The 60948-nt window shown below is 34.5% G+C and overlaps 1 protein-coding gene across 5 annotated transcripts; it reads left to right on the top strand.

The window, feature by feature from the left end:
• Positions 1-286: 286 nt before the first annotated feature.
• On the top strand, positions 287-37199 carry LOC148941180 (uncharacterized). 5 transcript variants are annotated; one of them, XM_089103831.1, is made up of 2 exons: positions 287-344; positions 34305-37199. In XM_089103831.1, exon 2 carries the CDS (start codon positions 35221-35223, stop codon positions 36085-36087), a length of 867 nt encoding a protein of 288 aa, XP_088959957.1. In that variant the 5' UTR covers positions 287-344; positions 34305-35220; the 3' UTR covers positions 36088-37199. The 5 variants fall into 5 exon arrangements, with proteins under 5 accessions (XP_088959957.1, XP_088959958.1, XP_088959961.1 ...); XM_089103832.1 differs by lacking the exon at positions 287-344 and adding an exon at positions 525-627; XM_089103835.1 differs by lacking the exon at positions 287-344 and adding an exon at positions 525-627 and having other exon boundaries at positions 34305-35215.
• The last annotated feature ends 23749 nt before the right edge of the window (positions 37200-60948 follow it).

Here is a 60948-nt window from a genome sequence, read left to right as displayed (position 1 = left end):
AAACAATTTTGAAGTTTGCTGCAATATCAGCAATAAGCGTTTTCAGCTAAGAGTTCCAATACCGTGCTCTAGCTCTAAAACCTACTCTGTAAAAGGTTTGATTTACAACGTGGATCCAAGCCCTACTTGAGCCTGAAAACAAAGCTAAAACCAATTTTGGCTCCCAAATTTTCGTAACGAAATTCTATTTTTTTTTTCCCCCGAAAAATCCCCGAATCGTGAATGACTTATCCTCGAAATTTAAGACTGGAAAGTAGAAGCCCATTAAACTAGTGGTCAAATCTTTCAAACCCCAAACAAAAAAGAGCACAAAAAAAGCATCAAGTGTTATGTTCACTTTATTTGTAAGTCAATATATGAACTGCAAAATATTTACCAAGGTGATTTTCTACAAAAGTGGTTGATACTCCATGTATGATTGTTTTTCACTGTTCTACTGAGGTGAACTAATCAGTGACTTTCATAGCCTATTTTGTTTCTGTTTTTATTTGTTATTACTAAATATTGGCATTATTTTGGGCTTCTCTGTGTACTTTTGGCAATCAAATTTCCTATAGTTGAAAACTTGAAATACAAATTCCATATGTGCTAGCAATAGATTGTTCCTCAGAAAAAAATAAATTCCAGGTAAAGCAAGTCTAGTCCCACATGAACATAGATTTAGGAGCCTAGGCTAGGTTTTTTTTCAAAGGATTGAACAGTCATAGGGAAAGGGAAGAAACAATACTAGGTTTTGAACACAACATAGCCTATATTTTGGTGTCTTGAAACACTAAACAGAGAAATTAGGCTATCATAATTGATATTTGGGTAAAATTCTACTTTAGTTACTTTTGGCTATCTTGGAAAGGGGTTGGGTTAGGAAAATGAAACTTTCAGGGATATATGTACATGCTAAGGTATGTCCCAGAAGGTACTTTGAAGCACTTACCTCCACTCCTCCCCCCTCTATATTATGGTAACTTACTGCACATTACTAGTTGTTTTAACTCATGCTAAGGTATGTCCTGGGAAGGTACTTTGAAGTACTTACCTCCACTCCTCCCCCCTCTATATAATGGTAAATTACTGCACATTACTAGTTGTTTGAACTCATATTTCATCCTATATTACTATCATAATTATAAATCACTGCTTACCTTACACAACTTTAGCTTTTAACCTTGTTCATTAAAATATTTTCCAAAATCATATTTAAATCCTAAACCATTTAATTTCATATCATTGCTGACTATTGTTATGGTATAATAAAACCAGGCTTGTTGTGATGTCACAACTTTGCTTATCAGAAACCCTTACCCTTGAGGGTAGTAGGCACATGCCAAACACCTCTGTGTTGATAAGACCATTTAAACTGTATTAATTAGGGAAAGGATTTGACAAGAGGGACCAGTAAAAATAACCTAATTGTTTTTTAGAGGACAAATTATGTCATGGGAAGATGTTTTTGAAATCCCTCTTCCACCCAAACTCAAAATTTTCTAAAATTCTACTTTAGAAGCTTTTAAAGTATTTCTAAAGTAATAAAAGATAGAGTGCTAAAAACATCAGAATCGACTTCAGAGGAGACGTTATATCAAGGGAAGAGGTTTTTAAATTCCCCTTCCCCCCAAACTCAAAATTTTCCTAAATTCTACTTTAGAAGCTTTTAAAATATTTCTAAAGCACTAATAGATAGAGTGCTAAAAACATCAGAATCAACTTCAGAGGAGACGTTATATCATGGGAAGAGGTTTTTAAAATCCCTCTTCCCCCCAAACTCAAAATTTTCCAAAATTCTACTTCAGAAGCTTTTTAAATATTTCTAAAGCATTAATAGATAGAGTGCTAAAAACATCAGAATCGACTTCAGAGGACACGTTATATCACGGGAAGAGGTTATTGAAATCCCACTTTCTCCAAACTCAAAATTTTCCAAAATTCTACTTTAGAAGCTTTTTAAATATTTCTAAAGCACTAATAGATAGAGTGCTAAAAACATTGGAATCGACTTCAGAGGACACATTATATCACGGGAAGAGGTTTTTAAAACCCCCTTCCCCCCAAACTCAAAATTTTCCAAAATTCTATTTTAGAAGTTTTTTAAATATTTCTAAAGCCCTAATAGATAGAGTACTAAAAACATTAGAGTCAACTTCAGAGGACACGTTATATCACGGGAAGAGGTTTTTAAAACCCCCTTCCCCCCAAACTCAAAATTTTCCAAAATTCTACTTTAGAAGCTTTTAAAATATTTCTAAAGCTCTAATAGATAGAGCACTACAAATATCAGAATCGACTTCAGAGGACAAATTATGTTACCGGAAGATGTTTTTGGAATCCCCCTACCGCCCAAACTCAAAATTTTCCAAAATTCTACTTTAGAAGCTTTTTAAATATTTCTAAAGCATTAATAGATAGAGTGCTAAAAACATCAGAATCAACTTCAGAGGACACGTTATATCATAGGAAGAGGTTTTTAAATCCCCCTTCCACCCTAACTCAAAAATTTCCAAAATTCTAATTTTGTAGCTTTTTAAATGCATTTTAAGCACTAATTGATATAGCGCTAAAAATTTCAGACTCAACTTCAGATGATACTTTTTATCATAGGAAGAGGTTTTCAAAATCCCCCTTCCTCCCAAACTCAAAAATTTCAAAGATTTTAAGTATCAATCTTTTAAATTATTTCTAAAGCACTAATAGATAGAGTGCTAAAAACATCAGAATCGACTTCAGAGGACACGTTATATCACGGGAAGAGGTTTTTAAAATCCCCCTTCCCCCCCAAACTCAAAATTTTCCAAAATTCTACTTTAGAAGCATTTTAAATATATCTAAAGCACTAATAGATAGAGCACTAAAAACGTCAGAATCAACTTCAGAGGACATATTATTTCACGGGAAGATGTTTTTGAAATCCCCCTTCCCTCCAAAATCAAAATTTTCCAAAATTCTACTTCAGAAGCTTTTTTAAATATTTATATAGTGCTGAGACATGGAACGATACAAACAGCAGAATCGACATTAGAGGACAATTTGTGTCATGGGAAGATGTTTTTGAAATCCCTTTTCGCGTCAAACTCAAAATTTTCCAAAATTATACATTAGAAGCTTTTTAAATATTCCTAAAGCACTAATAGAAAGAGTGGTAAAAACATCAGAATCTACTTCAGAGGGCACATTATATCTCGGGAAGATGTTTTTAAAATCCCCCTTCCCCCCAAACTCAAATTTTTCCAAAATTCTACTTTAGAAGCTTTTTAAATATTTCTAAAGCACTAATAGATATAGTGCTCAAAACATTAGAATCGACTTCAGAGGACCCGTTATATCACGGGAAGAGGTTTTTAAATCCCCCTTCCCCCCAAACTCAAAAATTTCCAAAATTTTACTTTAGAAGCTTTTTTGAATATTTCTAAAGCACTAATAGATATAGCGCTACAAATTTCAGAATGTCTTCAGAGGACTCCTTATATCACTGGAAGTTGTTTTGTAAATCCCCCTTTCCCCCCTAACTCAAAATTTTCAAAAATTTTATTTTAAAAGCTTTTTAAATATTTCTAAAGCACTACTAGATAGAGTGCTAAAAAAATCAGAATCAACTTCAGAGGACACGTTATATCACGGGAAGAGGTTATTAAAATCCCCCTTCCCCCCAAACTCAAAATTTTCTCAAAATTCTACTTTAGAAGCTTCTTAATTGAAAGTAAGTAAGAACTGAAACTGAAAGTAAGGAGCGACGTTAAAACTTAAAATGAACAATAATTATTCCGTATATGGAAGGGGCTGTCCCCTCCTCAACCCCTAGCTCTTTACGCTAAAGTAACGTTAAGAGCAAGGTGTGGAGGAGGGGACAGTCCCTTTCATATACGGTATAATTGCTGTTCGTTTTAAGTTTTAATGTTGCTCCTTACTGTCAGTTAAAAAAAAAAAATTATTTTTATTACTTAATCTCATAAAGACGATACTTTTGTCAGCATATGAAAAACCGTGTATATTGCAATTATATATTTCTGGTTTATATGCAAAGTAACATAAGAAATAAAAATTAACGTACAAGAGAGTAGTGAAGAATTTTGGTGTAAAAAGTAATACTTGGCAGGGATAGTCACTAGTGATAAATCAGTAGGGGTGGCAACATGATTGGATAAGTTTTAGGGATTTGGGGAACAAAATTTTTTTGGGGGTAGTACAGAGATTTCTGGGAAAATCCCCGAAAATTTGGGAATAGTGCAAGCCCTGCTTGATTTCTAATCAGGAAAATCAAAATAATTAAACCTCACGAGAAAAGAAAAGCTTCAACTTTGCGGTTGATGCAATAAAGACTTGCTGCATAATTAATTCAAAGTCACCCAAACACCACCGCCTCTTCCAGCGGCATGCCAGCAACATTGTGACCCTTCAGTGGCGGTCAACCGAGCCTCTCATTGGCCGCATTTGGTTGATGCGCCGGCATGGTGCTGGGTTGTAGGTAAGACACAGAGTGCTACAAACATCAGAATCAACTTAAGAGGACAAGTTATGTCATGGGAAGATGTTATTTAAAAAGCTTCTAAAGTAGAATTTTGGAAAATTTTGAGTTTGGGGGGAAGGGGGATTCCAAAAGCATCTTCCCGTAACATAATTTGTCCTCTGAAGTCGATTCTGATATTTGTAGTGCTCTATCTATTAGTGCTTTAGAAATATTAAAAAAGATTCTAAAGTAGAATTTTGGAAAATTTTGAGTTTGGGGGGAAGGGGGATTTCAAAAACATCTTCCCATGACACAAATTGTCCTCTAAAGTCGATTCGGCTGTTTGTAACGTTCTACGTCTTAGCGCTTTAGAAATATTTAAAAAGCTTCTAAAGTACAATTTTGGAAAATTTTGAGTTTGGGGGAAAGGGGGATTCCAAAAACATCTTCCCGTAACATAATTTGTCCTCTGAAGTCGATTCTGATATTTGTAGTGCTCTATCTATTAGTGCTTTAGAAATATTTAAAAAGCTTCTAAAGTAGAATTTTGGAAAATTTTGAGTTTGGGGGGAAGGGGATTTCAAAAACATTTTCCCATAACATAATTTTTCCTCTGAAGTCGATTCTGATATTTGTAGCGCTCTATCTATTAGTGCTTTAGAAATATTTAAAAAGCTTCTAAAGTAGAATTTTGGAAAATTTTGAGTTTGGGGGGAAGGATGATTTCAAAAACATCTTCACATAACATAATTTGGCCTCTAAAGTCGATTCTGATATTTGTAACGCTCTATCTATTAGTGCTTTAGAAATATTTAAAAAGCTTCTAAAGTAGAATTTTGGAAAATTTTGAGTTTGGGGGGAAGGGGGATTTTAAAAACCTCTTCCCCTAATATAACGTGTCCTCTGAAGTCGATTCTGATGTTTTTAGCACTCTATCTATTAGTGCTTTAGAAATATTTAAAAAGCTTCTAAATAAAATTTTGGAAAATTATGAGTTAGGGTGGAAGGGGGATTTTAAAAACCTCTTCCCGTGATATAACGTGTCCTCTGAAGTCGATTCTGATATTTGTAGCGCTCTATCTATTAGTGCTTTAGAAATGTTTAAAAAAGCTTCCAAATTAAAATTTTGGAAATTTTTGAGTTTGGGGGGAAGGGGGATTTTAAAAACCTCTTCCCGTGATATAACGTGTCCTCTGAAGTCGATTCTGATGTTTTTAGCACTCTATCTATCAATGCTTTAGAAATATTTAAAAAGCTTCTAAAGTAGAATTTTGTAAAATTTTAAGTTTGGGGGGAAGGGGGATTCCAAAAACATCTTCCCGTAACACAATTTGTCCTCTGAAGTCGATTCTGATATTTGTAGTGCTCTATCTATTAGTGCTTTAGAAATATTTAATAAAGCTTCTAAAGTAGAATTTTGGACAATTTTGAGTTTTGGGGGAAGGAGGATTTCAAAAAGATCTTTCCATAACATAATTTGTCCTCTGAAATCGATTCTGATATTTGTAGCGCTCTATCTATTGGTGCTTTAGAAATATTTAAAAAGCTTCTAAAGTAGAATTTTGGAAAATTTTGAATTTGGGGCGAAGGGGGATTTCAAAAACCTCTTCCCGTGATATAACGTGTCCTCTGAAGTCGATTCTGATGTTTTTAGCACTCTATCTATTAGTGCTTTAGAAATATTTAATAAAGCTTCTAAAGTAAAATTTTGGAAATTTTTGAGTTTGGGGGGAAGGGGGATTTAAAAACCTCTTCCCGTGATATAAAGTGTCCTCTAAAGTCGACTCTGATGTTTTTAGTACTCTATCTATCAATGCTTTAGAAATATTTAAAAAAGCTTCTAAAGTAGAATTTTGTAAAATTTTGAGTTTGGGGGGAAGGGGGATTCCAAAAACATCTTCCCGTAACACAGTTTGTCCTCTGAAGTCGATTCTGATATTTGTAGCGCTCTATCTATTAGTGCTTTAGAAATATTGCAAAAGTTTATAAAGTACAATTATAGAAAATTTTAGTTTTGGCTGAAGGAGGAATTTGAAAAACATCCTTCCAAAGCACAATCTGTCCTTTTAAGTTAATTCTAATGTTCTTAGCGACCTATCTCTTAGTGTTTTAGAAATATTGAAAAAGCTTCTAAAGTAGAATTTTGGAAAATTCTGAGTTTGAGGTGAAGGGTGATTTTAAAAACATCTTCCCGTGATATAACGTGTCCTCTGAAGTCGATTCTGATGTTTTTAGCACTCTATCTATTAGTGGTTTAGAGATATTTAAAAAGCTTCTAAAATAAAATTTTGGAAAATTTTGAGTTAGGGGGGAAGGGGGATTTTAAAAACCTCTTCCCGTGATATAACTTATCCTCTGAAGTCGATTCTGAAATTTGTAGCGCTCTATCTATTAGTGCTTTAGAAATATTTAAAAAAGCTTCTAAATTAAAATTTTGGAAATTTTGAGTTTGGGGGGTAGGGGGATTTTAAAAACCTCTTCCCGTGATATAAAGTGTCCTCTGAAGTCGATTCTGATGTTTTTAGCACTCTATCTATTAATGCTTTAGAAATATTTAAAAAGCTTCTAAAGTAGAATTTTGGAAAATTTTGAGTTTGGGGGAAGGGGGATTCCAAAAACATCTTCCCGTAACATAATTTGTCCTCTGAAGTCGATTCTGATATTTGTAGTGCTCTATCTATTAGTGCTTTAGAAATATTTAAAAAGCTTCTAAAGTAGAATTTTGAAAAATTTTGAGTTTAGGGGGAAGGGGGTTTTAAAAACCTCTTCCCATGATATAACGTGTCCTCTGAAGTCGATTCTGATGTTTTTAGCACTCTATCTATTAGTGGTTTAGAAATATTTAAAAAGCTTTTAAAGTAGAATTTTGAAAAATTTTGAGTTTGGGGGGAAGGGGGATTCCAAAAACATCTTCCCGTAACATAATTTGTCCTCTGAAGTTGATTCTGATATTTGTAGTGCTCTATCTATTAGTGCTTTAGAAATATTTAAAAAGCTTCTAAAGTAGAATTTTGGAAAATTTTGAGTTTGGGGGGAAGGGGTTTTTAAAAACCTCTTCCCGTGATATAACGTGTCCTCTGAAGTTGATTCTGATGTTTTTATCACTCTATCTATTATTGCTTTAGACATATTTAAAAATATTCTAAAGTAGAATTTTGAAAAATTTTGTGTTTGGGGGGAAGGGGGGTTTTAAAAACCTCTTCCCGTGATATAACGTGTCCTCTGAAGTCGATTCTAATGTTTTTAGCACTCTATCTATTAGTGCTTTAGAAATATTTAAAAAGCTTCTAAAGTAGAATTTTGGAAAATTTTGAGTTTGGGGAGAAGTGGGATTTCAATAACCTCTTTCCCTGATATAAGGTGTCCTCTGAAGTCGATTCTGATGCTTTTAGAACTCTATCTATTAGTGCTTTAGAAATATTTTAAAAGCTTCTAAAGTAGAATTTTGGAAAATTTTGAGTTTCGGGGAAGGGGGATTTTAAAAACCTCTTCCCGTGATATAACGTGTCCTCTGAAGTCAAGTCTTAATTGTTTAGTGCTCCCTGTATTAGGTCCTTAGAAATTTATTAAGTACTTCGTCAGAAAGATTTTGGACAATTTTGAGTTTGGGGGGAAGGAGGAGCTCAGTAATTTTTTCCAACACAAAAAAATTTCATCTGACTGCAAGTATGATATCTTTAGCGTTCCAAGTCTTTACGCTATAAAAATGTTTAAAAAGCTTCTAAAGTAGAATTTTAGAAAATGTTGAGTTTGGGGGGAAGGGGGATTTTAAAAACCTCTTCCCGTGATATAACGTGTCCTCTGAAGTCGATTCTGATGTTTTTAACACTCTATCTATTAGTGCTTTAGAAATATTTAAAAAGCTTCTAAAATAAAATTTTGGAAAATTTTGAGCTTGGGGGGAAGGGGGATTTTAAAAACATCTTCCCGTGATATAACGTGTCCTCTGAAGTCGATTCTGAAATTTGTAGCGCTCTATCTATTAGTGCTTTAGAAATGTTTAAAAAAGCTTCTAAAGTAAAATTTTGGAAATTTTTGAGCTTGGGGGGAAGGGGGATTTAAAAACCTCTTCCCGTGATATAAAGTGTCCTCTGAAGTCGATTTTGATGTTTTTAGCACTCTATCTATTAATGCTTTAGAAATATTTAAAAAGCTTCTAAAGTAGAATTTTGGAAAATTTTGAGTTTGGGGGGAAGGGGGATTTCAAAAACATCTTCCCATACCATAATTTGTCCTCTGAAGTTGATTCTTATATTTGTAGTGCTCTATCTATTAGTTCTTTAGAAATATTTAAAAATCTTCTAAAGTAGAATTTTGGAAAATTTTGAGTTTTGGGGAAAGGGGGATTTTAAAAACCTCTTCCCGTCATATAACGTGTCCTCTGAAGTCGATTCTGATGTTTTTAGCACTCTATCTATTAATGCTTTAGAAATATTTAAAAAGTTTCTAAAGTAGAATTTTGGAAAATTTTGAGTTTTGGGTGAAGGGAGATTCAAACAACATCTTCTCATACCACAATTTGTCCTCTTAAGTCAAGTTTTATATTTGTAGTTCTCCATCTGTTAGTATTTTGGAAATATTTAAAAAGCTTATGAAGTGGAATTTTGGAAAATTTTGAGTTTGGGGGGAAGGGGGGTTTTAAAAATCTCTTCCCGTGATATAACGTGTCCTCTGAAGTCTATTCTTATGTTTTTAGCGCTCTATCTATTAGTGCTTTAGAAATATTTAAAAACCTTCTAAAGTAGAATTTTGGAAAATTTTGAGTTTGGGGGGAAGGGGGATTTTAAAAACCTCTTCCTGTGATATAACGTGTCCTCTGAAGTCGATTCTAATGTTTTTAGCACTCTATCTGTTAGTGCCTTAGAAATATTTAAAAAGCTTCTAAAGTAGAATTTTGGAAAATTTTTAGTTTGGGGGGAAGTGGGATTTCAATAACCTCTTCCCGTGATATAACGTGTCCTCTGAAGTCGATTCTGATGTTTTTAGCACTCTATCTATTAGTGCTTTAGAAATATTTAAAAAGCTTTTAATGTATAATTTTGAAAATTTTTGAGTTTGGGGGGAAGGAGGGTTTTAAGAACCTTTTCCCGTGATATAACTTCTCCTCTGAAGTCGATTCTGATAATTGTAGTGCTCTATCTATTAGTGCTTTAGAAATATAAAAAAAACTTCTAAAGTAGAATTTTGGCCAATTTTGAGTTTGGGGGGGAGGAGGATTTCAGAAACATTTTCTCATAATAATTTGTCCTCTGAAGTTAATTCTGATATCTGTAGCTCTCTATCTATTAGTGCTTTAAAAATGTTTAAACAGATTATAAAGTAGAATTTCGGAAAATTTTGATTTAGGGGGGAAAGGGGATTTCAAAAACATCTTCCCATGACAGAACTTGTCTTCTGAAGTCGATTCTGATGTTTGTAGCGCTCTAGCTATAAGCGCTTTAGAAATATTTAAAAAGCTTCTAAAGTAGAATTTTGGAAAATTTTGAGTTAGGGGGGAAGGGGGTTTTAAAAACCTCTTCCCGTGATATAACGTGTCCTCTGAAGTTGATTCTGATGTTTTGAGCACTCTATCTATTAGTGCTTTAGAAATATTTTAAAAGCTTCTAAAGTAGAATTTTGGAAAATTTTGAGATTGGGGGGACGGGGGATTTCAAAAACATCTTCCCATAATATAATTTGTCCTCTTAAGTCGATTCTTATATTTGTAGAGCTCTATATATTAGTGCTTTAGAAATATTTAAAAAGCTTCTAAAGTAGAATTTTGGAAAATTTTGAGTTTGGGGGGAAGTGGGATTTCAATAACCTCTTCCCGTGATATAACGTGTCCTCTGAAGTCGATTCTGATGTTTTTAGCACTCTATCTATTAGTGCTTTAGAAATATTTAAAAAGCTTCTAAAGTAGAATTTTGGAAAATTTTGAGTTTGGGGGGAAGGGGGATTTAAAAAACCTCTTCCCATGACATAACTTCTCCTCTGAAGTCGATTCTGATATTTTTAGCGCTCTATCTATTAGTGCTTTAGAAATATAAAAAAAACTTCTAAAGTAGAATTTTGGACAATTTTGAGTTTGGGGGAAGGAGGATTTCAAAAACATCTTCCCATAACACAATTTGTCCTCTGAAGTTGATTCTGATATTTGTAGCGCTCTATCTATTAGTGCTTTAGAAATATTTAAAAAGCTTCTAAAGTAGAATTTCGGAAAATTTTGAGTTTGGGGGGAAGGAGGATTTCAAAAACATCTTCCCATAACATAATTTGTCTTCTGAAGTCGATTCTGATGTTTGTAGCGCTCTAGCTATAAGCGCTTTAGAAATATTTAAAAAGCTTCTAAAGTAGAATTTTGGAAAATTTTGAGTTAGGGGGGAAGGGGGTTTTAAAAACCTCTTCCCGTGATATAACGTGTCCTCTGAAGTCGATTCTAATGTTTTGAGCACTCTATCTATTAGTGCTTTAGAAATATTTAAAAAGCTTCTAAAGTAAAATTTTGGAAAATTTTGAGTTTGGGGGGAAGGGGGATTCAAAAAACATCTTCCAGTAACATAAATTGTCCTCTGAAGTCGATTCTGATATTTTTAGATCTCTATCTATTATTGCTTTATAAATATTTAAAAAGATTATAAAATATAATTTTGGAAAATTTTGAGTTTGGGGGGAAGGGGGGTTTTTAAAATCTCTTCCCGTGATATAACGTGTCCTCTGAAGTCGATTCTGATGTTTTTAGCACTCTATCTATTAATGCTTTAGAAATATTTAAAAATCTTATAAAGTATAATTTTTTAAAATTTTGTGTTTGGGGGGAAGGGGGATTAAAAAAACATCTTCCCGTAACATAATTTGTCCTCTGAAGTGGATTCTGATATTTGTAGCGCTCTATCTATTAGTGTTTTAGAAATATTTAAAAAGCTTCTAAAGTTGAATTTTGGAAAATTTTGAGTTTGGGGGGAAGGGGATTTTAAAAACCTCTTCCCGTGATATAACGTGTCCTCTAAAGTCTATTCTAATGTTTTTAGCACTCTATCTTTTAGTGCTTTAGACATATTTAAAAAGCTTCTAAAGTAGAATTTTGGAAAATTTTGAGTTTGGGGGGAAGGGGGTTTTAAAAACCTCTTCCTGTGATATAACGTGTCCTCTGAAGTCGATTCTAATGTTTTTAGCACTCTAACTGTTAGTGCCTTAGAAATATTTAAAAAGCTTCTAAAGTAGAATTTTGGAAAATTTTTAGTTTGGGGGGAAGGGGGATTTAAAAAACATCTTCCTTTTACATAATGTGACCTCTGAAGTTGAGTCTTATGTTTTAGCACTATATGGATTAAGGCATTATAAATATTTTAAAAGCTTATGAAGTAGAATTTTGGAAAATGTTAAGTTTGGGTGGACGGGAAGTTTTCAAAGAATCTTCACGTGACATAACGTGTCCTCTGAGGTTGATTCTGATCTTTTTATCGCTCTATCTATTAGTGCTTTAGAAATATAAAAAAAGCTTCTAAAGTAGAATTTTGGCCAATTTTGAGTTTGGGGGGAAGGAGGATTTCAAAAACATCTTCTCATAACATAATTTGTCCTCTGAAGTCGATTCTGATATTTGTAGCGCTCTTTCTATTAGTGCTTTAGAAATATTTAAACAGCTTCTAAAGTAGAATTTTAGAAAATTTTGAGTGTGGGGTGAAGGGGGATTTCAAAAACATCTTCCCATGATATAGGTTGTCTTCTGAAGTAGATTCTGATGTTTGTAGAGCTCTATCTATTAGCGCTTTAGAAATATTTAAAAAGCTTCTAAAGTAGAATTTTGGAAAATTTTGAGTTTGGGGGGAAGGGGGTTTTAAAAACCTCTTCCCGTGATATAACGTGTCCTCTGAAGTCGATTCTAATGTTTTTAGCGCTCTATCTATTAGTGCTTTAGAAATATTTAAAAAGCTTCTAAAGTAGAATTTTGGAAAATTTTGAGTTTGGGGGGAAGGGGGGTTTTAAAAACCTCTTCCTGTGATATAACGTGTCCTCTGAAGTCGATTCTAATGTTTTTAGCACTCTATCTATTAGTGCTTTCGAAATATTTAAAAAGCTTCTAAAGTAGAATTTTGGAAAAATTTGAGTTTGGGGGGAAGTGGGATTTCAATAACCTCTTTCCGTGATATAACGTGTCCTCTGAAGTCGATTCTGATGTTTTACCACTCTATCTGTTAGGGCTTTAGAAATATTTTAAAAGCTTCTAAAGTAGAATGTTGGAAAATTTTGAGTTTGGGGGGAAGGGGGATTTAAGAAACATTTTCCCACAACATAATATGTCCTCTGAAGTCGATTCTAATATCTTTATCGCTCTATCTATTAGTGCTTTAAAAATATCTAAAAAGCTTCTAAAGTAGAATTAGGGAAAATTTTGAGTTAGGGGGGAAGGAGGATTTTAAAATCCTCTTCCCGTGATATAAATTTTCCTCTGAAGTCGATTATGATATTTGTAGAGCTCTATCTATTAGTGCTTTAGAAATGTTTAAAAAAGCTTCTAAAGTAAAATTTTGGAAATTTTTGAGCTTGGGGGGAAGGGGGATTTAAAAACCTCTTCCCGTGATATAAAGTGTCCTCTGAAGTCGATTCTGATGTTTTTAGCACTCTATCTATTAATGCTTTAGAAATATTTAAAAAGCTTCTAAAGTAGAATTTTGGAAAATTTTGAGTTTGGGGGGAAGGGGGATTCCAAAAACATCTCCCGTAACATAATTTGTCCTCTGAAGTCGATTCTGATATTTGTAGTGCTCTATCTATTAGTGCTTTAGAAATATTTAAAAAGCTTCTAAAGTAGAATTTTGGAAAATTTTGAGTTTGGGGGGACGGGGGTTTTAAAAACCTCTTCCCATGATATAACGTGTCCTCTGAAGTTGATTCTAATGTTTTTAGCACTCTATCTATTAATGCTTTAGAAATATTTTAAAAGCTTCTAAAGTAGAATTTTGGAAAATTTTGAGTTTGGGGGGAAGGGGGTTTTAAAAACCTCTTCCCGTGATATAACGTGTCCTCTGAAGTCTATTCTAATGTTTTTAGCACTCTATCTATTAGTGCTTTAGACATATTTAAAAAGCTTCTAAAGTAGAATTTTGGAAAATTTTGAGTTTGGGGGAAGGGGGGTTTTAAAACCTCTTCCTGTGATATAACGTGTCCTCTGAAGTCGATTCTAATGTTTTTAGCACTCTATCTGTTAGTGCATTAGAAATATTTAAAAAGCTTCTAAAGTAGAATTTTGGAAAATTTTTAGTTTGGGGGGAAGTGGGATTTCAATAATCTCTTCCCGTGATATAACGTGTCCTCTGAAGTCGATTCTTATGTTTTTAGCACTCTATCTATTAGGGCTTTAGAAATATTTTAAAAGCTTCTAAAGTAGAATTTTGGAAAATTTTGAGTTTGGGGGGAAGGGGGATTTTAAAAACCTCTTCCCGTGATATAACGTCTCCTCTGAAGTCGATTCTGATATTTGTAGCGCTCTATCTATTAGTGCTTTAGAAATATAAAAAAAGCTTCTAAAGTAGAATTTTGGAAAATTTTGAGTTTGGGGGGAAGGGGTTTTTAAAAACCTCTTCCCGTGATAGAACGTGTCCTTTGAAGTTGATTCTGATGTTTTTAGCACTCTATCTATTTGGGCTTTATAAATATTTTAAAATATTCTACATTAGAATTTTGGAAATTTTTCTGTTTGGGGGGAAGGGGGGTTTTAAAGAACTCTTACTATGATCTAACGTGTCCTCTGAAGTTGAGTCTGATGTTTTTAGAAATCTGTCTATTAATGCCTTATAAATATTTTAAAAGCTTATAAAGTATTATTTTGGAAAATTTTTAGTTTGGGGGGTAGGGGGGTTTTAAAAACCTCTTCCTGTGATATAACGTGTCCTCTGAAGTCGATTCTAATGTTTTTAGCACTCTATCTGTTAGTGCCTTAGAAATATTTAAAAAGCTTCTAAAGTAGAATTTTGGAAAATTTTGAGTTTGGGGGGAAGGGGGATTTCAATAACCTCTTCCTATTACATATCACGATCTCTGAAGTTGATTCTAATGTTTTTAGCACTATTTCTATTAGGGCTTTAGGAATATTTTAAAAGTTTGTAAAGTAGATTTTTTGAAAATTTTTTGTTTCGGAGGACGAGAAATTCTAAAAGTATCTTCCCATGACATAGCGTGTCCTCTGAGGTTGATTCTGATATTTGTAGCGCTCTATCTATTAGTGCTTTAGAAATATAAAAAAAGCTTCTAAAGTAGAATTTTGGACAATTTTGAGTTTGGGGGGAAGGAGGATTTCAAAAACATCTTCCCATAGCATAATTTGTCCTCTAAAGTCGATTCTGATATTTGTAGCGCTCTATCTATAAGTGCTTTACAAATATTTAAAAAGCTTCTAATATAAAATTTTGGAAAATTTTGAGTTAGGGGGGAAGAAGGATTCGAAAACTTTTTCCCATAACATAAATTGTCCTCTGAAGTCGATTCTGATTTTTGTAGCGCTCTATCTATTAGTGCTCTAGAAATATTTAAAAAGATTCTAAAGTAGAATTTTGGAGAATTTTGAGTTTGGGGGGAAGGGGGTTTAAAAACCTCTTCCCGTGATATAACGTGTCCTCTGAAGTCGATTCTAATGTTTTTAGCGCTCTATCTATTAGTGCTTTAGACATATTTAAAAAGCTTCTAAAGTAGAATTTTGGAAAATTTTGAGTTTGGGGGGAAGGGGGGTTTTAAAAACCTCTTCCTGTGATATAACGTGTCCTCTGAAGTCGATTCTAATGTTTTTAGCACTCTATCTGTTAGTGCCTTCGAAATATTTAAAAAGTTTCTAAAGTAGAATTTTGGAAAATTTTGAGTTTGGGGGGAAGGGGGATTTCAATAACATCTTCCCTTTACCTAACGTAACCTCTGAAGTTTATTCTAATTTTTTTAGCACTATATATATTAATGCTTTATAAATATTTTGAAAGCTTATAAAGTAGGATTATTGAAAATTTTGAGATACGGGGGACGAGGGACTCTAAAAGACTCTTCCCATGACATAAAATGTCCTCTGAAGTTGATTCTGATATTTGTAGCGCTCTATCTATTAGTGCTTTAGAAATATAAAAAAAAAACTTCTAAAGTAGAATTTTGGACAATTTTGAGTTTGGAGGGAAGGAAGATTTCAAAAACATCTTCCCATAACATAATTTGTCCTCTCAAGTCGATTCTGATATTTGTAGCGCTCTATCTATTAGTGCTTTAGAAATATTTTAAAAGCTTCTAAAGTAGAATTTTGGAAAATTTTGAGTTTGGGGGGAAGGGGGGTTTTAAAAACCTCTTCCTGTGATATAACGTGTCCTCTGAAGTCGATTCTAATGTTTTTAGCACTCTAACTATTAGTGCCTTAGAAATATTTAAAAAGCTTCTAAAGTAGAATTTTGGAAAATTTTTAGTTTGGGGGGAAGTGGGATTTCAATAACCTCTTCCCGTGATATAACGTGTCCTTGAAGTCGATTCTGATGTTTTTAGCACTCTATCTATTAGTGCTTTAGAAATATTTAAGAAGTTTCTAAAGTAGAATTTTGGAAAATTTTGAGTTTCAGGGGGAAGGGGGATTTCAAAAACATCTTCCCATAACATAATTTGTCCTCTGAAGTCGATTCTGATGTTTGTAGAGCTCTATCTATTAGAGCTTTAGAAATATTTAAAAAGCTTCTAAAGTAGAATTTTAGAAAATTTTGAGTTTGGGGGGAAGGGGGTTTTAAAAACCTCTTCCCGTGATATAACGTGTCCTCTGAAGTCGATTCTAATGTTTCTAGCACTCTATCTGTTAGTGCTTTAGAAATATTTTAAAAGCTTCTAAAGTAGAATTTTGGAAAATTTTGAGTTTGGGGGGAAGGGGGTTTTAAAAACCTCTTCCTGTGATATAACGTGTCCTCTGAAGTCGATTCTAATGTTTTTAGCACTCTATCTGTTAGTGCCTTAGAAATATTTAAAAGCTTCTAAAGTAGAATTTTGGAAAATTTTGAGTTTGGGGGGAAGTGGGATTTCAATAACCTCTTCCCGTGATATAACGTGTCCTCTGAAGTCGATTCTGATGTTTTTAGCACTCTATCTATTAGTGCTTTAGAAATATTTAAAAAGCTTTTAAAGTAGAATTTTGGACAATTTTGAGTTTGGGGGAAGGAGGATTTCAAAAACATCTTCCCATAACATAATTTGTCCTCTAAAGTTGATTATGATGTTTGTAGCGCTCTATCTATTAGTGGTTTAGAAATATTTTAGAAGCTTATAAAGTAGAATTTTGGAAAATTTTGAGTTTGGGGGGAAGGGGGATTTAAAAAACCTCTTCCCGTGAAATAACGTGTCCTCTGAAGTCGATTCTGAAATTTGTAGCGCTCTATCTATTAGTGCTTTAGAAATGTTTAAAAAAGCTTCTAAAGTAAAATTTTGGAAATTTTTGAGCTTGGGGGGAAGGGGGATTTAAAAACCTCTTCCCGTGATATAACGTGTCCTCTGAAGTCGATTCTGATGATTTTAGCACTCTATCTATTAATGCTTTAGAAATAATTAAAAAGCTTCTAAAGTATAAATTTGGAAAATTTTGAGTTTGGGGGGAAGGGGGATTCAAAAAACATCTTCCCGTAACATAAGTTGTCCTCTGAAGTCGATTCTGATATTTGCAGTGCTCTATCTATTAGTGCTATAGAAATATTTAAAAAGCTTCTAAAGTAGAATTTTGGAAAATTTTGAGTTTGGGGGGAAGGGGGTTTTAAAAACCTCTTTCCGTGATATAACGTGTCCTCTGAAGTCGATTCTAATGTTTTTAGCACTCTATCTATTAGTGCTTTAGACATATTTAAAAAGCTTCTAAAGTAGAATTTTGGAAAATTTTGAGTTTGGGGGGAAGGGGGTTTTAAAAACCTCTTCCCGTGATATAACGTGTCCTCTGAAGTCGATTCTAATTTTTTTAGCACTCTATCTATTAGTGCTTTAGAAATATTTAAAAAGCTTCTAAAGTAGAATTTTGGAAAATTTTGAGTTTGGGGGGAAGGGGGGTTTTAAAAAACTCTTCCTGTGATATAACGTGTCCTCTGAAGTCGATTCTAATGTTTTTAGCACTCTATCTGTTAGTGCCTTAGAAATATTTAAAAAGCTTCTAAAGTAGAATTTTGGAAAATTTTGAGTTTGGGGGGAAGGGGGATTTCAAAAACCTCTTCCTGTGATATAATGGGATCTCTGAAGTTTATTCTAATGTTTTTATCCCTATATCTATTAGTGCTTTTGAAATATTGTAAAAGCTTCTAAAGTAGAAATTGAGAAAATTTTAAGTTTTGGGGGTAGGGAGATTTTCAAAGCATCTTCCTGTGACATAACGTTTCTTCTGAAGTCGATTCTGATATTTGTAGCGCTCTATCTATTAGTGCTTTAGAAATATAAAAAAAGCTTCTAAAGTATAATTTTGGAAATTTTTGTGTTTGGGGGGAGGGGATTTTAAAAACCTCTTCCCGTGATATAACGTGTCCTCTGAAGTAGATTCTGATGTTTTTAGCTCTCTATATAGTTGTTAATTTGAAATATTTAAAAAGATTATTATCTAGAATTTTGGAAATTTTTCAGTGGGGGTTAGGTGAATTTAAAAAATAACTACCCGTGATATAACCTGTCATTTAAAGTCGATTTTAATATTGTTAGCTCTCTATCTATTATTGCCTTATACATATTTAAAAAGCTTCTAAAGTAGAATTTTGGGAAATTTTGTGTTTGGGGGGAAGGGGGGTTTTAAAAACCTCTTCCTGTGATATAACGTGTCCTCTGAAGTCGATTCTAATGTTTTAGCACTCTATCTGTTAGTGCCTTAGAAATATTTAAAAAGCTTCTAAAGTAGAATTTTGGAAAATTTTTAGTTTGGGGGGAAGTGGGATTTCAATAACCTCTTCCCGTGATATAACGTGTCCTCTGAAGTCGATTCTGATGTTTTTAGCACTCTATCTATTAGTGCTTTAGAAATATTTTAAAAGCTTCTAAAGTAGAATTTTGAAGAATTTTGAGTTTGGGGGGAAGGGGGGTTTTAAAAACCTCTTCCCTTGACATAACGTCTCCTCTGAAGTCGATTCTGATGTTTTTAGCACTCTATCTATTAGTGCTTTAGAAATATAAAAAAAAGCTTCTAAAGTAGAATTTTGGACAATTTTGAGTTTGGGGGGAAGGAGGATTTCAAAAACATCTTCCCATAACATAATTTGTCCTATGAAGTCGATTCTGATATTTGTAGCGTTCTATGTCTTAGGGCTTTAGAAATTTTTAAAAAGCTTCTAAAGTAGAATTTTGGAAAATTTTGAGTTTGGGGGGAAGGGGGTTTTAAAAACCTCTTCCCGTGATATAACGTGTCCTCTGAAGTCGATTCTGATGTTTTTAGCACTCAATCTATTAGTGCTTTAGAAATATTGTAAAAGCTTCTAAAGTAGAATTTTGGAAAATTTTGAGTTTGGGGGGAAGGGGATTTCAAAAACCTCTTCCCGTGATATATCGTGTCCTTTGAAGTCGATTCTGATATTTTTAGCGCTCTATCTATTAGTGCTTTAGAAATATAAAAAAAGCTTCTAAAGTAGAATTTTGGACAATTTTGAGTTTGGGGGGAAGGAGGATTTCAAAAACATCTTCCCATAGCATAATTTGTCCTCTGAAGTCGATTCTAATATTTGTAGCGCTCTATCTATTAGTGCCTTATAAATATGTAAAAAGCTTCTAAAGTAGAATTTTGGAAAATTTTGAGTTTTGGGGGAAGAGGGATTTAAAAACATCTTCCCATAACAAAATTTGTCCTCTGAAGTCGATTCTGATATTTGTAGCGCTCTATCTATTAGTGCTTTAGAAATATTTAAAAAGCTTCTAAAGTAGAATTTTGGAAAATTTTGAGTTTGGGGGGAAGGGGGTTTTAAAAACCTCTTCCCGTGATATAACGTGTCCTCTGAAGTCGATTCTAATGTTTTTAGCACTCTATCTGTTAGTGCCTTAGAAATATTTAAAAAGTTTCTAAAGTAGAATTTTGGAAAATTTTTAGTTTGGGGGGAAGTGGGATTTCAAAAACCTCTTCCTGGGATATAACAGAATCTCTTAAGTCGAGTCTTATTTTTTTAGCACTATGTCTATTAATTCTTTAGAAATATTGTAAACTTTTCTAAAGTATAGATTTTGAAAATGTTAAGTTTTGGTGGACGAGAGATTTTAATAGCCTCTTCCTATGACATAAAGTGTCCTCTTAAGTTGATTCTGATGTTTGTAGCGCTCTATCTATTAGTGCTTTAGAAATATAAAAAAAAGCTTCTAAAGTAGAATTTTGGACAATTTTGAGTTTGGGGGGAAGGAAGATTTCAAAAACATCTTCCCATAACATAATTTGTCCTCTGAAGTCGATTCTGATATTTGTAGCGCTCTATCTATTAGCGCTTTAGAAATATTTAAAAAGCTTCTAAAGTAGAATTTTGGAAAATTTTGAGTTTGGGGGGAAGGGGGGTTTTAAAAACCTCTTCCTGTGATATAACGTGTCCTCTGAAGTCGATTCTAATGTTTTTAGCACTCTATCTGTTAGTGCCTTAGAAGTGTTTAAAAAGCTTCTAAAGTAGAATTTTGGAAAATTTTTAGTTTGGGGGGAAGTGGGATTTCAATAACCTCTTCCCGTGATATAACGTGTCCTCTGAAGTCGATTCTGATGTTCTTAGCACTCTATCTATTAGTGCTTTAGAAATATTTAAGAAGCTTCTAAAGTAGAATTTTGAAAAATTTTGAGTTTCAGGGGGAAGGGGGATTTCAAAAACATCTTCCCATAACATAATTTGTCCTCTGAAGTCGATTCTGATATTTGTAGCGCTCTATCTATTAGCGCTTTAGAAATATTTAAAAAGCTTCTAAAGTAGAATTTTGGAAAATTTTTAGTTTGGGGGGAAGGGGGTTTTAAAAACCTCTTCCCGTGATATAACGTGTCCTCTGAAGTCGATTCTAATGTTTTTAGCACTCTATCTATTAGTGCTTTAGACATATTTAAAAACCTTCTAAAGTATAATTTTGGGAAATTGTGAGTTTGGGGGGTAGGGGGGTTTAAAAAACCTCTTCCTGTGATATAACGTGTCCCCTGAAGTCGATTCTAATGTTTTTAGCACTCTATCTGTTAGTGCCTTAGAAATATTTAAAAGCTTCTAAAGTAGAATTTTGGAAAATTTTGAGTTTGGGGGGAAGTGGGATTTCAATAACCTCTTCCCGTGATATAACGTTTCCTCTGAAGTCGATTCTGATGTTTTTAGCACTCTATCTATTAATGCTTTAGAAATATTTAAAAAGCTTTTAAAGTAGAATTTTGGACAATTTTGAGTTTGGGGGGAAGGGGGATTCCAAAAAACTCTTCCCACGCTATAATTTTTCCTCTGAAGTTGATTCTGATATCTTTAGTGCTCTATCTATTCGTGCTTTAGAAATATTTAAAAGCTTATAAATCAGAATTTTGGACAATTTTGAGGGTGCGGGGCCAAGGTGTTTCAAAAACTCTTACCGTGAAATAAAGTTTCCTCTTAAGTCGATTCTTATGTTTTTAGCACTCTATCTATTAATGCTTTAGAAATATTTAAAAAGCTTCTAAAGTAGAATTTTGGGAAATTTTGAGTTTGGGGGGAAGGGGGGTTTTTAAAACCACTTCCCCTTACATAATTTGTCTTCTGACGTTGATTCTGATGTTTTTGGCACTCTATCTATTAATGCCTTAGAAATATTTAAAAAGCTTCGAAATTAGAATTTTGGAAAATTTGGAGTTTCGAGGGAAGGGGGATTTCAATAACATCTTCCCCTGATATAATTTGTCCTCTGAAGTTCATTCTGAAGCTTTTAGCGCTCTATCTATTAGTGCTTTAGAAATATAAAAAAGCTTCTAAAGTAGAATTTTGGAAAATTTTGAGTTTGGGGGGAAGGGGGATTTCAAAAACATCTTCCCATAATATAATTTGTCCTCTGAAGTCGATTCTGATATCTGTAGAGCTTTATCTATTAGTGCTTTAGAAATATTTAAAAAGCTTCTAAAGTAAATTTTTAGAAAATTTTGAGTTTGGGGGGAAAGGGGATTTTAAAAACCTTTTCCCGTGATATAACGTGTCCTCTGAAGTCGATTCTGATGTTTTTAGACCTCTATCTATTAGTGCCTTAGAAATATTTAAAAAGCTTCTAAAATAAAATTTTGGAAAAGTTTGAGTTAGGGGGGAAGGGGGATTTTAAAAACCTCTTCCCGTGATATAACGTCTCCTCTGAAGTCGATTCTGAAATTTGTAGCGCTCTATCTATTAGTGCTTCAGAAATATTTAAAAAAGCTTCTAAATTAAAATTTTGGAAATTTTTGAGTTTGGGGGGAAGGAGGTTTTTAAAAACCTCTTCCCGTGATATAACGTGTCCTCTGAAGTCGATTCTGATGTTTTTAGCACTCTATCTATCAATGCTTTAGAAATATTCTCTATCTATCAATGCTTTAGAAATATTTAAAAAGCTTCTAAAGTAGAATTTTGGACAATTTTGAGTTTGGGGGGAAGGAGGATTTCAAAAACATCTTCTCATCCAAAAATTTGTCCTCTGAAGGTGATTCTAATAGTTTTAGTACTCTAACTCTTTGCGCTTTAGATATATTTAAAAATCTCCTAAAGTATAATTTTGGAAAATTTTGAGTTTGGGGGGAAGAGGGATTTTAAAAACCTCTTCCCGTGATATAACGTGTCCTCTGAAGTCGATTCTGATGTTTTTAGCGCTCTATCTATTAGTGCTTTAGAAATATTTAAAAAGCTTCTAAAATAAAATTTTGGAAAATTTTGCGTTAGGGGGGAAGGGGGATTTTAAAAACCTCTTCCCGTGATATAACGTGTCCTCTGAAGACGATTCTGAAATTTGTAGCGCTCTATCTATTAGTGCTTTAGAAATATTTAAAAAAGCTTCTAAAGTAAAATTTTGGAAAATTTTGAGTTGGGGGGGAAGGGGGATTTAAAAACCTCTTCCCGTGATATAACGTGTCCTCTGAAGTCGATTCTGATGTTTTTAGCACTCTATCTATTAATGCTTTAGAAATATTTAAAAAGCTTCTAAAGTAGAATTTTGGAAAATTTTGAGTTTCGGGGGAAGGGGGATTACAAAAACATCTTCCCGTAACATAATTTGTCCTCTGAAGTCGATTCTGATATTTGTAGTGCTCTATCTATTAGTGCTTTAGAAATATTTAAAAAGCTTCTAAAGTAGAATTTTGGACAATTTTGAGTTTGGGGGGAAGGGGGGTTTTAAAAACCTCTTCCCGTGATATAACGTGTCCTCTGAAGTCGATTTTAATGTTTTTATCACTCTATCTATTAGTGCTTTAGAAATATTTAAAAAGCTTCTGAAGTAGAATTTTGGAAAATTTTGAGTTTGGGGGGAGGGGGTTTTAAAAAGCTCTTCCCGTGATATAACGTGTCCTCTGAAGTTGATTCTAATGTTTTTAGCACTCTATCTATTAGTGCTTTACAAATATTTAAAAAGCTTTTAAAGTAGAATTTTGGAAAATTTTGAGTTTGGGGGGAAGTGGGATTTCAATAACATCTTCCCGTGATATAACGTGTCCTCTGAAGTCGATTCTGATGTTTTTAGCACTCTATCTATTAGTGCTTTAGAAATATTTTAAAAGCTTCTAAAGTAGAATTTTGGAAAATTTTGAGTTAGGGGGAAGGGGGATTTTAAAAACCTCTTCCCGTGATATAACGTCTCCTCTGAAGTCGATTCTGATGTTTTTTAGCACTCTATCTTTTATTACTTTAGAAATACTTTACAAGCTTCTAAAGTAGAATTTTAGAAAATTTTGAGTTTGGGTGGAAGAGGGATTTCAAAAACATCTTCCCATGACATAATTTGTCCTCTAAAAACGATTAGGTTATTTCTACTGGTCCCTCTTGTCAAATCCTTTCCCTAATTAATACAGTTTAAATGGTCTTATCAACACAGAAGTGTTTGGCATGTGCCTGCTACCCTCAAGGGTAAGGGTTTCTGATAAGCAAAGTTGTGACATCACAACAAACCTGGTTTTATTATACAATTACAAAAGTCAGCAAGGATAGGAAAATAAATGGTTTAGAATTTAAATAGGATTTTGTAATATATTTTAATGAACAAGATTAAAAGCTGAAGTTGTGTAAGGTAAGCAGTGATTTATGATTATGATAGTAATTTAGGATGAAATATGAGTTAAAACAACTAGTAATGTGCAGTAATTTACCCTTATATAGAGGGGGAGTGGAGGTAAGTACTTCAAAGTACCTTCCCGGGACATACCTTAGCATGTACATCCATCCCTGAAAGTTTCATTTTCCTAACCCAACCCCTTTCCAAGATAGCCAAAAGTAACTAAAGTAGAATTTTACCCAGTTGTACAAAAGGTTTTACCCCCGCGGATGCACGTTCCCTTGCTTTTATGGTCTTCCTAAAGTTCATAAGCCTGGTAATCCACTTCGACCCATTGTTTCTTCTTTTGATTCTCCTACAGCAAAAATAGGGAAATTCTTATCAGTTGTGTTTCGCCAACTTATTCAGGCTCAAAAATCCTATATTAAAAATTTCGCTGATTTTGTTTCCAAGGTGAAGTAGGTTTCTGTTAAACCAAATACAAAAATTGGCAGTTTTGATGCAGATTCAATGTAAACCAATTGTGATCCTCAAAAGGCTGAACTGATTTTGGAGCATAAACTTAATTCTAACCCATTTATATCAGAAAAATCTACTCTTTCGAATCAGACACTTCTTTCGCTTACAGCCCTTTGTAACAGAACTTCTTATTACTTCCATTATAGAGCCATTTTTTATAGACAGAAATATGGGCTCTCCATGGGTGTCCCCTTTCTCCAATACAGGCTAATATCTTCATGGAAGACCTTGAAGAAAGGGCTATTTTGCAAAGTTTTTGTAAACCTGAATTTTGGGTTCGTTTTAAAGATGATATTTTTTATCTGTGGGAGCATGGTGACGAGTCTCTGAGTTCTTTTCTTCACTTCCTCAACTCCTTGGATCCAAGACTCAAATTAACTCAGGAATCAGAGATTGAGAGGCGTCTTCCTTTCTTAGATGTTCTGGTGCAGGGAAATGAGTCATGTTTCGAGTTTGGTGTCTATAGAAAACCCACACATAATGACCGTTACTTAAGTTGTTCCTCTAATCATTCTCCTGCTGTGAAAAGAAGAGTTGTCACTTCTCTAGTTGATAGAGCATTGAAAGTTTGTTCAACACGCTTCTTGGATTTAGAGCTCAACCACCTTAGAGATATTTTATTTGGGAATGGGTATCCAATTAGTTTAATAAATTCTGTAATTGCAAAACGCATTAAAAGATTATCAGATGGTTCCACAGAAAACACAAATCAAAGGGAAAATTCAGTTTATCTTGGTCTCCCATATTTTAAAGGGGTTTCAGACCACATGTCGAAAAATCTAAGGAAAAACAACATTTACACTTATTATAGACCCAGAAAAACTATCAGGTCCCAAATTTATCAAGATAAAGACCCTATCCCAATAGGTGAAAACTCCGGTGTCTACAGAATTCCTTGTTTGTGTGGTCTTCGGTATATCGGAAGAACTGATCAGCGACTAACGGATAGATTGACTCAGCACTCTAGTTCAATTAATAATACACTTAAAAAGCGGAAAAAACCAGAAAATTTTGACTCTGCCCTTGCAGAGCACTTTTTTGAAAACCCAGACCATACTATTTTGTTTAATCAAGCTAGCCTAATTTTGCATGACAAAGGTATTGTCCAGCACTACAGAGAAGCTGTTGAAATTTATAAATACCAACATTTAGGTCTAGCTTTAAACAGAGATTCCGGTGATTAAACGAGTCATATTTCAGTTTTCTCAAAAGAGAAGCCGATAGTTTAGTAATCCCTGAAATAAACCTTGAACCACTTTCCCAGTCATCTAATCAAACACGTGAACAACCCCTTAGGTCTCAAACGGTGTCTGCAAGAAATGCATTAATTAAAATCCGAAATCAGATGACATAGTTCTCCAACTTATTTAATTGCTGGTTCGTTTTGTTTTTGAGTGAATGAATTACTTCCTTTTCTTTGTCAGTTGTTTGCTAGTATCCGTCGATGGCAATTCATATTTTTTTGGATTTTGTGCAAATCACGGATATTGGCGAATAACTCGCTTTTATGGTTGTTAGGTATTTGGTTTTAATTCTTTTAATTTTTGGCATTTATTGAATTTTATTCATCTTTTAAGTTTTTGGGTTTTTGGTTCTTTTACCATTGACTTTTCGCGTTTGTTTTCTGTTGTTTTTTCTTCGGCACTTTTCTTGGATACATTATTTTATTTCGCGCTAAAGAATAGAGGTGCTTGTCCTCTTGAATTATTCGCTTTGTGTTTTTTCAGTATTTTCATTTTACTTATATAACCCCCATTTTTGTTCATTTTTATTTCTTTATGTGATGTCAGGCCAATTCGGTTTATGAAATTATTTTGCTTACATTCATGCATCACCTCATTCATCTAATCTCGATCACATCGCGATATCTTGCAACATTGAGACGGAACAAGTCTCTGTTTTGAGTGAGTATCAGCTATTAGACTATTTTCTCATTTCATCTTCCATTGTAATTCACACACCACCCCAGCATACACACCAAACTAATCCTCAAACACCTCCAATTTCTCGTGATTGGTCGAAAATTAATAGTGAGCTTTTCAAGTCTTCTTTGGATTTTATCGTAAATAAATTTCGAGCCCCAATTCATCTTCTACAGATTTCAGATGAGTTATCGAAAAAAGAAACACGCCTTACCCTGGACACATATTCTCCCGAGATTTACCATGCCCCTCGTTTTGCTGAGAACCAAGCAGTTCCTCTCCAAAGAAATTGCAAAGGTAATATCTCGAGTTGGTCATCAAATCCTGATCTAGTTAGTTCGTGGAGAAAAGCAAAATTTTTGTTCTATCTGTGGAAAGATTGCTATAAACCGTGATCTGGTATCGTGAATGATCTACGTTTCAGTACGAAAAGACAATTTTTAAAGGCTCTTGCTCTTCATTGGAAGATGCTTGTCGATCGGAACTCTGCTAGAGCCAGACATGACCGTACACTACTCTTAAAACTTGTTTCCCAGTCACGTAACCACGCCCCCTCCGTACATCCCTCTGATATTTCTGACAATGAATGGTATGCTCACTTTGAATCGGAGTTTTTGTTTCCTGATCTCCATCTTCAGGATCAGTATGATAAAAAATTAGATGCCTTCTTAGCTTCTTCGCCGAAAACACATTACACCTTGACTACTTGAGCAATAGAAAATGCAACCCAAAAACTAAAGTGGAAGTCTTCCAGCGGCTTTGATTGTGTGGGTGCTATGCATCTAAACAACGGAAGCCGTCTTTTAACCCAACATCTCACACTGCTAATGCAGATGATATTCATTCAATGTGCTGTGCCCTTAACATTCTGTATCAGTGACCTTACTCTAATCCATAAGAAGGGAAAAGCAGTACCCCACTGTACCTTGTTTTGGCCCATCACTGTTGCAACCTCTCTTTGTAAGCTCTCTTTAGGGACGAATTCGAAACAACTTGCTATACACCCTCACACCAATTTGGCTTCAAACGAGGAACTGGTTGTGCTGACGCTCTCACTGTAGTAGCAAACGCTCTTATTGATGTCAATTCTGCAGGAGAAAGTCTAGTTCTTGCTGGCCACGAAGTAAGACGTGCAATTGACTCACTCATACACTTTGCAATGTTTCTTAAAGCTGGTAGGTGTGGACTGAACCCAGATGTAATTTGTACACATAGGGATATGTATACACAGCTATCCGTTCGACTGAAACTTCCGACACATAAGAATTTGCCTCTGATTCCTAGCAAAAGGCTCATACCAGTCTTAAAGGGCGCTCGACAAGATGCAGTCTCTTCCCCCAATTTCTTCAATAATTACGCCCTTGAGGCTCAAGACCAATGCCCCTGGTCTTTAAGTTTAGCATCTACTAATCTGTCGTTTGTGGTGCTACGTGGATGATATTCTGAATCTCAGTAGTACGCTACAGCGAATCAGTGAAATTTTTGCTATCCTTCATAATGAATACCTCAAGGTTGGGCTTCAGTTCAATTCGGCAAAGTTCGAAATAGTTCTTTCCAGCTGGAAGAGTCCTACGCCCCCTTCAATAGCACTTGGAAGCTCAACGGTTCAACCTGTTGATTATATAGTATACTTAGGCCTCCCAATCGGGTCCTCTTTACATCACACTAGATCTCTTTTCATCAAGCATCTTAACCGTCGAATTTCGGCATCTTACGCCTCTATTGTCACTTGCAAGTTCCACGTCAATTGCCATCTCTTAGCTAGCCTGTTCAATGCAGTAGCCCTCCCTAATATTTTGCACATCACCCCATTTTGGAAAATATTTACAAAATCTGAAAAGCCAAAAATCTGTTTGCTGTTTTTCCGTTTTGCAAAATATTTACTACGTCTACCGTCTTACTACCTTGGCACAGAAATTCACCTATAGTTCAAAAATACAAAATTGCAGACCCAGAAATAGCTATCTCTTGAGTTATTAGAAAAGACAATAGAAAAGTAGCTGGTCATGAGCTAGGCCAACTTCTAGTGCAGTAGCTTCGTCTGCTGTTGATTTTTTTTATGTTGATGTTGTATGTGTAAGTTTGCTTTTGCTTTGTTTGATTTCGTTCTTATTTTGTCCTTGGATTAGCTTTGTTTTGATTTTGTTCTTGTTCTTATTTTATCCTTGATTTATTTATAATTGACGTTCTTATTTGATTTTTATTGGTTTTGTTGATATTTGTCTTGTACTATTGTTTTGTTTTCTTTTTTTCTTTTTTTTTCTTTTTGTCTCATTTGCTAATAAATAAATTTTCCCAATTGAGTCAATAAGAAAAACAAGGTAATGGGAAGTAGAGGTGGATTTGATATTCCTAAATTGTCTCAAGTCAGTAAGAGTTAGGACTTTCTCCTTTAGTCAATCTGCGAGGAATCCTTCGTATAGTTTAGAAAATATGGAAGTGAGTGAAATAGGACAAACACCTTCAAAACCAGGTTTTACGTCTTTTTTTTTCAAGGGGGTTATGAAACCCTGTTTCCAAATTTGTGGATATTGGCCAGACTCAGTAATCTCATTGACAATAACAAAAAAGGGCTTTGAGAGAAAGTCACTGAAAGCACTAATGAGAGGAAACGGGATATTTAAAGGGCAGACACTTGTTTTTCGCAGTTTCCCAATTCTTCTTTTGATCTCAGACGAAGATATGGAGGGTAAAACCAGTGGGAGAACATCAGTAGGTAATTGATAAGACAATGCTGGAAGGCTCTGGACGATGGAAGCAATGAACCTTTTAAGATTATTAGCAGTAACTTCTGGAGATTCAGGTAGGTTTAAGTCAAGCTGGTTTCAACTCCTACCACACAACTGTTTTACCTTGGAATACAATTTTTTGGTTTATTGATAAATAATTCTTTGACCTTATTCTTGTAGTAGGATTGGGTAGATTTATGTATTTCCTTTTTAATCGCTATTCTTAGTTGAAAAGTGAAGTTGTTAGTGAAAGTTCAGTGATTTTGTTTGGTTGTTGTGACAACTCTGAGTATTGGTTAGGCTATGCAGCAATTATAGAATAGAAGCAAGTGACCTTTGCTTTGCTTGCCTTAAGACTGTGAAAACTAATCTGACCCTTAATCTATACACAGTAGGGATCATACAATGGTAAAATTCTAGTGTAGCTACTTTTTGCCGTCTTGGAAAGGGGTTAGGTTAAGAAAACAAAACTTTCAGGGAAGGGTCTACAGACCTCTAGAGGGCAGTGACTTTTTGTGACCTTTAAAAGTCTAAGTGTTATTAAAGTGAAACCTTGCAAAATAGATCTTTTTTGTTTCTAGCTTCTGTTTTTAGCTTCACAACTTTGCTCAATCCCAATTTATGAGGTTTCAAAGATGTGCAAATCCATTTCCTAAATTTACAACAACAAAAAAAACATTGATATGGCTTAAACTACATAGTCTGCCATTACAACTGATCCCTCTCCTAAGAAAATTATTTCCAAAATAACAGGCCATGGGGGGAGGGGGTCACTTTGGGCCATCAGAAATTCGCACACATTTTGTGACAGAATTTTTCTTTGGTAGGCTTCTACTCTACCAGTCAGTTGAGTTGCTCAAAACTACTTTTTTCTCTGTGATAATTGATGAAACCACTGATTATACTGTTGATAAGTGACTAGCTATTATTGTAGTATTTTTTACCTAGGAAGATCTAAAACTTCATGTTGAAATGTTGGGCATGGTTAAGTGTAGTGATGGATTAACCGAGGGTTTGACTAACTGCATCAGACAAGTCATTGAAAAAACTTGATTCTCTGGAAAAATATTATTTGATTTTGTGCAGATACTACTAACATCATGTTTGGAGCCAATAGATCTGCTTCAATGCCAATGAAAGCCATAGTGCCCCATATTATGAATGTGAAATGCGCATACCATCTTTTTCACTTATGTTCATCCTATGCATGCTTGTCCTTTCCCAAGACTCTAGAAGACATGGCGCAACATTTTTACGCCCAATTCCTGAAGTCCTTCCAGGCAAGATAAGTATGGCAAATTTCAAGAGTTATTTCAATGTACATCACATCAAAATCTTGCACCAGGACAGACATGTTGGTTGGCCCTTCAGGCCTACTTAAACCAGCTTATTGAGCATTGGGTTGCTCTTACTTAATATTTCATAGAAACCATGCTTGACAACTCAACTGCAACAAATGACTTTATGTTGTCAACATTACCAAGCAAGTTGGAAAAGCCATACCTTGAATCCATGGACTACTCTCTCAGCCTCTAATTATTTCAACATATTTCAATAAGAGAGCTATTCAGGAGTTGCAGGAGGTAATGCAGGATTATTTCAATGCAAAGCACATCAAAATATTGCATCAGGACAGACATGTTGGTTGGCCCTTCAGGCCTGCTTAAAGCAGCTTATTGAGCATTGGGTTGCTCTTACTTAATATTTCATAGAAACCATGCTTGACAACTCAACTGCAACAAATGACTTTATGTTGTCAACATTACCAAGCAAGTTGGAAAAGCCATACCTTGAATCCATGGACTACTCTCTCAGCCTCTAATTATTTCAACATATTTCAATAAGAGAGCTATTCAGGAGTTGCAGGAGGTAATGCAGGATTATTTCAATGCAAAGCACATCAAAATCTTGCATCAGGACAGACATGTTGGTTGGCCGTTCAGGCCTGCTTAAAGCTGCTTATTGAGCATTGGGTGATGAAATTGATGTGATAATTTTGATAATTGATGAAACCACTGATTACACTGTTGAAAAGTGACTAGCTATTATTGTAGTGTTTTTCACCTAGGAAGATCTAAAACTTCATGTTGAAATGTTTGACATGGTTAAGTGTAGGGATGGATTGGCCGAGGGTTTGACTAACTGCACCAGACAAGTCATTGAAAAAAACTTGATTCTCTATAAAAATATTGTTGGATTTTTTGCAGATACTACTAACATCATGTTTGGAGCCAATAGATCTGCTTCAATGCTAATGAAAGCCATAGTGCCCCATATCTTGAATTTGAAATGCTCATACTATCTTATTCAGTTATGTTCATCCTATGCATGCTTGTCCCTTCCCAAGACTCTGGAAGACTTGGCGCAACATTTCTATGCCCACTTCCAGAAGTCCTTCCAGGCAAGATAAGTATGGCAAATTTCAAGAGTTATTTCAGTGCACAGCACATCAAAATCTTGCACCAGGACAGACAGGTTGGTTGGCCCTTCAGACCTGCTCAAACCAGCTTATTGTGCATTGGGTTGCTCTTACTTAGTATTTCATAGAAACTATTCTTGACAACTCAACTGCAACCAATGACCTTATGTTGTCAACATTACCAAGCAAGTTGGAAAACCCATACCTTGAATCCATGGACTACTCTTTCAGCCTCTAATGATTTCAGCATATTTCAATGCAAGAGTTATTCAGGAGTTGCAGAAGGTAATGCAGGATTATTTCAATGCAAAACACATCAAAGTCTTGCATCCAGGACAGACATGTTGGTTGGCCCTTCAGGCCTGCTTAAAGCAGCTTATTGAGCAATGGGTTGCTCTTACTCAGTATTTCATAGAAACCATGCTTAACAACTCAACTACAACCAATGATCTTATGTTGTCAAAATTATAAAGCAAGTTGGCAAAGCCATACCTTGAATCCATCTCTCAGCCTTTAATGATTTCAGCATAGTTTTTTAATGCTGAGCTCCTTCTTCACTCCCTAAAGGCGAGTGTCAGAAAACTTGTGAATGATGTTGCATCCCACTTCAAGGAACTGGACTATATTTTTAGGGTTTTTTACGCAACTTGATGCTTATTTTTCAAGTGAGTACCTGCCTTTAAACCAGATGTATGCGGGAACAGTTGTAACCAATTCAATGTTAGAACTCGAAAAAACTCAAGAGCCAAGTGATAACATAGATCTCTATTTACCAATCATCTCAAAAATACTTTATAGTCCTAATCAAGCAAATGTAAGATTATTTTAAGTTTGAAGGTAAAATTCATATGGTTTTGGCTTTGATTGACCAAGGAATACAGTAAATTTGAAGCCAAAATCTCCAAGGCCAGTATTTGCAAGATGTCCTGTTATAGCAGAAAAAGTGGTGCCTCCGAAAAATGGACATACAATGGAGGTCACAAGCAATAACTGATATCACTGAGCTTCAACTGGGAGATGCCCAAGTTCAAGACCCTTATTGGTTGAGCATTACTGGATGAAGATACTTGGTCTGAAGACTTGCAATGGCAAAATCAAATACCCAGAATTTCGGAACTGCATATTGCTGATCTTGTTACCTTTTAGCAATGTATCAGCTGAGCATTTGTTTAGTCTCCTGAAATTAATCAAAACAGACATCTGAAATAGTCTCAAGACTTTCACCATAGCCTCACTGATTCAAGTCAACTACTGGTTGAAAAACAAATATAAAACTTCATCGTCGTCCAGCATATAAAAAGCTGTGGCTTGCTTCATGTAATAAAAGTAAACGCCATGTGTAATGAAGTGGAGATGACACTTAATTGAACCTTTTATGTATTCTGGTTAGTGTAAAAGATTTTATGTTTTTTTTTTCTGAAGTAAAGAAAAATAACAATTTGATGTTGTTCTGTGCTTTTCATGTAAATCCTATCGAAATTAAGAGCAAAATATCCCTTTTCTAGGGAGAAATCAGACTTGGAATTTTAGGGGAAATTGATATGAAAACTAGAGCAAATTGAAGTATAAAAGTGGAAGCACTGTTTGGAAGTATGCAGTGTTGGGTATGGTCAGTACTTGGATGTGTAACCACCTGGGAACACCAGGTGCTGTTTGTATTTTTTTTTCTTTTTTTTCCAAGTAAAATGATATTCTAAAACAAATGTGTTTCCTTATTTTAATACCTCCTAGCTGATTATTTGATTTTTTGTTTTTTTGGGTACAATATCTAGGATTTACTAAATACTAGGGATTTTTGGTCTATTTGGGGATTTTGAGAAGGAAACATGTTAAGAAAACAATTCTTACTTCATAATATGCTGAATAATTGTAGTTAACACATTTTGCTTGCAGCTCTGCATGAAAATTATGAAAAGTGTTGTAAAGAACTTTTAGAAATGCAATCTTTCCATCTCCTTTAAGAATGAACTATACTTTGAACGTTTCATCATTTTTGCGAAAGATCAAAATGGATCATATTGTTAGTTGTGCTCTGTATAGTCTGGTGTTCCTGTATTAAATTTGATGGTGCTGAACTCATCAACAGTTGGTAGAAAGGCTGCGTGAACACTAGCTTTCAGTAAATAAATTTTTGCAGTAAATCTTGTTTTATTCAGTTTTGACTAAACTTTAGCTCTCCAGATCAGTTAGTCCTTTCTGATGAAACAATCTTAGGATCCACAGTAAACTGTTTACCTTTATCATTTAGGGGGGCAATTGAAATAAAAAATACATACATAAAGACCTCAATTTGAAACAGGGTACTGGGTATATTTTGTAAGCCCAATTTATTATAATTTAATGCAAAGTTGTATATTTTCCAATTTTTAGAACTAAATCAATTATCATCATTAACGCAAATTAGGTCAGTAGACAGGGTTTAACAATTTTGGAAGATAAAGTAAGTAAGTATGCAGGCACTAGACCTTAAGGGCGAAACCAGCAGCGCTGATCTCCATTTCATTGTCCTTTAGCAGAGAAGTGCAATGGGAGGCTCGGGCCAGCCATCCTGGGCTTTCGCAGACCCTCCCTGCTTACCTTCCCCAGATTTCTCCAGGTACCCATTTAGAGCTAGGTTAACTCTGCCTGAGCTTACAGAGTGACGTCACTGACCTTGTCCCTAAGCAAATAACTGACCACGCCGGGAATCGAACATGTGCTCCTGGGACAAAGTATTCCCAACCAAACGGGCTAACCACTTAGCTAGGACAGCTGCTTTTGCCTAAGATAGGTAAATTTTGAATGGTCTTTCATGTGTTTGGTTGGTTTTTATCAAATCTTTCTCTATTTTTGTATTGTGTTTGCTTCAAAATGTTACTTTTTGTTTTATATATCAATTTTTCTTTCCTTTTTTGAGTACTGACGACAGCTTGGCGGAGGTCAGTCCTGATATATCTGATTTGTCTTTTTATTGTCTTTGTTTCCACTGGCTCAAAAATCCTTTTTTCTGTTTAGGAATTATTTTAGTAGACATTTTTCCTTTGTTTCTTCTTTTTTTTGTCAGCGTCATTTTATGGTCTAGCTCCTTACATTAAAGAATAGCTTTTGAAAATAATTGGTTGTACCTAACTAAGTCTAAGTTTTAATTACACTTCTTATTTCAGAATTAAAAAGAGATCTACTGTTTTGCAATAAGAAGTTCACAAAGAAGATCAGTATGTTATCTTTTGCAAACGCTTCTAGTATATGCGGAGAACCAGAAATAAATCAAGTTTGTGAGATTTTGGTGCCTCACCCAGTTCATTTTTTTGTTGATGAGCAGTATGGAAGCTTTCAAGACTTCAGAATTGATGGATTTTCCTTAATGAATAATTTAAATAATGTTCAGCCAAGACCTCTTTTAAAGGCAAAGCCAGTGATTATGGTACAGAAGCTACTTAGAAGTGTTATAGATGAAGTGGCAGCTGGCATCTGGAGATGTAATATTTGCGGAAAAACTGAAAACTGTTTTTTGATGTTAGACCTTCACGAGAGCACTGGCTGTGAGAAATTATCCCCAATTGAGTGTGATAACTGTCCCGCAGTAATTAAGGATTATTCTGACTTTGTGTCACATTTCGTTGAACATCAACTTGGACATGCAAGAAAGTGCCCAATCTGTTTACAGGAAAATATTTGTGACCCTAATGAGCATTTCCTTTTGAAGGGACATTTTTCCAAAAATACACCTTGGTTTGAATCGTCTTTTACTTCATCAGTGGTTTGTATACCACCGTTAGATTTGAGACCTAGTCGCCATTCAAATTCTTCAGATTGTGATTTGACTTGTAGTGATAAAAAAAAAAAAATTCATGCCATCAGTTAGTACCAAAGAGTAACAAAAGGACCAACCAGTTGAAAGCTTCCAAGAATTTGTTTTTATACCAGTCAACAAGTAATGGTGGTAAACCATACCAACACAAAATATATAAGAAAAAAATTGTAAATATTGGCAGTTTGCCTCTTCAATCAAGTTGTCAGAATGGTGATCAACCATACAAATGTAAAGTATGCAATAAAAAGATATCTTATTCATCAAACATGACTGTTCACATGAGGTTACACACTGGCAAAAAACCATATGAATGTAAAATATGCAACAAAAGATTTTCCCAAAAGCCTTATTTGACTCTTCACATGAGGTTACACACTGGCGAAAAACCATATGAATGTAGAATATGTAATAAAAATTTCTCTCAAAAACCTCATTTGATTAGTCACAATAGGTCTCACAGCGGTGAAAAACCATACCAGTGTAAAATATGCAATAAAAAATTTCCATACAACAATAGTTTGACTGTTCATATGCGGTTGCACAATGGTGAAAAACCATACAAATGTAAAATTTGTAATCAAAGTTTCACTCAAAACCATCACTTGATTACTCATACAAAGAGACACTCTGGGGAAAAACCATATCAGTGTAATATATGTAATAAAAGTTTTTCGGTCAAATATACATTAACTCTGCACAAAAGGATACACAATGGTATAAAACCATACGAGTGTAAAATATGTAATTCAAAATTTTCATGGCGTCAAAATTTGACTACGCATATGAGAACACACAATGGCGAAAAACCATATGAATGTAAAATATGCAACAAAAGATTTCCTCGAAAGTATGATTTGACTCCTCACATGAGGTTACACACTGGCGAAAAACCATATGAATGTAAAATATGCAACAAAAAATTTTCTCAAAAACCTCATTTGACTAGTCACATTAGGTCTCACAGCGGTGAAAAACCATACCAGTGTAAAATATGCCATACAAAATTTCGGTACAACAATGGTTTGATTGTTCATATGCGGTTGCACAATGGTGAAAAGCCATACAAATGTAAAATATGTAATCAAAGTTTCACTCAAAGTGGTCATTTGACTAATCATACAAAGACACACTAGGGAAAAACCATACCAGTGTAATATATGCAATAAAAGCTTTTCAGTCAAATGTACTTTATTTGAGCACAAAAGGATACACAATGGCGAAAAACCATACGAGTGTAAAAATGTAATTCAAAATTTTCATGGAACCATTTGACTGAGCATATGAGATCACATAATCGTGAAAAACCATACCAATGTAAAATCTGCAATAAACAATTTATTAAAAGAGCTGATTTAACATCTCACACAAGGGTATACTTGTGTAAAAAACCATACCATTGTAAAATATACCTGGAAAATTTTCAGTATAGTAGTGTTTTCCTAGGCACATGAAGGTACACAATGGTACAAAACCATACCAATAACATCTGCAATAAACAATTTAATCATAAGCCTCATTTAAATTCTCATGCAAGAATACAATAGGGTGAGAAGCCATACAAGTGTTAAATATCCCAAACGGAATTTACTCAAAAGCTTTCTTAGAATAAACATCTGAGATCCCACAACGGTAAATATTGCAATAACGATCTCAAAAGAAATATTTCAAGATTATTGGACCAGCAGGATAAAAAAAAACAAATAATTTTTTATCAATAGGAAAAAATTTTTCTTATTGAATTTTTACTTCATGGATGTTGATAGGATATACTGCGTTAAAATATCAATTTTTCTCAACAATGGAATTTGAAGAGACGAAATGAAAATGTTTTAATATAAAAAAGGTTGCAACATGTTTATTATTAAAAGCTCCAAAAACTACCAATAACTTTTGTTTGAGAGTATGATCTTAACCAACTAATCCCTATAGGTTAATTTTATCTAATCCGAGTCGACAGGCCAATAATGGCCCTTAAAAAGGTATTTTGCATAATACGAGCTGGAAGGGGGGAAACAGAGGGTAACATACCCCCCCCTGAATTGATGCCTCTCCAACATGAGCACAAGCAAGAAGTAAGCTGTTACTCTGACTTTAGATATAAAAAAAAATTGTATAGTTGCCGAATGACTAAATGTGTTTGTATGTACAGGAATCCACACACCCAATATTATTTTTGTACCTTTCCTTTCAGTTTTCAATATGTGACATTTATGTATGCAATTGAGATATTTTAAATGATAATAAAGTTTTAAAATTAGAATTGCCTTTTAGAACTAGGCTATTATCGTTTTGACTTGAAGTTGTGTGAAACTACCAATAAACAGCAAAAAAAAAGAGCTGGAAAACTTGTCCAACCAATGGTGAATTTTGGAAAAATTGAATAAAACACCATACAATAGGCGTTTCACTTTTTTAAAGACCTTTTATAAGACCACCTAAAGATATCCTGAATATGTATTGTTTGGAGAACACATACTTAAAGCAATCACCGTGGATTTTTTTTTGTACCAAAATCAGCAAGCTACTGCCCTGACTTTATATGGAAAAACAAGTTTTTTTTACTGAAAGTAAGGAGCATCATTAAAACTTGGAACGAATTGAAATTGTTCTGTAAATGAGGGAAGCAGCCCCCTCCTTATTACTTTTACATAGCCGAAGTCATCACAATCTCTATAATAGGATTCTCTGACTGATAAATGAATTATATATTTATGTTTAAATGCATTGAAATATTTCATATAAATAGAAAAAGAGAAATATTGTCATTTAAAATTGCTGAAAACATAGCTCCTATCACCATTTCTACCCCAAAGACATTTGCTGGCGGGGTTTATGATGGCCAACCTTGTCTTTTGCACCTGTGTGCTGGTAGACATGAGAATGTAATATTTTAGCTGAATAAACAAGCATTTTAATTAATTAATACTCCCCCCCGTCTTTTTCAAATATTTATCTGAAGGGTCATAAAGAATAAGCAGTTTGGCCTTAAAAATGTGCTCTTTTAGCTATCTACCCTTACCCCACCTTCAAAATGAATAACCCCCTTCTCATTATAGCCGATACGCATTTGCACATCAACAGACGTAATTTAATTAAAAATAAAGTGAATTGACTTGGTTTAATCCAGTAACACTACCGTGTGGTATTACTTCTTCTGCAACTGGAAAGTCTAAAATATAGGTTTTTGGTACTTTTAAATCAATTAGCTTTTCATGGTTTTAAATTTATGTTCAAATCAGTCCTCTCCCAATTATCTAGGGCCTAATCATCTCCAACCTTTTGTCGAAAGAATGTAAGCGTGGAGCGGTATTGGGTCGGTACTTAAATGCATGTACTTGAGTACCTACTTCAGTACAGTTCCAAGTACTTAAAGACATTTTTGAAGAGCACTTTAAGTACATACTTAAACAAATTTTTCGTTTATTTATTGGTACTTAAGTACCAAGTAAATTATTGCCTTGAACTTCTCTAAAGTCGTCTAGAAATTAGAATAAATTTTAAAATGTTGGGCTTATTATAAATGAAGAACATTTATAATAAATGTAATATTATTTGAAATATTAGTATTTTAATATGAGTATAAATCTAATATTATTTATTTATAATGAATAATAATTTATAAATTTTCATCTCCCATAGCATTTGAGATTTTGCAGTCATACACTGAACCTGGTTGCACAAAAAGATAGTGAGCGAGCATTTTTTAATGTTTCCTTGCAAAGACTATCAATCCGCCATGTCCAAATGCCAAAGCATATGGAATGTGATAAGTCATAGCACAGAAGCTGCTGACAAGTTTTTGGATATTACTGGAAGGCGCCCAGTCGTACCAAATGCTACACGCTGGATCATAGGCAGCGCGCTAGTGCTACCTAAGTAAAGAACGATGTGGGCACAATGTGTTTTTGGTTTTTTTCTCCAACCGGGCACTTTGTATCAAAGGAGTTGTCGTAGAAACTTCGAAAAGGGCTCATTCAATTGGAAATGGGTGTGGTTAGTGCCCTTTTTAATAGTCGAAAGTGATTGGAGGGCAACTACCCCCCCCCCACGCCCATCATTCCCCCAAACACATCCAATCAAAAATTTGAGATAGCCATTTTTTTCAGCTTAGTTGATATCCAGATAGTAAATATGTTTTTTGGGAGGACACTCCCCCATATCCCTCAGGGCAAGGGTTTTAAGTTATGCCCTGCGGTTATATAAGGTTTTTATAGAAGGCGTTGTCGTAGAAACTTAAAAACAGGCTCATTCGATTTGAAATTTAAAGGGCTAGTACCCTTTCTAAAAGTCAAAAGTTACTTGAGGGTAACTAGCCTCCGCCCCCCAACCCATTAGTCCCCCAAATACACCCAATAAAAATTGTGAGATGGCCATTTTGTCCATCGTAGTTGTTTTCCACAGAGAAAACATGTTTTTTAGGAGGACACTCCCCCAAAACCCTCGGGGAAAGGGTTCTAACTTGTGCCCTGGGAGCATATAAGATTTGAATATAAGGCGTTGTCGTAGAAACTTCAAAACAGGCTCATTCGATTGGAAATTCAAAGGGATAGTGCTCTTTTTAATAGTCGAGGAAGTGCTTGGAAGGCAACTAGCCCCCCCCCCACGCCCATCATTCCCCCAAACACATCCAATCAAAATTTTGAGGTAGCCATTTTGTTCAGCGTAGTTTGTTTTCCAGATAGAAAATATGTTTTTGAGGAGGGCACTCCCTCACAACCCTCAGGCCAAGGGTTTTAAGTTATGGCCTGGGGGCATATAAGGTTTTTATAGAAGGCGTTGTCGTAGAAACTTCAAAACAGGCTCATTTCATTGGAAATTCAAAGGGCTAGTACCTTTTTTAATAGTCAAAAGTGATTGGTGGGTAACTAGCCCCCCCCCCCACGGCCATCCTTCCCCCGAACAAATCGAATCAAAATTTTTGAGATAGCCATTTCTTTCAACGTAGTTTTAAGTTCTGGAAATTAGGTCTTTGAGGATGACAATCTCCTCACAGCCCTTAGGACAAGGGTTGTAAGTTATAACCTGGGGGCATATAAAGTTTTTATAGAACGCGTTGTAGAAACTTCAAAAAGGGCTCATTTGATTAGAAATTGAAATGGCTTGTGCCCTTTTTAATAGTAGAAACTAATTGGAAGACAACTAACACCCCTTCCACGCCCACCATTTCCCCAAACACATCCAATCAAAATTTTGAGATAGCCGTTTTGTTCCTCGCAGTTAAAGTTCAGGGAATTATACCTTTGAGCAGGACACTCCCCCCCACAGTCTTTAGAGCAAGGGTTATAAGTTACGCCCTGGGGGCATATAAGATTCTATTGAAATCTTTGTCGTAGAAACGTTAGAAAGTGCTCATATAATTGGAAAAGCAAATGAATAGTGCCCTTTTTAATAGTCGAAAGTGATTTGAGGGCAGCTAGCCCCCCTTTCTCGCCCACCTTTTCTCAAAACAACAGCAATAAAAATTTGTAAATACCCGGTGTGTTTAGTGTTTTGGTTTTCCAGATAGAAATTATGTTTTTGAGGAGGACACTCCCCCACAACCCTCAGGGCAAGGGTTGTAAGTTATGCCCTGGGGGCATATAAGGTTTTTACTGAACGCGTCGTCGTAGAAACATCAAAAATGGCTCATTTGATTGGGACTTGGAATGACTAGAGCCCTTTTTAATAGTCGATAGTGATTGGAAGGCACCTAACACCCCTTCTACACACTCCATTACCCCAAATATATCCAATCAAAATATCTTGATAGGCATTTTGTTCCACAAAGTTTAAAGTTCAGGAAATTATACCTTTGAGCAGGACAATCACTCCATAGTCTTCAGGGCAAGGGTTATAAGTTATGCCCTGGGGGCATATAAGATTTTTAATGAAATGGGTAACTAATCCTACCATTTCCCCAAACACATCCAATCAAAATTTTGAGATATCCATTTTGTTCAACGTAGTCGAAAGTTCTGGAAATTAGGTCTTTTAGGATAAAAACCCCATCAGAGTTTTCAGTGCAATGGTTGTATTTTGTGCCCTGGGGGCATATAAGGTTTATATAGAAAATTTGTTTAGAAATTTCAAAAGGGACTCATTTGATTTTAAATTGAAATTGCCCTTTTTAATAGTTGAAAGTGAGTGGAGAGTAATTAACCCCCCTCTCACGCTCCCCATTTCCCCAACACACATTCAATCAAAGCTTAGAGATAGCCATTTTTTTCAACGTAGTTGAAAGTTCTAGAAATTATGTATTTAAGGCTGACAAACCCCCGAGATTCCCCAGGGCAAAGGTTGTAAGTTATGCCCAGGGGGCATATAAGGTTTTTAATGATAAAGTTGTCGTAAAAACTTCAAAAGGGGCTCATTAGTAGAAAAGAGGGTACCAGCGCGGGACGAAATATGCCCTATTGCCAGATAAGACAGGTACTATCTAGTACTTTAGAAGTCCCTTTATTATCTGGCAATGTTGTGAAATGCGCATGCGCACTGAACACTAACGGGGCAATGGTATTGATCCACGAAGGGGGCAGGATTTCTGAGAAATTGATTCGCATAATTAACGGGGAATGCTAAATGTATTGATCCACGAAGGGGACAGGATTTCTGGGAAATTGATTGCATAATCGACTGGAACAAGAGGGGACAGGATTTCTGGGAAATCGATTACATAATCGACGGGGAATTGTCGATTCTAGCGGGACAGGATCACGTGTCTCTTTCTAGGCCAATCAGGGATCCGGAAACACTAACGGAACATGATCGCATTGAATATAAGGACGGATTTTTGCTATAGTTCTTATTAGTGTGAGAATAGAATTCAAGGAGTGAGAACAGTTTGAATTTACTCATTAGGATATATTTGTAATAATGAGTGGAATGTTTACACTATTAGAAGTTGATAGTGGAGTTGGTAGCAATGATACAAGAGCACCAAACATTGCAGTGGAAATCACGAGAGGATCACGGCTTTGTCTCGAATGGGATGAAGTATATGCAAGATGTGTGATATCATAAAGCAAATATAAAATGGAGTATCAATTATGTTTCGCTGCAAAAGATGATATAGCACATGTCAATGGAGTTTAAGTTGTTTTAAATGCAATAGTGAAGCATATTGTGGGTAGTAAGCTGTATCGCTAATTGTACATGTGTAATATGCTTTATTGTTGTAATTATACAATAAAATTGTTGCGAAAACGAAAATTTCACCCTGTTGTTAGAATACTATTGAGGTAGAACAATTCGGTGGTTAGTCTAGAGTCAGCAGTGAGATTGATAGGATTCAAAAATGACTAAATTTGAGAAAGAGAGAATTAGATCGAATCTTGTGATTATGGAAAAACATTTGATTTTGGATGACGATTTTCTCGAGTTATCCCTTCAACGGAAGATATTCTCACAGGGGACACTTGACATCATAATGAAAACTGATTCTTCCCCATTGGACTATTGCATGGAGCTTTTACGATGTGATTCAAATGCTTATACTCAATTTATTGATATATTAATTGGAACAAAGCAGAATAATATCGTGGATATACTTTTGAAAATATTACCATACACTCAATGTAGATGGATTCCCCCTCAAAACAGGTAGTGTCATAGGGATACTCCTCTCACCATTCCCTCCTTAATTTATCAAACAAAGATCGATTTCTTTTTAGCTGTAAGAGAGTTGACATCGGAAACCAAAAATGTTCTATACATGTCCACTATGCATATACACTTTTTGAAATTGGTCATCATGTGAGAATTGTACAATTATTGATGACCATAATGAAAAGTGCAAATTATGCAATCCTTGTAAATTACATAGAGGCTATCCAGTACAAATTAACGGATGTAATTCATGTCTTGAAAAGATTTGTGACTCTCACCGTAGAGGACATCTATGCTCCAATTGTCACTAAGACAAATGTGGTCAGTGGGAGAATACTTATCCCGGTATGACTGGAAAGAACCCCAAACGTGATTCTAGTTTATTTCTACGAGATTGGTATCGTCGTGGATGTAAATTACTTTGAGAGGAAGAATCAGGTCTACGATTCAACTGTTGGGGTAACTAGACAATTTGGTTTCTATGTCATCGTTGTGACGACACTGCCTATTATGAATATAAACCTAGTGATTTTTATTTGGCAGTTACCAAATGTGATTCATCATTTGAAAACACTGTATGTGATATTGCATCAAATAGACAGATTGAAATGCGTGAATTTCACAATATGAATGCAAATAGTATCATTGATTATACAAAGAGATATGACAAGAGTGAGGTTACATTATACTGTAGAAAATGTGACCCTGACTTTGCAGCCAATCAAGGTCAATATACAGTGAATTCAAATGATCTACCATCATTAGTGGTTCACGACAGTTGCCTATAAACCAAGAAGAAGAAATCTAAAGTGAAGAATAAAGACATTGTTGTTGTGTATATACATTTCTTTATTATTAAACAAATTCACATACATTTTGTAAGCACTTTACTCGTAGGGCACTAAAATCCATATTATACTGGTCTGAGAGGATATTTTCCACCATAAGGTCGTTCAGACGTGGATCGTTTACATAAATGCTGAGAAATTGCTTGTAAGTATAGCCGTGAGGTCTGAACACGAAATATAGCAGCGCACGGAAATCGCAGCTTTAAGTTGTCATATCCTGCACTCTCTTTCGATTTTAAATAATAGTTTTCCCAATGCTCAAAATATAGTTGTTGATGTCTGGAGTGTAGAATGTATAGGGTAGGCCAAGAGGATAAAACAATTCAATCGTCTTCATTGTTTGAAAGATGCACAACCAATGGCCAGTATTCACAGTCGACGGACTGCTATTAACAATGATTAGGGTATTGTTGGCACTTTCAATTTTTCCAAGAAAGTCCGAGGACAGACAATAGGATCTGTATTTGGACATGTAGGGGTCCATATTAAATACATTGATTATTTGACTGGTGTTCATGGTGCAAGGTCTAGTAGAACACTGCCTTCGGGAGTATATTTCCCAATAGGTTTCAAATTAATTTAGCGAGATTAGTGCAATACTCTCAGCTAATGGGTCGGTAACTGTACACTCTAAACGCACACTCCCTGTTCGTACTATACTCATATCCTGGGTGCCAGACAAATCCATTACAATGATACCTTGTGTTTTGGCAAACATGTCTTAGGTTATACCATTTTCAAACAGTTGTGAATCATGATATAGGGTTTGAATGGTCAACTCATACAATGTTCTATAGGATTTATCATTGTAGAGTGGGATTCCATTTACTTTGCAGACAAGAGATGAAAGCCCAAACATTTCAAATTTATGTGGGCATCCAGTCCACGATCCTATTACACTAACGCTTTTTACAAATTCCAATGCCAGTTTTGATGGAATTACGCCATTAATAAAGGATGAATTGGTGAAGGTGCGTGAGCCTGTGGCAATATGATGTTGATCGTATGAGGAATAAATAGTTTAATATTATTTCCACGGGCTCTCAGTGTTTCCACTGCCAAAGCAACAAACTCATAACCTGGTGTTTGCGTACATGTAGTATTGATGAGGTGAGGGAGAGAGTTACATCAGGATTGGCAGGAAGTTCTTTTTGTAAAATGAAGTTGGATGGAGCGTCAATTTCATATCCGCCTTAATATTTTATGTTAACCATTGGGTTATATTACAAATATCACGATATGTTTTTCCAACTTAAGGTAAATCCCTAGTTGCAGCATTTTTTAAGTGCGTCTCTACTGTTAGTATCAGCAATATATCCATATCCATTGGAGTCGCCTCTGAATTCCTTGTACGAAATGGGTGTCATCAGCATGAATTGCATATAGCTTGTATAATTTGAGAGATTGTTGCTTGTGCTCACCAGTGTGCCATTTATGTAGACACTGATTTGACGACATAAATTATGTAATACACAATTTTCATAGGGTATTCCGAGAGCAAAAATTGGCATTGTATTGTCGAATTTTCGAACATTCACTCGTAAATCTATAAATTTTGCCGGCATTCCCATAAAGTAGTCGTCATCGGAACACACTGTATAATGAAACTTATCGATGAGCTTCGGTTTATGATAGAATTATGCACACCAACCATGTTCTTCACTTAAACCAACACTTTCTGCATTGAATAAATTCAACGACATATTGATTGAAGGATAAGAATCCTCTTGCAGTAGTTCTAATATCTTAGGAAAGTAAATCTAGCTGTGATCTAACAATTCTCTTCCTGGGGCTTCTTCTTCTACTGTTTACTGTGCGTGTTGTCTTTTTCCTTCTTTTCTTTGACAGGGGCGATGTCTTCCGTTTCTGACCTGAGTAGAGACTGTTAAGTGGTAGGCTGTTTTTCGAACTTTTAAAATTTTTTCCATTTTGCTACGATTTCGATTGGTCGCCAAGGGTTTACACAATGACCCTAAGATTTTCCAAAATACTTTGTTTAAATCCTTGCCAGAGTTCCAATCGTATAGTGTAGAGGAAATGCAAAATCTTTCGCAGTCGGTACAATATATTTTCTAGCCAGAGGTAGTGCAGAGGGAAACAGCTTTTCAAACCAACTGCCAAGACCATAGCTAGACATTGACGAACGGCCTCTGTAATAGTCCATTTCACTGCCCAGTTGTCTTGGGCCAAGAGTATTAACATAGCAGTCAATATCAGGACAAATGAATACCACTTTTCTATTAGACATCTTGTTTGTTTTTTTGAACACAAACAACGATGGGTCAAAAATGGCATGTAATCACAGCCTAACCCTTTGTTATTGCTAGGGGATCACCTAATTCAGTTCTTAGTGTTAACCGACAGAGTTCCAAATAGGAAGTGTTTACGGGGATGTACTGAAGATGCTTTATATTGTAATGGTGAATATGTTCTTGATTGGTTTTTCGTTCAAGAACTCGTAGGAGGGGGACATTGCTATTGCCAACCCGGAATGTTTCAACAAATGAAGCGTAGAGAAATATACAAGTGTCCGTGGAGAAGGCAGGCGGGTAGTCAGCAAAAATAAAATTAGTTTTTCCAGCACTTTTACCATTGATTATATTGAGCTTAAAGCCAAGAACATCCTTTAGATTATCATTGAGAATAACCTTTTCATCGGCATGGGTGAAATAAGTTAGATCGTGAACTCTTTCTTCGAATAATTGCAATGAAAGGCTCTTTTTTTACAACTGGAAATGATTTTCTTAACAGAGCAAAATGAATCATTCATACAGGTGAGTTCTTCGTTGGATAATTCAATATATTTATAATTCATCCAATTGATCTTTTGAATTTGTTCTTGATCACCTGAGGGTGGCAGCCAATCATAGGGTCTAATTTTTATATCATATTTGCGATCTTTTTTCAGGATGTCATATGTATTTTTGAGAATACAGTCGACAAGAGCCACTTCATACGTGCCGTCGAATTTGATGGTGGGGGAGAGTTTCGCCCAAAAATCACTTGTTCTATTCAAATCATTGTAGAGAGGATCGGAAACATTGGACATGAATGTCACAATGAAATTATTGGGCATTGTTAACGTCTTCAACTGCAACCCAAGAATTAAAATCAGAGTTGTAGCCTAGCCAGCGAACAAGCAACTGTCTTTTGCCCCTGCGAGTACGACTCTTTAATATGTTTTCAATTTGATAAATTTCACTTGTGTTTCTAACTTTTTGTAGTTCACATTCATAAAAACTGCCGAGAATCTCATCATCTTTGGTGTGTCGCAGTCGATATGTTGTGGGTGTAGTGTCTAGGATTTTGGACACTTTAAAAAGTTCAGTGCTCCATAAATAATTCCCCTTTTCAAAAATATTAGTGGTTCTATCAATTCAAACAGTACCACTAACATTGAATTTCTTCTTCACATTTTTTTTCACTGGAATATTGCTTTAGAAAAGCATCAAATGTATTTTCACTGCAATGAACTTCCTGAGGGCTATCATTGGACATGGATTGATGCGGCCATTGGTTTTATATTTACATGCTTTTATTTAAATCATCAAGAAAAGCAGCAATATTGTTCAGCATACAATATCTTGAAATTAATTGACGAATCATTCGTATCAATCGTTCAGCCAATGCTGCCTTTATCGGGCTGTGACTATGATAGAGCGTTGTATTATATTTCAATAGAACCTTTCGCACATGAGGATTAACAAATTCGCTACCGCGATCCGATTGAATTTTTCTATAGCAATTCTGTTCAACAATACTTTCCAAAACATGAGCAACTTCAACACCTCTCTTTGATTGCAATGATATAGCATATGCATAGCGACTAAAGACACTGATTCCCACTAAAATATATTTTTAGGGTGCATTATGACGTTGTTGAATCGCGTCTAAAGTTAAAAGACCAGTTTGCATTATATGCAGAGGGAAAAAGGCCTTATATTGTTAATATTGTTTGTCACGAAGGCTGCGATTCCAATGCAGTGTGTAAATCGGTTCATTTTCTATATACTCTTTTGCTTTTTTTAATGTGCTGCCATTTAAGTCAGAGGCAACTTTAGACAGCGCTGTGGGGGAACTTAGACTTCCCGCTTCACCAATATTTTCATAGACATGTTTTAAAACCATCCATTTTGAACGCAAACACGTAGTGTAATGTCCACTTCCATTTTGCCCACTGGAGGGTGAATCAATACGTCATCACTTTTGTCTAGCAGCCATTGGTGTTATAAAATTATTGCTGCTACTAAGAGTGCTAGTATTTTCCAAGATTGAATTAAAATCTTCCTCTTCTTTTTTTTCAATGGTGGCGTTGTCGGAGGACTATATTCTCTTAGTTTCTTTAGAATTTGCTTATTGCCAATAAGGCTTTTGGGGAAGTTTGATGCATTCAGAAAGGTGTCTAGATTATTGTCAAATCATAAAAGTCCTTTACAATTTGTAACCATATCGCAAATTAAATCAAGTAGATTATAACCTTTTCCCTGAATTATAATTCTTTTCCCTGTGCTATCGACATGAACTTGATGATAATCATCAGTTTCGAACATGAGATATGTTAATACTCTCTTACTCTGTTCTCGATAGGTCACTGGCAATAGGTTTCCAATTGATATCACTATGGAATTCAATTCCTTCTCCTTTGATTGTGCTGAATCTTGAGGAGATGTTTCCTGTTTAGGGGGATCTTTGACGGTGACGGTGGGTGACGGTCTCTCACGATAAGGTCTATGTTTATCCACACTTCGCAATGCATCTTGAAGTAAAACTAGCTTTTGATCATCGGCAATATTTTCGTCATTAATGAATTTGCCTAGATTGTCTTAAAAATGCTCCACGGGTGAGAGGACAAGTTCAAATGGCGTCAATTTATAGGGTTTAGCCATCTAGAGAAAACTGTTTGCAAGTCCTGCAATTATTGGTAGTTAAAGTGTAAAAAAGCTACCACCCGCTTGAAGGAGACGTTTTCTTTTAAAAATTTGTCCTCTATTTTTGCAAGCCAAGGCACGTACAGTGGAACAATGTTGCTTTGTCTGTTGTCTAACACCTTCTGGCAAGTGCACATTGCCCTCAGTTAAATTTAAACAAAGTTCAGATATTAGATTAATGAAATCATTGTCAACACCATGTTTGAGTATGGCCTTCCTGAGTGGAGGTTTTTAGGTGCCTAAGACGCAAAATAAATGCCGTTGTTCGTATAGTTTATTCAGTGTCATGATGACAACTAATAGCTTTTTCTACTGTTCACTGGAAGATATACAGTAATTTCTTTGTCGAAAATATCTGTGACTACAAGTAGATCCTCGGGTGTATTCTGATAAGATCTAGCAAAATGTACCCGTAGGGCTTATTTGTTGCCTGACTGTACGCTGACAGCATTAATTTTAGAGTGCCTGGATATATTTGCTTTTTGAGAGTTATTAGCGAGCTAGAATCACGGACAACTCGGTAGATAATATAGATGGTGCAATTCAAAGCAAGAGTTCACATACATTTGCTCTGATGAAACAGATTGTGTAGAACTAGGGTTATGGAAATGTGATCATGATGAGAACGAACGGTAAACAGTTGTAGTATTTCCTGTGAGAACTGTTCAATTGATTCAGCCAAATCATCTATAATCAGCCATGAGTTTGGTTCAATACTATTGAAAACATCAAGTCCTCGTATGAATTGTATTGGCATGGCAGTGGCAATAGCTTTTATTTGATCGTAGGACTCCTGCCAAATACTATAGCAATAATAAATTTTCTTAGGTTTTTCGAAAAACATTTTATTACAATTCTGAATTATTTTAGCTATAAGTGTCGTTTTCCCAGACATTGACGGAACACACAGAAACGATCTGAATGGTGTTTTAAATTGATACATACTGCTGTTGACAACAGTCGGACTACAACTAACTGTAAACCATACTTGTCCAATGAATAAGTAATAATTTTCCCATAGATCTATCTAGTACAAGAACAACAAAAACAATATTTTCATTTATTAAAATCAACACTTTTCTGTACAGCATGAATAGCACACACTATTTTTTCAAAAAGAACAATAGCAACAATATTTCTTTCATTTAATAACATCAACACTTTTCTGTACAGCGACAATAGTACACACTGTTTGTTTAATAAGAACAATAGGAACAATATTTCTTTCATTTATCAACAAAAACACTTTTTTGTACAGCAAGAACAACAATATTTATTAACAACAGCACTATTGTACAACAATAACAACAACAACATTTTTCATTTATTAATAAAAACACTTTTTTGTACAGCAAGAATAACAATATTTATTAACAACAGCACTATTGTACAGCAACAACATTTTCATTTATTGACAAAAAACACTTTTTTTTACAGCAAGAACAATAATAGTACACACTATTTATACAAAACTAGTATGAAGAACAACATTTTTTCACTTATTGACAAAACTTAAAATAGCACACACTAATTGTGCAACACTAGCATGAAGAACAGCATTTTTTCAGTTATTGACAAAACTTAAAACAGCAAACACTATTTGTACAACAACAAGAACAACATTTTCACTTATTGACAAAAAACAACTTACAACACGAACAATAACAGCACAGTTGAACACTAAGAAAATATGAGAAACCTGACAATTGACAACATTTAAAAGATACCCCCCGGGGCCGCGGGCCGGACCAAGGGCCAAAGGCCGGTCGCGGGCGAGACCCTCCACCCCCGGGGTCGAAGGCCGGTGGAAAGCGGGGAAAACTGTATACAATAGTCGCTACTGATTAGGTTAAGTTGTACTATTTGGTTAAATTAGGTTAATTTATCCAGACCGAGTTGGTTGCGATAGTCTACACATTCAACCCGGTCTGAAATTTGATAGTGGCCACGGGGGAGTACTTTTTCATTCTCGAGCTCAAAGACCTTGTCAGATATACATGACATGGCATTTTTTCAACTTTAAGAGTATAGTTTCTATACTGCAGAGAGCGAATTGATAGCACCTTTGCTCTTGGCACTAGACAACTATCTACACAGTTTCTGTAGACACTAGATTGAAATTTTCTTTTACAAAGTGTTTGGGCATCCCTTTACACGCTTCCTTTACATCTTTGTCGTAGGTTTCTACACAGTAGACCTTTGGATCGGGGACATCCCCAGTGGATATTAAATCACTCCCTTTTTCTGAATTTAAAACTAGCAGTGGATTTAGAGGTTGGACTTCCACCAACTCAGGGTAGAGGGACGCATTCCAGTTAGTGAAATCCATCCGCGAGCTGATGTGCACCCCATTTTCCAAATCATTTAATAGATCCCCGGTTTTAACTTTTAACACCAGAGAATCTGTATCCCCATGATAGAATTTAACCTCCCCCTCCCTAGGGCATCGTACTTTGCACACATTGTAAAAAAACGAAACCATGAGGTTTTTGGAAATTTCCAGTACTGAACTACCTACTGCTATATTCTTTTTCAGTACAACGTTTCTCTTTTTCCTGTGTAGAAGAACCATGTTCGGCTCTATGCTCGTGAATGTTGTAAAATTAGGGTCTGCTATAATTCGTACACATTCTTGGGGGTATGTTACGACGTCACAACGTGATTTGTTTCGTACGCTTTCACAAATTTTGCGAAACGCTGAATTTAAAATGAATTTTAAATGAGCCTTTTCAACTTTACTTTTTGCCTGAGAGTGTTTACCGACAAAGGTGTCGATAAACGTCTTCAAGTATGGTTTCTGACTGAATTGCAGAACCCTATGTATTTTTGTTATCTTGAAAGCATTGTTCACCATCCGTCGCAAAAACAAATGGTGAACAACGACATTATGTTTAGGGTCTAGATCTGCAATCAGTTTCTGCTTGGAGGGGGTCCAGTGCATGCCCATATCATCGACCAAAGATCGATTGTATGGGCTCAGCGATTCCTTGGTCACTGGTCTATTGACACAGGAGAATACAAAATCCTTGACAGAATCGTGAAGTTGTAATGGTATGTGCCTATCAATTTCAAAGAACCATCCTTGTGGCCCATTGTCGTCAACGGTGTGAATGTCGGGGATCTCACAAAGATTCTCAAGCCATTTATAATTTCCACACGGCAAAGAGTAGTGAGACATTGCCAAGGGGTACAATGAGTTTATGTCAAGGAAAACTGCATTAGACTTTACACCAGTGTCTTGTCCACTTGGACCTGTTGTTAAAATGCAATCTCCATGAAAAACATGCCCCCCTCATCGATCTTTCTACAAAAAGGTGTTGATCCACATCAGTGATCAACCCTATTTCCTTCCTACTAATTTTTAGAATCAAGTCCATCAGTAAATGTGGTGTTGAAAAATAGTAGCCAATATCTAATCCAAACTCTGAATAAATTTGATCTGTGTTTTTACAGACAATATCTAATATAATCAGTCCGTAACGGGCCAAGTATATTCTACAATAATCCCACCCATTTTTAAAATTACCCTATTCCAAACCCTCTTAGCAAATTCATATTCCTCGGCAGTAAATTCACTATTGGTAAGTGAATTATAGAAAGCTTCAATTGGGGGTAGTTTCTCCTCGCTTAACCGTGCGCCAGAACAGTAATAGTCATATGCATATATGCCCTTACAGGCCAGTAGGTCATACATTTCACTGTTTGGAAAGCCCTGTTTAAGCAGAGGAAAACTATCAAAATTGTCGCTTTTCTGCACTTGAATCAATTGACTCAAAGCCTTAGGGAAAAAACTAAATGAATCTAAAAACCTGATTTCATTCCAGCACGTATGCCCATTATCCTCCACCTGCCATTTCAACTCGAGAAGCACCAGCTTCTCAGCCGATTTGGGGATAATATTGTAGGTAAATGAATTGTTTAACTATGGACTATCTACTCTTACTCCCTCCCTGTGCGTAAGTGCCAAAGCCGGTAAAATAAATTTTAAATCATAATTTGAATTGTGAATGAAAACAAGTATAAAAAACTGCTGACAGACATTCACATTGCATGATCGATTTGCTACACCACGAAAATTTTAGAGTTTTAAAATATTAAGAGTTTTAGCTTAGAGTTTTAGCCTAGAATCTTAGCTTAGAGATTTAGTTAGAGTTGAAGTTTAGTCTAAACTAGCATAACCACAAAATTCCACAATATTACATAGAAAAACTCTAAGTAAAACTCTAAGCTAAGACTCTAAGGTAGAACTCTAAACTCTTAACTAAACTAAACTAGAACTTCAACAAAAACTCTAAGATAAGACTCTAAGATAAAACTCTAAACTCTTAACTAAAACTAAACTAAACTAGAACTTCAACAAAAACTCTAAGGTAAAACTCCAAACTCTTAACTATAGCTAGACTAAACTTCAACTCTAACTAAAACTCTAAGCTAAGACTCAAAGCTAAAATTCTAAGCTCTTAACTAAAAATAAACTAAGCTAAGACTCTAAGGTAAAACTCTAAACTCTTAACTAAAACTAAACTAAACTAAAACTGTAACAGAAACTCTAAGCTAAGACTCTAAGCTAAAAACTCTAAACTCTTAACTATAACTAAACTAAACTAGAACTCTAACAAAAACTCTAAACTATGACGCTAAACTAAAACTCTGAACTCTTAACTAAAACTTAACCAGACTACAACTTTAAGTAAAACTCTAAGCTATGACTCTAAGCTAAAACTCTAAATTCTTAACTATAACTAAACTAAACTAGAACTAAAACTCTAAGCTAAGACTTTATGGTAAAACGCTAAACTCTTAACTAAAACAAAACTAAACTAGAACTTCAACGAAAACTCTAAGCTAAGACTCTAAGCTAAAAACTCTAAACTCTTATCTAGAACTAAACTAAAGCAGAACTCTAACAAAAACTCTAAGCTAAGACTCCAAGATAAAACTCTTAACTCTTAACTAAAAACTGTACTAAACTAAAACTCTAACTAAAACTCTAAGCTAAGACTCTGAGGTAAAACTCTAAACTCTTAACTAAAACTAAATTAAACTAGAACTCTAAATAAAACTCTAAGCTAAGACTCCAAGCTAAAACTCTAAACATTTAACTATAACTAAACTAAACTTCAACTTTTCTTGAAACTTTAAGCTAAGACTCTAAGTTGTAACTCTAAAATAAAACTAAACTAAACTAGAGCTACAACAAAAACTCTAAACTAAGACTCTAAGCTAAGACTCTAGGCTAAAACTCTAAACTCTTAACTAAAACTTAACGAAACTACAACTTTAACTAAAACTCTAACTAAAACTCTAAGACTCTAAACTAAAACTCTAAACTAAAACTCTTAACTAAACTAGAACTCTAACAAAAAACTCTAAGCTATGACTCTAAGCTAAAACTCTAAACTCTTAACTATAACTAAACTAAATTTCAACTCTATTTAAAACTCTAATCTAAGACTCAAAGCTAAAACTCTAAACTCTTAACTATAAATAAACTAAACTTCAACTCTAACTAAAACTCTAAGCTAAGACTGCAAGGTAACACTCTAAACTGTTAACTAAAGGTAAACTAAACTAGAACTCTAATAAAAACATTAAGCCAATACTTTAAGCTAAAACTCTAGATTCTTAACTATAACTATAAATAAATTAGAACTCTAACAAAACTCTAAGCTTAGTATAAGCTAAAACTCTAAACTCTTAACTAAAACTTAACCAAACTAAAACTTTAAGTAAAACTCTAAGTTAAGACTCTAAGCTAAAACTCTAAATTCTTGACTATAACTAAACTTCAACTCTAACTATAACTCTAAGCTAAGACTTTATGGTAAAACTCTAAACTCTTAACTATAACTAAACTAAACTAGAACTCTAACAAAAACTCTAAGCTATGACTCTAAGATAAAACTCTAAACTTTTAACTATTACTAAACCAAACTAGAACTCTAACTAAACTCTATGCTGAGACTCTATGCTAAAACACTAAACTCTTAACTAAAACTAAACTAAACTAGAACTCTAACAAAAACTCTAAGCTATGACTCAAAGGTAAAACTCTAAACTCTTAGCTAAAACTAAACTAAACTAGAACTCTAACAAAAACTCTAAGCTATGACTCTAAGCTAAAACTCTAAACTCTTAAATATAACTTAACTAAACTATAACTTTAACTAAAACTCTAAGCTATGACTCTAAGATAGACTCTAAATTATTAACTATAACTAAACTAAACTTCAACTATACCAAATAATATAAGCTAATACTGTAAGTTAAAACTATAAATTATTAAATAAAACAAAACGAAACTAGAACTCTGACAAAAACTCTAAGCTAACACTCTAAGCTAAAACTCTAAACTCTTAACTATTACTAAACTAAACTTCAACTCTAAGCTAAGACTCTAGGCTAAAACTCTAAACTCTTAACTAAAACTAAACTAAACTAGAACTCCAACAAAAACTCTAAGCTAAAACACCAAACTCTTAACTAAAACTAAACTAAACTAAAACTCAAACAAAAACTCTAAGCTAAGACTCTAAGCTAAAAGTCTAAAATCTTAACTATAACTAAACTAGAACTCTTAACTAAAACTCTAAGCTAAGACTCTAAGCTAAAAACTCTAAACACTTAACTATAACTAAATTAAACTAAAACTCTAAGCTAAGACTCAAAGCTAAAACTCTAAACGCTTAACTATAACTAAACTAGAACTCTAACTAAACTCTAAGCTAAGACTCTAAGGTAAAACTCTAAACTCTTAACTAAAACTAAACTAAACTAGAACTTCAACAAAAACTCTAAGCTAAGACTCTAAGCTAAAAACCAAACTGTTAACTAAAACTAAACTAAACTAGAACTCTAACAAAAACTCTAAGCTAAAACTCTAAACTCTTAACTAATACTAAACTAAACTTCAACTCTAACTAAAACTCTAAGCTAAAACTCTAAACTCTTAACTAAAACTAAACTAAACTAGAACTTCAACAAAAACTCTAAGCTATGACTCTAAGCTAAAACTCTAAACTCTTAACTATAACTAAACTAAACTAGAACTCTAACAAAAACTCTAACGCTAAGACTCTAAGCTAAAAACTCTAAACTCTTAACTATAACTAAACTAAACTAGAACTCTAACTACAGCTTTAAGCTAAGACTCTAAGCTAAAACTCTAAACTCTTAACTATAGCTAAACTAAACTAGAACTCTAACTAAAACTCTAAGCTAATACTATAAGTTAAAACTATAAACTCTTAACTAAAACTAAACTAGAACTTAAACAAAAACTCTAATCTAAGACTCTGAGCTAAAAACTATACTCATGAATAAAACTAAACTAAACTGTAACTATAACAAAAACTCTAAGATAAAACTCTAAACTCTTTACTAAAACTTTAGTAAGCTTCAACTCTAAATAAAACAAACTCTATACTCTTAACTAAAACTAAACTAAATTAGAACTCCAACTAAAACTATAAGATATGTCTAGGCTAACACACCAAACTATTAACTATAACTAAACTAAACTAGAACTCTTACTAAAGCTCTAAGCTAAGACTCTAACCTAAAACTCTAAACTCTTAACTAAACTAAACTTCAACTCTAACTAAAACTCTAAGATAATACTCTAAGTTAAAGCTCTAAACTCTTAACTAAAACTAAACTAAACTAGAACTCCAACAAAAACTCTACGATAAAGCTAGAAACTATTAAATAACAATAAAATCGACTAGAACTCTAACAAAAACTTTAGGCTAAGATTATAAGCTAAAACACTAAACTCATAACTAAAACTAAACTAAACTAGAACTTCAACAAAAACTCTAAGCTATGACTGTAAGCTAAAACGCTAAACTCTTAAATATAACTTAACTAAACTATAACTTTAACTAAAACTCTAAGCTATGACTCTAAGCTAAAACTCTAAATTCTTAACTATAACTAAACTAAACTAGAACTCTAACAAAAACTCTAAGCTATGACTTTAAGCTAAAAATCTATACTCTTAACTATAACTTAACTAAAATATAACTCTAACTAAAACTCTAAGCTAAGACTCTAAGCTAAAATTCTAAATTCTTAAATAAAAGTAAACTAAAGTAAAACTATAACTAAAACTCTAAGCTAAGATTCTAAGCTAAAACTCTAAACTCTTAAATATAACTTAACTAAACTATAACTTTAACTAAAACTCTAAGCTATGACTCTAAGCTAAACTCTAAATTCTTAACTATAACTAAACTTCAAATATAACTAAAAATATAAGATAAGACTTTAAGGTAAAACTCTAAAATCTTAACTAAAAATAAACGAAACTAGAACTCTGACAAAAACTCTAAACTAACACTCTAATATAAAACTATAAACTCTTAACTATTACTAAACTAAACTTCAACTCGAACTAAAACTCTAAGCTAAGACTCTAAGCTAAAAACTCTAAATTCTTAACTAAAACTAAAATAGATTAGAACTGTAACTAAAAAATCTAAGCTAAGACTCTAGGCTAAAACACCAAACTCTTAACTAAAACTAAACTAGACTAGAACTCTAACTAAAAACTCTAAGCTAAGACTCTAAGCTAAAACACCAAACTCTTAACTAAAACTAAACTAAACTAAAACTCTAACAAAAACTCTAAGCTAAGACTCTAAGGTAAAACACCAAACTCTTAACTAAAACTAAACTAAACTAAAACTCTAACAAAAACTCTAAGCTAAGACTCTAAGGTAAAAAACTCTAAACTCTTAACTATAACTAAACTAAACTAAACTAAATCTCTAAACTAAAACTCTAAGCTAAGACTATAAGTTAAAAAAATATAAAATATTAAATATAGAAAAACTAAACTAAAACTCTAAAAAAAACTGTTTCTAAGCTAAAAAAACTCTAAACTCTTAAATAAAACTAAACGAAACTAAAACTCTAACAAAAACTCTAAGCTAAGACTCTAAGCAAAAAACTCTAAACTCTTAACTAAAACTAAAGTAAACTAGAATTTAAACAAAAACTCTAAGCTAAAACTCTAAACTCTTAAGTAAAACTAAACTAATCTGCAACTCTGAAAAAATCTCTAAGCTAAGACTCTAAGGTAAAACTCTAAACTATTAACTAAAACTAAAATAAACTAAAACTTCAACAAAAAATTTAAGCTAAGACTCTAAGGTAAAACTCTTAACTATAACTAAACTAAACTTTAACTTTAACTAAAACCCTAAGCTATGACTCTAAGCTAAAACTCTAAATTCTTAACTATAACTAAAATAAACTTCAACTCTAACAAAAACTCTAAGCTAAGACTGTAAGGTAAAACTCTAAACTCTTAACTAAAACTAAGCAAAACTGGAACTCTAACAAAAACTCTATGCTATCAAATTAATTCCCCTTTCGTGAATCAATAATTACCCTTAGAAACAACAAATTAATCCCCCTTTCGTGAATCAATAATTCTCCTTAGAAACAACAAATTAATTCCCCTATCGTGAATCAATAATTCCCCTTAGAAACAACAAATTAATTGCCCTTTCGTGAATCAATAATTCCCCTTAGAAACAACAAATTAGTTCTCCTTTCGTGACAAATTAATCAACTTTGACATCACCCGTCAGACATTAATAAACTTCGCCCGGAAACATTTCTCCTGGACGAACTCCAAAGACATTAACAAACTTCGCCCGGAGACAATTCTCCTTGGAAATACATCAAAGTGAGAAAAATCCTGTTTTTGCATTTTCACTGACAAAAACCATAAAAACAGACATAAATTGCTGTTGACATCCATAAAAAAAACAAATAAATTGACCGACACTCATAACCCTCCAAGAAACATCCGTAAAAGTGAGAAAAATCCTGTTTTTTCATTTTCACTGACAAAAACCATAAAACATCCATAAATTGCTGTTGACATCCATAAAAACATAAAATAAATTGACTAACACTCATAACCGTCCAAGAAACATCCATCAAAGTGATTAAAATGCTGTTTTTTCATTCTCAGTGAGAAAAACTATCTCCCTAGGGACTCTATGCCCATATATGGTGTGGGATCGGGACTGACAGCACAGGTGTTCTCCCTAGAGACTCTTTGCCCATATATAGTGCCCCCGTCCCGAGCTCATTAGGTTAGGCTAGGTTACGCAATCAATTTCTCGGAAACGTGTTCTCCCTGGGGATTCCATGCCCATATATGGTGCCCCCCGTCACGACTGACAGCACAAGTGTTCTCCCTAGGGACTCTATGCCCATATATGGTGCCCCCCCAGTATCAATAGGGTCATTTCTACTCATAGGCCACTTTTGGACACCTTGGTGTCCAAAAGGGCACACCTTGCATCTGCCCCCCCCCCTAGACCTTCAAATTTACATTTGATATGGCTGAAAAGCAGATGGTTGGAAAAGCAGTTGATAAAAGGCCCTCCATCACGCTATCGACTGCCCCACCCCTAGACAATATGCTGGCTACGCCCATGGCGATGCCTGCACCCGGTCCTACCATTATAATTGGTAAAGTTGGATTTTCTGGCAAATGAAATGAGGCTCACTAAAACAAAAGAAATAAAATATTTAGTGTATTTATTAAAAAAAAAATTTCCAGACTTGTTTCTCCAGTCAGTTAAACGGTAAGCATTGTTTCTGTTCGGTGTTTTAAGCGGCTTTAACACTAAGTACGTATTTTCCTATGCCAAGTGTTATAATAAGTACAACCTTTCAATTTTATACAAGTTCTTCTACACTATGTTAACATAAAAATCCCTAAAAAAGTCAAAATCATCGTCTGAATCATCATAAATAAACTCTCCAAATATATGAAATGTGGACCAGAGATTGAAGCTAGGATAAAGAATGAAAGGCTTTCTAGGAGAAGTTCATAAAATCTTGTCTTCAAAATTTATCACTTGTTCATCAAGAAATTCAATTTTGTTGCTGCTATATTGACTACTTCCTGATGCAACATAAACTTAAGTAAATTGAAATTTAAAGTTGAGCTCGAATTTACTTTACATTGCCTATGTTACGGACGAAATTTTCTCTGTAAAGCGACTTTCACATTACGTGCGTAATAGTCCGTGGTAAGTGGTGAAGTTACGTTACGTGTAACATTTCACACATAAACAAGTCTAACGTTAAATGGATAAGGTAAAAATTTTGTTACCATTATTTCATCGGTTAAAGTCATCGCAATTATCATAAGCAGACTTTAAAAAAATTTTAAATCCGGGGCAGAGACAAAAAATTCAAGCTACTATCCAGCCCAACTGACCCCAGCGCATAGAGGCGGTTATATCTTTTATACCCTAGATATTGGGAATATATTTTGCTCCTCCCCCCTAAATTAAGTGACCGTCCAATGTCTCGTGTTTCGAACTTTCTTCAATTTCAATTATTTTTCCCCAGAAAATGAGCTCAGTTATATTTTTATAATAACTTATAGGAGAAAAAAGGAAGAGACAGAGGGAGCAAACCGATGGTGAGAAACATTTATCAAAAACTGAACAACGTTTTTTTTATTGTATATTTTTCAAGAATTCACCGTAAATTACTAATTTACATATTCCATAGCTTGTTATTTATGATTATTTTCATAACGACCTTATCCACACGTGTTAAATTCAGATTACTAGATTACAAATAAAATAAATTTTTTCACTAGGCACAAAGCCTAATATTATCTGCGTTTTTTTGCCTGTGATTAAGGTTTAAGCGATCATCATTTCCGTGTACTTGATTTTTCTTCCTTTTTAGTGTAATTTACTCCGCTTGTTTTGTATACAAGTGGGTTATAAATAAACTATTATTATTATATCAGAAGCCACCTGGCACTTAGGTTATGATATCTTATGTACATTACTCAGTCATGCTAAAAGGCAAAAAGAGAAGAAACAAAAAGTAAATCAAAAAGCTGTTCAATTCCCCAATAAAAAGCAATGAAATTGAGCTAAAAACCGTTAAGCGGCAAAGTTTATATTTTTCCCAGAAAGAATTGCTCTAGACTTGTTTTGGAGTTTGAGCAAGGAGCCGAAACAGTCAATTTGCAAATGTTTCGTACGGAAAGCTGCCATACATGTTCACGGGAGTACATAACTAAAACCAACTTTTGCGGAGAGAAAGAAGACGGGGCAGAGAGCGTGTTCCAAGATTGAAATGAAGCTCGTTACTAAACCAAAGAATTTACATTTTTGCATTCACTAATGCTAACTTCTTAGAATTACCATGATTGTAGTAACGATTATCAGGACGATTTTCAGTGAAGAGAATCTCCCCTGCTTTGCCTACATTTTTTAATTATTATATATAATTTTGCTCTATCAATTGGCATCGAGTACAGATACACAACAAATTTTTACTTTTCAACACTCAAATGAAGTTTTAATACATTTATGAGCTCATCTAGCTCAGCAAGTAATTCATACCCACAAAAACTGGAGAAGGCTTGTAATGTTTTTCAAAATTTCTATGGTTTCAGGTACACTTAACAGATACCACTACGAGATAAACCATCTGGAAAAAACAAGACTAATTTGTAATGAAAAAAGGGAAATGTTTCTTGGCCCAGGCACTGAGACGCAACAAAAAGGTCATTTCAAGAAGGGCGCAACTTATTTCAGGGAAGAGGTCCAACTATAGAAAAAAAAGAGTGGTCGAA

The sequence above is a fragment of the Artemia sp. Qi Xiang Cuo genome, chromosome 18 (assembly GCF_049724085.1).
Source record: "Artemia sp. Qi Xiang Cuo chromosome 18, ASM4972408v1, whole genome shotgun sequence".
Lineage (NCBI taxonomy): Eukaryota > Metazoa > Arthropoda > Branchiopoda > Anostraca > Artemiidae > Artemia > Artemia sp. Qi Xiang Cuo.
Note: the sequence above shows the minus strand (reverse complement) of the source record. Positions and strands in the feature narration are given on the sequence as shown.

Bases quoted from the DNA above. Each gene is read 5' to 3' on its own strand.
- LOC148941180 (XM_089103831.1), top strand. From the start codon at position 35,221: ATGACTGTTCACATGAGGTTACACACTGGCAAAAAACCATATGAATGT.